Source organism: Neofelis nebulosa, chromosome 1 (genome assembly GCF_028018385.1).
Source record: "Neofelis nebulosa isolate mNeoNeb1 chromosome 1, mNeoNeb1.pri, whole genome shotgun sequence".
Classification (NCBI taxonomy): domain Eukaryota; kingdom Metazoa; phylum Chordata; class Mammalia; order Carnivora; family Felidae; genus Neofelis; species Neofelis nebulosa.
Window position 1 is genome coordinate 114,875,509 of NC_080782.1, and position 72,089 is coordinate 114,947,597.

At 39.0% G+C, this 72,089-nt stretch overlaps 1 protein-coding gene, 1 non-coding gene and 1 pseudogene across 2 annotated transcripts; 1 reads left to right on the forward strand and 2 right to left on the reverse strand.

Moving 5' to 3' along the window:
• Positions 1–8,236: 8,236 nt before the first annotated feature.
• On the reverse strand, positions 8,237–9,089 carry LOC131512872 (palmitoyl-protein thioesterase ABHD10, mitochondrial-like). The gene has a single exon (XM_058732066.1). It carries the CDS (start codon positions 9,086–9,088, stop codon positions 8,237–8,239), a length of 852 nt encoding a protein of 283 aa, XP_058588049.1. The 5' UTR covers position 9,089.
• Positions 9,090–20,098: 11,009 nt separating this feature from the next.
• Positions 20,099–20,235, reverse strand: LOC131489976 (small nucleolar RNA SNORA42/SNORA80 family). The gene has a single exon (XR_009250869.1). It is a non-coding gene; the product is annotated as a small nucleolar RNA SNORA42/SNORA80 family (small nucleolar RNA).
• Positions 20,236–48,185: 27,950 nt separating this feature from the next.
• On the forward strand, positions 48,186–49,245 carry LOC131512880 (large ribosomal subunit protein uL30-like; annotated as a pseudogene).
• Positions 49,246–72,089: the final 22,844 nt, after the last annotated feature.

A 72,089-nucleotide genomic window follows, 5' to 3' on the forward strand; every position in this document is an offset into this window, starting at 1 on the left:
TATCCCTTGGTAGGACTAATCAGGTTAGAACTGTGTACAGAAACATTGCTTTGGGTGCAAATATTTTTCTTTTCTTTTCTTTTCTTTTTTTTTAAGAGAGAGTTAGAGAGACAGGGGGGAGAGACAGCATGAGCACAAGTGCACACATGGGGAAGGGGTAGAGAAAGAGGGAGAGACAGAGAGAGACAGAATGAGCGAGAGAGAGAGAGAGAGAGAGAGAGACAGAGAGACAGAGACAATCCCAAGCAGGCTCCATGCTCAGCATGGAGCCCGACCAGGGTCTCTATCTGAACTGAAATCAAGAGTGTGAGGCTTAACCCACTGAGCCATCCAGGCACCCCTGGGTACAAATACGTCTAATCCAAGCCTGTATTAGCCTTTAAAATTAGATTCCTCACAGGTCATTGGCCATTCAAATCTTTATCCTAGCTTTAGAACTGACGGTATCTTTACTACTCAGATTCCTAAATTGTTGTGAATCTAATTCTTTTAATGTCTTCTAGGAAAGGAAATTATTGCTTTCACCAACAACTCATGTCAAAGTTTAATGGTTCTTAATGGTTCTTCTACTTCAGTCAGAGATAATTATTTTCATGAAATACTTGGATCTTCATTCCAATATATGCATATGTAAGAGTCTCTGTTATAGGCTGTCTGCCTTGGCTACACCCTGGGGATCTTTTTTTTTTTTTTTTAAATATTGCACAAATGCCTTGGATGCTACCAAATAAGAATTCTAGGAAACACAAGGCAGATAATAAATATGAAAAGATTGAGGGAAGTACTGTTCCAAGTACCAAATGAAAATCAACCAAGAAGCTAGGTTTCTAAGAATGGGAGGTGGGTGATGGAGGAAGGTAATGAACTACTTAACAAGAGGACAAAATGGGGAAACAATAGGGCCAGAGAGAAGGAAATAAAAATTTCTTCTCTACTCTTTTAGGATCTCTGGCCGGGCCTGAGAATTAAACTGACTTAAAGCAAATTAACAGGAGAAAAGCATACAAGTTTAATTAGAATTTTACATGTATGAAAATCTTCACAAGAAAATGACCCAGAGATGTGCCCAGAGCAAAAAGTTTATATATATACCTTTTAGATAAAGAAATAATACATTTGAAAAGAGATGATAAGACAAAGGAGGTTTGGGCTAGAGGCAATAAATTATGGGGAAGTGACTAGGAGATGTACGGGGTGGTGGGGGGTGGGGAGTGTAGAGATTAGTGGAAGATAAAGGTAAGATTTTAGTAAGATTATAGTAAGATTTTAATAAATTTAGTAAGTAAAGATTTTAGTAAATTTATCTGTACAGATCCATCTCAGTGTCAATTCCCGATTTCTGGTGATATGGATGTTCTTTTATTTCTGCTACAGGAAGAGGGCACCTTTCTCATGGGAAATTTTATGGGCTATTTTTAGAGAGGAAAGGGGAGGTCAGAGAGCCCTTCTTGCATCTGCTGCTTCTCAAGTGCCTTCAGCTCAAAATAGTCAATATGCCAAAGTGGCATATTTGGGGTGGCATTCCTTCAGGAGATGTCTGTGTGAAAGTCAGAGGGTATTCTGAATATCTATTTTTAAGTACCAAAGCACCCCAAAACTTAGTGTCTTTATACAATAATAGTCATTTATTACTTGTCCCAGTTTCTGTGGGTCAGAAATCTGAAATGATTTGACTGAGGTGTTCTGGCTTGGGTCTGTCATGAGGTCACAGTCAACTGATGGCTGGGACTGGTGTCACCTGGAAGACTCTTCACTCACATGCCTGACACTGTGTTGGGAAAGACTCTGAGTCTGGAACAGCTGAAGCTCCTCGGACATCTCTGTCTACCACAGTATGGTCTCTGCTTTGTCTCTCAGGCAGCTTCAGGGTATGAGAATTCTTATGTGGTGGTTCAGGGCTCTAGACCATGCATCCTGAGAGAGAGAGCCAGGAGGAAGCTGTATCACCTCTTCTAACTTGCCTCAGAAGTCACATAGCATCCCTGCCAACAAGAGTATTCTACTACACACATTCTATTTGTTAAGAGTCATAAGGCCAAGCCATGTTTGAGCAAAGGGGAATTAGACTCCATCATTGGTGAAAGGATCGTCAAAGAATTGGCAGACATGTTAAAGCGATCAGAGAAACCTAGGCCAGAAATATAAACTTGGGAGTCATCAGAATATAAATCACTAAAGAAGTGTGAGTAATTGAAGATAGGGGTATGATGAGATGGAAGGAAGAGAGAGAGAGAGAGAGAGAGAGAGAGAGAGAGAGAGAGAGAGAGAAAGAGAATAGAACGAGAAGGAAGGGAAGCCAGGTCTGAGCCTTTAAAAATGTCCAACATGTAAAGATTATGTGGCAGAAAAGAATGAGAAGCTCTGATCAGAGAGACTGGACAACCAGTGGAAGAATGCAGTATCACAATAGCAGGGACAACAGAATGGCTTCAAAGAGGATCTACAACAAATGCTACTGACAGACAATATACATCTGATTTAGGGATATGGAACTCACTGAGAACCAATTGCACATTTAAATGCTCATGAGAGCGATCCGGTAGAGAATGAGGAATTGAAGATGAGGAGAGAGACTTCTGTCTGGAACCTCAAAGATAAACAAATTATCCACTTAATACCTCAATTGTTCTATCTAGGTCTCTGAGCTAGTGCTGGAGCACCTGAAGTCGGGAAGAAGATATTGATGTGGGGTGCCAACTTCAAGAAAAGCAGAGGACAGAATTCCTTCATGATCCTCTCTCCTTTAAATTTTCTGTAAATGAGATCTAGTGATTAACCAGATTGACACTGGATTTATTTTCCAAGACAACCTCGTGAGTGGTGGTGTGCATTCTTCTATTAGGTGGTACAGAAAGTCTGGTTGTTCTTTGTGATGTTAGCCACCATCGATGATCACTGACTTGATCTGTTGATTCATTAGAGATTGCAAAATGGTGATATTTGAATTCAATATTGTTCCTTCTTTCTACTGGTAGTCCTATAAAGAGAAACTTGTTCATCAAATATTTGCTTATTCTGAGGGACAGCATGTATAGGAAGCACAGGAGTAATGATTAATTCTTTGCTCTCTTTATCAGTTTTCAAACTTAATGCAGTGGTTCACTAGCATCCTCCAAAAGTGATCATTATAGGACAGTGTATGTATGCTATGCTCCACAGAATCTTTCAGGGGCTGCATGGCAAGGAAGGGTAGGAATTGGACAAGTTCTGTGTCCTCACCCCAATTGACTCAGTGCAGCTTTTATGTTTTCCATATTGAGCATCGGTGATCCTTTACTGGAAAAAAAAAAAAAATGCTTGCATGGCTTAAAGAAAAAGGATAGAAAATAATTGATCTGGAAGATAAATTTTATACCTAGAACATTATAGGCTCAATAAATGTTTGTTGAATGATGAATGATGAACAAATGAATGAATTAAAAAACAATGAGTGACTAGATTTTCAGAATTGAGGGTTATAAATGAGTATCTAGTTCTTTCCAGCCATGGCCTTTGTTCACAGAAAGATAGGCTTCAGGGAAAGGTTATGTGAATAACAGGGATTTGTCTTGCTTTTTTTCCTAGTTTCCAATAATCCAGAGACGGCCAGACAGCAGGTGTGTGAGAGAACAGGGAGAGAGAGGATAGAAAGAGAGACGAGAAGGACACCTGGTGTTAAGCATCTGACTTCCGCTCTGGTCATGGTTTCACAGTTTGGTTCATCAGCTTGAGCTCCCCTTCAGGTGATCTCGAACCCTGCTTTGCGTGAGCCCCACTTCTCTCTCTCTCTCTCTCTCTCTCTCTCTCTCTGCCTTTCCTAGGATTCTCTCTGTCTCTCTGCCCCTCGCTCCCCACTCTCCTGCACCCACTCTCTCCCTCAGAAAGAAAGAAAGAAAGAAAGAAAGAAAGAAAGAAAGAAAGAAAGAAAGAAAGAAAGAAAGAAAAGAAGAGAGGAGGGAGGGAATAAGTGAAGTAAAGTGTAGTCTTTTTATCTACTAGTCATCCTCTTTCATTTTGCTTAGTTCCCCAAGGACAGTCTGAAGACCAGGCAGTCACCAGAAACTCCCCTTTCTTAGTCTCATCACAGCTAGCTCAGTCCCTCCACCTTTGAGTTATTCTGTTCTCGATGCCCCTTGGAAACTTGGGTTGCTGTTAGTCTGGAGAACTTTGCCACCCCTCTGGCAGGCCCTTACAAATCCTTTAAACACAAGCTACAAGTGCTTCCCCATGACCGGGGGATCACAGGAACCAAGGGACTCCAGGAACTGTCTCCATCATTGATGTCCTACTTGATGATGTCCTTCAACCACAATTAGCTTTTAAGTTCTTTTCTTTCAGGTAACCCAGCTAGCCCGCTACATACTTTTTTTTTTTTTTTTAGTTTTTATTTTAATTCTAATTAGTTAACATACAGTGTAATATTAGTTTCAGGTGCACAATATAGTAATTCAACAATTCCATACATCACCCAGTGCTCACCACAAGTGCACTACTTAATCCCCATCACCTATTTTGCCCATCCCCACCCCTCCCCTCTGGTAAAGAATAGTTTATTCTTTATAATTAAGAGTCTGTTTCTTGATTTGTCTCATTCACTCTCTTTTTTTTTCCTATTTGCTTGTTTGTTTTGTTTCTTTTTAAAAATTTTTTTTAAGTTTATTTATTTTGAGAGATAGAGAGAATGAATAGCGGAGGGGCAGAGAAAGAGGGAGAGAGAATCCCAAGCAGGCTCTGCACTGTCAGCACAGAACCTGACCCGGGGCTCAAATACACAAACTGCAAGATCATGACCTGAGCCAAAACCAAGAGTCGCTGAACTGACTGAACAACCCAGGTGCCTCTATTTGTTTTGTTTCTTAAATTCCACATATGAGTGAAATCATATGGTATTTGTCTTTCTCTGACTTACTTTGCTTAGTATTATACTCTCTAGCTCCATCCATGTTTTTGCAAATGGCAAGATTTCATTCTTTTTTATGGCTGAATAACATTCCATTGTATATATATATACCACATCTTCTTTATCCATCAATCAACACTTGGGCTGCCTCTATATCTTGACTATTGTAAATAATGTTGTTATAAAGTTAGGGGGGCACGTATCCCTTTGAGTGTTTTTGTATGCTTTGGGTAAATACCCGGTAATGCAGTTTCTGGATCGTAGGGTAGTTCTATTTTTAACCTTTTGAGGAAACTCCATACAGTTTTCCAGAGTGGCTGCACCAGTTTGAAATCCCAACAACAGTGCACAGGTTTCCTTTTTCTCTGCATTCTCACCAACACTTGTTGTTTCTTGTATTGTTGATTTTAGCCATTCTGACAAGTGTGAGATCCTGCTACATACTTACATAATCCGTGATGTTTTGTTAACCATAAAGGAAAATATTGAAAAATCCTGGGAGCCTTTCATTCCAAAAATTAACAAAAGGGAATGTGATCTTCCTAATAACATTTCTCTGTCCTAATTTTATTCAAGGTGACTGTATAATTTAAATTCTATTGTAATGAGAGTGGTGAGTTACTTGCAGATAATCAATACTATCTACATACTTTAACTTTCTCTTTAAGGCTATTTTTCTGGTTCTTTCACTTACAGGTATACACATTTTCCAACTTCAATAGAAGCTTTTCTTCTCTTTAGAAAAAAACTACATAATTTTCCTTAAAGTTAATACTAATATGGAATTCAAACCCATTCATATGATAATTTACATCATTCAAGTTTATGGCTGTAATTGAGAATCTTACATTATTTGATCTAAGGATAATCAAAATGAATACGGCTACGGTCAGTTCAAAGTGGGTTTTCATCTCATGCAACACCGAAACCAAATGGGGTAATTTAATATTGCCTAATGTGATATTCAGTATTCATGGAGTACTCACAGTTTCCTCACATGAAGTTAATATTCTCTTTAAAGGAGAAACATGAATAAAGAAACCACCACGGATGCTATTGCGTATCAATTTTAACATCTGGAAATTCTTACCATATGTGAACTGCTTTTCATTGATTGATTGATTGATTCATTCTATAATCATTTGTAGAGTGCCTATTAGGCGCTGTGTTAGGCTCTGAGAATACTACAAATGAAAACAAAACAAGAGGGGCACCTGGGTGGCTCAGGTGGTTGACCATCTGACTTTGTCTCAGGTCAAGATCTCATGGTTCATGAGTTTGAGCCCTGTGTCAGGCTCTGTGCAGACAGAGCCTGTCTCAGAGCCTGGAAGCTTACTTTGGATTCTGTGTCTCCCTCTCTCTCTGCCCCTCCTCCACTTACGCTCTGTCTCTCTCTCTTTCTCTCTCTCTCTCTCTCTCAGAAATAAATAGCCATTAAAAAAAATTTAAAAAGAAAACAAAACAAGAAATGTTTGGTCCCTTACTGATTATTTGGCTGGCAAAGAAATGGGGAAAGAGATCTATAGAAATGACTCAGCAATTAAAATGATGAAATAGTGCAAAACATGCTATGATTGAGGTAAATCTAGGGTGAGGGGAGCAAATGGAAATGAGGGGTGAGATTTAGGAAAACTTCCTAGAGCAACTGAATCTGAAAAATAGTAAGAGTCAGGCAAAGGGAGATAGCAAGGACATTCCAGACAGAGATGGGCAGGAAATGCAAAGATCTTTTTGCAGAAGGGAGAAGGAACATCCTGTGGTCCCAGAATTGCAAGGGGTTTAGTATGATTGAAGATTTGAATGAGAGATGGAGAGTGGTAAGAGATGAGGCTAGAGAGGTAAGTAGATACCATATCATAAAAGGCCTGTAGGCAATTGTGATGAGTTAAGTAATAGTTCCCTGGAATTCATGTCAACCTGGAATCTCAGAATGCTGGGTCTTTGCAGATATTAAGGATCTTAAGAGATGGAATCATCCTGGATATAGGGTAGGCTCTAAATCCCGTGACTGTTTTCATTATAAGAAGGCGGGGGGGAGGGGGGGACTCAGAGAGAGTCCTTTCATGGCCACATGAAAAGGAGGCCATGAGAAGATGGAGGCAAAGTTTGGAGTGATGCAGTTCAAGCCAAGGAGTGTCAGAGATTGCCAGGAGTCACCAGAAAAAAGTAAGGAAGGATTCTTCCCTAGAGATTTCAGAGGGAGCATGGTCCTGCTAACATCTTCAAGCCTCCAGAACTGTGAAAAGTAAACTTCAAGCCTCCAGAACTGTGAAAAGTAAACTTCTGTTGTTTCAAGCCACCAAATTTGTGGTAAATTTTTTAATAGTCATATTCTGACGTTTTGAACTTTATTTATGCCTCAGACATTTTTTCCAATCATTTAAGATTTACTTCAATAAACATTGTCCTGTATTTTGTGGATAGCATTTTAAAATCAGAAGCAATTTTACAAATTTCCATATATGACCGATGACAAACAAAGGACAAAAAATTCAAGCTTTATTAACAATTCTAAGTAGAAGAGAACACAATTAAGAGCTTCCCTGGTTAACATAAGCATTTAGCAAATAAATTATCTCGAATGAAAAAGTAGGAAATCTTTTAATAAAAAAAAAAACAATCAACACGCAACATGGATAGACCTAGAGGGTACTAGGTCAAGTGAAGTAAGTTAGACAAGTAAGTAAGTAAGTAAGTAAGTAAGACAAGTAAGTAAGAAAGACAGTACGGTATTATTGCACTTATATGTGGAACCTAAAAAGCAAAACAAACAACAAACAAAGCAGAAACAGACCCATAAATTCAGAGAACAAACTGGTGGCTGTCAGAGGGGAGAGGGTGGGGGGATGGTCAAAAATAGGTGAAAGGGACTGGGAGACACAGGTTTCCAGGTACAGAATGAGTAGGTCACGGGACAAAAGGTACAGCAGAGGGAATAGTCGGTGGCACTCTAATAGTGCTGCATGGTGACAGGTGGCAGCTACATCTGTGGTGAGCATAGCATAACATATAGAGCTGTCCAACTACTATGTTGTATCCCTGAAACTATTATAACACTGTGTCAACTCTACTTCATTAAAAGAAATCAAGGATTGAAGGAAGAAGATTTTCCAGATGGCAGCTTATACTTTCGTCACAATTTGTATCACTTATATTATACATCGTTAAATAAATACTCATGTTAATTTACAAAATAGAGAGATAAGAGGAAAAAACCCAAGTATCAGGGTCTTTCATTTGTTGTCCTTCTTCCAATTTTCTGGATCCATTAGTTGATACACCAACTAAAAATGTGATTCTAGTTAACTACAGTTGAAAGCTTAGTGTAATAGTGTAAACAAGAAGTTGAATGTCCGATTATTCCTTCATTCTGTGATCACTGTGTTTTCGGAGGATGACATCTACATCTTTGCTGACTACTCGGTCGGCAACCTGTATGGATGTATGCCAAGGTATGATGTCATCTTTCATGCCGTGGAGCAATCGTATAGGGCAGTTCACAGGAATAGGGCTATGTAACAAGCAGTGGTGTTCAGCTTCTTTAATGAAACTGTACTGAATGTCAAAAACTCCTTTTTCACTGTATTTTGATGGCATGGTCCACACACCTTTCATCTCTATTTCCTTTTTCACCTCAACAGGGAGCTGATTAAACTGTGTCACTAGGTCATCTACAGCTGTAGCTATACCAACAAAAGCAATGACCTTTTGTGGCCTTGCGATTGCAGCATGAAACATTAGCCATCGACCAAGGCTAGATCCAACAAGTATCTGTGGTCCTTCAGCTAAGTCATCAATTATAGAAAGAACATCTTTTCTCCATTTTTCCACTGTGCATTCTTGTAAGTTACCATCCAAATTTCCAACTCCTGAGTAATCAAACCTTATATAGGCATGACCTAGAGATTTGCAAAACTCTCCAATCGCCAAAGCTTTTGTACCATTCATGTTAGAAATATAGCCAGGGATGAAGATAATTCCCAGACTTTTGCCTTTTAGCTTCTTATAAGCCAAGTTTGGAAGGTCTGGTCGACTAAGAAAAGAGACTGATGACTTTGGTCTGCAAGCTGGGACCCACCGTGGCGTCCACTCTGACTTCCTTGCAAGTAACGCACTGAGGCCATGGTGGAAGCCTAAGAAGACAGCCTCTCTGCCCCACCTCTGATGAGGTACCCAAGAGCCCAGGGCAGCCATGCCTGCCCCCACCATCTTCCCAGAGGCCCTTCAAATTAGTGGTAATTTTGTACAGAAGCCCTGGGAAACTAAGACGGTCATATTAAGTTTGAACTGATATATAGATATCTACAAGTCAGATGTCAGTCTTGACATATCCTATGAAAAGATTTAAGTAAAAAAGTGACATTATAAAATTGGTACTTTATTTTTTTAAAATTTTTTAACGTTTATTCATTTTTGAGAAATAGAAACAGAGCATGAGCAGGGAAGGCACAGAGAGAGAGGAAGACACAGAATCCAAAGCAGGCTCCAGGCTCCGAGCTATCAGCATAGAGCCCAACACAGGGATTGAACCCACAAACTGTGAGATTATGATCTGAGCCAAAGTCAGATGCCTGACTGACTGAGCCACCCAGGCACCCCTCAAATTGGTACTTTAGAAAGGTCACTCTGGGTGCAGCATAGAGGACTGATGAGAAGAAAGAGAGTGAATATAGGGACACATTGGAAAGATCTAGAAAAGGGTGACTTAAATGAGAGAAGGAAATGAAGAGAAGTGGTTAGATTTGTGAAATATTAGACAGGTAGAAATGATAGAACTTGATCACTCTTTTTTTTATTTTTTCACTCTTTTTAAATTAATTAATTCATTAATTAGTTGGTTTTAAGTAAGCTCTACACCAAACATACAGCTTGAACTCAAGACCTTAAAATCAGGAGTTGCATGCTCTACTACTGAACCAGCCAGACACCCTAGTGATCACTCTTTCTTAGATGTGAATATTTGTGAAGAGTGAAAATTCAAGAACTGACACTTGACATATAGTCTAGCTTTCCCACAGCTCCTTCAAAGAGAGTCTGTTTCCATCTACAGATCTAGCTAAGGTAGAGGACATGAACAGACATGTTTGCACCCCTTGACTCAGCTAAGTTGAGGCAGTCTGATTCTCTCTGGCTATGAACCATGATATTCAGGGCATTCAGAGAAATGTTGCTGTGGGCTTAGCCTGGAAGGTCACACTGGGTTAGAGTTGCAGGGGCATTAGTAACCCATAGATTAGCAGAAAAATCTAGTCATGGAAGGAGGAAATAGATAAAAGTCAAGAAAAGCTATTCAGATGAGCTTGGGAGACTGAGTTTCCTTTGGGGTCTGGTTGTTTTTTCTTTTCTTTGTAAGTAATCTGTACACTCAACATGGGGCTTGAATTCATGACCCCCTATCAAGAGCTGCTTGCTCTACCAACTGAGCCAGCCAGGTGCCCCTGTTTAAATTTCTTATAATTGCCTATTATGGGGCATGTGGCTCGCTCAGTCGTTATAGCATGTGACTCTTGTCTCAAGGTTGTAAGTCCAAGCCCCATGTAGAACAGACCTAAAAAAATAGATATGGCACAAGAACAAATACTCAGATCAATGGAATAGAATAGAGAACCCAGAAATGGACCCACAAACGTATGGGCAACTAATCTTTGACAAAGCAGGAAAGAATATCCAATGGAATAAAGACAGTCTCTTCAGCAAGTGGTGCTGGGAGAACTGGACACTGACATGCAGAAAAATCAACCTGGACCACTTTCTTTCTTTTTTTTTTTTTTTTTTAACGTTTATTTATTTTTGAGACAGAGAGAGACAGAGCGTTAATGGGGGAGGGTCAGAGAGAGAGGGAGACACAGAATCTGAAACAGACTCCAGGCTCTGAGCTGTCAGCACAGAGCCCGACGCGGGGCTCAAACTCACGGACCGCGAGATCATGACCTGAGCCGAAGTCGGCCGCTTAACCGACTGAGCCACCCAGGTGCCCCATCCTGGACCACTTTCTTACACCATACACAAAAATAAACTCAAAGTGGATGAAAGACCTCAATGTAAGACAGGAAGCTATCACAATCCTCGAGGAGAAAGCAGGCAAAAACCTCTTTGACCTTGGCCACAGCAACTTCTTACTCAACATGTCTCTGGAGGCAAGGGAAACAAAAGCAAAAATGAACTACTGGGACCTTATCAACATAAAAAGCTTTGACACAGCGAAGAAAACAATCAGCAAAACTAAAAGGCAACCGACAGAATGGGAAAAGATATTTGCAAATGACATATCAGATAAAGGGTTAGTATCCAAAATCTATAAAGAACTTATCAAACTCAACACCCAAAAAACAAATAATCCAGTGAAGAAATGGGCAAAAGACATGAATAGACACTTCTCCAAGGAAGACATCCAGATGGCCAACTGACACATGAAAAAATGCTCAACATCACTCATCATCAGGGAAATACAAATCAAAACCACAATGAGATACCACCTTACACCTGTCAGAATGGCTAACAGTAACAATTCAGGCAACAACAGTTGTTGGCAAGGATGCGGAGAAAGGATCTCTTTTGTATTGTTGGTGGCAATGCAAGCTGGTGCAGCCACTCTGGAAAACAGTATGGAGGTTTCTCAAAAACTAAAAATAGAACTACCTTATGACCCAGCAATTGCACTACTAGGCATTTATCCACGTGATACAGGTGTGCTGTTTCGAAGGGACATGTGCACCCCCATGTTCATAGCAGCACTATCAACAATAGCCAAAGTATGGAAAGAGCCCAAATGTCCATCGATGGATGAATGGATAAAGAAAATGTGGTATATATACACACTGGATTATTACTCGGCAATCAAAAAGAATGAAATCTTGCCATTTGCAACTATGTGGATGGAATTGGAGGATAGTATGCTAAGTGAAATTAGTCAGAGAAAGACAAAAATCATATGACTTCACTCATATGAGGACTTTAAGAGACAAAACAGATGAAAGGAAGGGAAACAAAAATAATATAAAAACAGGGAGGGGGACAAAACAAAAGAGACTCATAAATATGGAGAACAAACTGAGGGTTGCTGGAGGGGTTGTGGAAGGGGGGATGGGCTAAATGAATAAGGGGCAGGGGCACCTGGGTGGCTCAGTTGGTTAAGCAGCTGACTTCAGCTCAGGTCATGATCTCACGGTCCGTGAGGGCTGTGAGTTCTAGCCCCGCGTCGGGCTCTGTGCTGACAGCTCAGAGCCTGGAGCCTGTTTCAGATTCTGTGTCTCCCTCTCTCTCTGACCCTCCCCCATTAATGCTCTGTCTCTCTCTGTCTCAAAAATAAATAAATGTTAAAAAAAATTTTTTTTTAAATGGGTAAGGGGCAGTAAGGAATCTACTGAAATCATTGCTTCACTATATACTAATTTGGATGTAAATTTAAAAAAATAAAAGATAAAGTTAAATTAAAAAAAAGATAGATGCCTGGGTGGCTTAGTAGGTTGAGCACCCAAGCCTTGATTTCAGCTCAGGTCATGATCTTGTGGTTTGTGGGATTGAGCCCCAAGTCAGACTCCACGCTGACAGCACAGAGCCTGATTGAGATTCTCTCCCTCTCCCTCTATCTCTGTCCCTACCCCTCTCATGTGCCCTCTCTTTCTCAAGATAAATAAACTTAAAAAAAATATATATGTAATTGCCTTTTATGAGATTATCCTTAAATATATGATAAATCATCTTTTATTCAATGGCTTTTCTGTTTTGCAGTCACACTGTCTCATGCTATCATTTTAAGCCAAATTTCTGGCTTAAATAATTGGGTAGGTAGCAGTACTATGCATCAAAAGGGAAGTAGTGGATGAAAAACAAGTTCTGAAGAAAAAGTATGAGTTTAGATTTTGACACTTTGCCTTTGTTGTGCCAATACGATATTTAGGCAAGTCCAGTGTGGACAGAGAAGATTTTATGGGAATAAAGTCTTTTGGACCAGAGTTCAGCTCCAGAAGCTATTGCCCTGTGAACATTAATTGATGCTATTTTCTTCCAGGGTAAGAGGGAAAAGAGAATGAAAACAGTGAGAAGTTTGACATTGACGGTCTTCTCTGTTTCAGAAAGAAAAAGGAAACTGCAGAGAAGAATAAGAATGAATAGTCAAAGGAGTAAAAGAATCAGGAGAAGGTGGAGGGGGGACGATCTGAGTCAAGAAAGGAAAGTACTTCAAGGAGGTCAAGAGCATCAGATGCTGTGGTGAGTCCACTGGTTTTTAGCAAGGAAGAAGCCACTTCTGACTTTGGCACAAGATTTGGAGAAGTAATGAGGGCAGAGGATAGAGTGTGGGTAGAAACCATAGATTATGTTTCAGTGGGCTGACTGTAATGGAAAGAAAAGACATGGAGATAACTAAAAGGGAATATTTGTCTGTTTAACCTAGATGGGAGACACTTGAGCCTGTTTACAGAGTAGGGAAGAAAATAATTTGATAGAATTTAAAGACACTTGAGAAACATTCATTGATCAGTTAAGGTTTCTAGGAATGGGGGAGAGATAGATGCAGTACTTAGTTGAGTAATTACCTTCTTTCACTGTGGTGAGAGGGGACATGGTAAAAAAAAAAAGGAAGCAAGAATGCAAATAAATTTGTAGGTTGACTAGAGAAGTAAAAAATGGAGGAATTTTTTCCTGAAGAGTTCTAACTCGCCTCTGTGTAGTAAAATGAAACACCAGAGATTAAATTTGTGTTAACTGGAGAAATAGAACAGTAAGGTAATTTGGAATTATAAATTACTTAAGAAACTACCTCTCATCCTAGCCTTACTCTAAATGTGAAACAGGTGTGAGTACTTGGAATCACTTAAGAAGTGACTCATAGAAGGGAATATCAGAAGGATAAATAGGGGCGCCTGGGTGGCGCAGTCGGTTAAGCGTCCGACTTCAGCCAGGTCACGATCTCGCGGTCCGTGAGTTCGAGCCCCGCGTCAGGCTCTGGGCTGATGGCTCGGAGCCTGGAGCCTGTTTCCGATTCTGTGTCTCCCTCTCTCTCTGCCCCTCCCCCGTTCATGCTCTGTCTCTCTCTGTCCCAAAAATAAAATAAAAAATGTTGAGGGGCGCCTGGGTGGCGCAGTCGGTTAAGCGTCCGACTTCAGCCAGGTCACGATCTCGCGGTCCGTGAGTTCGAGCCCCGCGTCAGGCTCTGGGCTGATGGCTCGGAGCCTGGAGCCTGTTTCCGGTTCTGTGTCTCCCTCTCTCTCTGCCCCTCCCCCGTTCATGCTATGTCTCTCTCTGTCCCAAAAATAAATAAAAAACGTTGAAAAAAAAAATTAAAAAAAAAAAAAAAAAAAAAAAAATGTTGAAAAAAAAAATTAAAAAAAAAAAAAAAAAGAAGGATAAATAAAATCTAATGCTGGTTGTTTGCAAAGATAAATAATGTACAAACCCCATAGGTAATACACGGACACGGATGCACACACATACATGTATGTATATACACATGCCATTTTAGGTTTGAAAAAGGAGCTATGAGAAAAGTCAAAAGAATTATACCAGAATGGTTTGCACATTCCACGGTAATAAAGTGAAAATTTAGAAATTTTTCTAGCAATATATAAATGACTGAAAGTTTTTTAAAACCTGAAATACCAATATGATTGAAAATATTAGGGAAGGCAGGACCAGCCTGCCTTTCCTATATGAGCTTCATTTCAGTGTAACTAAATAGTTGATAAGGAAAGATTCTTTTTTGTTGAGGAATTTCAGCTAACAAAGGCAGAAACAATAGTAGAAAAAAAAAACCACCATTTTTGCAAATCCTAATGAAAACAGTGGCTCTAAAGATTTTTTTTTAACATTTAAATACAAGTGAGTTAACATATAATGTAATAATGATTTCAGGGATAGAATTTAGTGATTCATCACTTATATATAACACCTAGTGCTCATCCTAACAAGTGCCCTCCTTAATGCCCATCACCCATTTAGCCCATCTCCCAACCCAACATCGTGCTAGCAACCCTCGGTTTGTTCTCTTTAAGAGTCTCTTATGCTTTGTCTCCCTCTCTGCTTTTATCTTATTTTTGTTTCCCTCCCCCCTATCTTCTTCTGTTTTGTTTCTTAAATTCCACATATGAGTGAAATCATATGATATTTATCTTTCTGTGACTGACTTATTTCACTGAGCATGATATACCCTAGTTCCATCCACATTGTTGCAAGTGGCAAGATTTCTTTCCTTTTGATTGCTGAGTAATATTCCGCACTTCTTTATCCATTTGTCAGTCAATGGACTTTTGGGCTTTTTCCATACTTCAGCTATTGTCAGTGGTGCTACTATAAACATTGGGGTTCATGTGCTCCTTTGAATCATCACTCTTGTATCCTTTGGATAAATACCTAGTAGTGCAATTGCTGGGTTGTAGGGTGGTTCTATTTTTAATGTTTTGAGGAACTTCCATACTGTTTTCCAGAGTGGTTGCACCAGCTTGCCTTCCCACCAGCAATGCAAAAGAGATCCTCTTTCTCCGCATCCTCGTCAACATCTGTTGTTGCCTGAGTTGTTACTGTTAGCTATTCTGACAGGTGTGAGGTGGTATCTCGTCAGGTTTTGATTTGTATTTCCCTGATGATCAGTGATGTTGAGCATCTTTTCATGTGTCTGTTAGCCATCTGGATGTCTTCTTTGGAAAAGTGTCTATTCATGTCTTTTGCCCATTTCTTCACTGAATTAGGAATATTTATTAATGGCTGCTAAAACTATTAGGTGAAAGGCTGATGGTGAACTGTATAATGAATGGATTAGGCTGATACTAACCTGAATTCAATCATCAATCTCAATATCACTATAAGTGGGACAATCAGACCTTAAGGGCGATCATGACGTGGTGCAATATGAAGTATACCATATGATCTATGAAGAATCCTTAACAAAAAAGTTATTTAACTTAAATACATTCAAGACTTTATCTAATTTTCAGTCTCCCAAAAATAAACAAACAAATAAACAAAGAAGAGAGAAATTAATGAAGTAACATTACAAGGAAATGATCAACCAAATCCAGAGCTAGAATATGCTGTAGGACAAGCAACCTGATTTTCCAACAAATAAATGGCATGGGGAGGGCAGGGTGGGAGGAGATAAGAAAGAACTTTCATAAATTAGAGAGAATCAAGAGGCAGAACAACAAAAATGCAATGCACTAGATGTTGTTTGGATTCTGATTCAAACCAATAGTAAAAGGATATTTTTTAAACAATCAGGAAATTTTTTTTAGGTGTGATGAGGTGGCTGTGTTGAAAACACCTTATCTGTTAGAGATACATGGTGAACTACTTACAGATGGAATTATATGAAATCTGAGATTTGCTTTAAAATATTCCAGCAAAATAAAAGTGGAAAGATAGATGAAACAAGAATGGAAGAGTCTTGTGATAATTGTCAAAGCTAGGTGGTAGGTACATAGATTCATTATACTATTTTCTCTACTTGAAATTTTTTATAATAAAATCATTTTCTTTTTTTTTTAAGTTTTTTAAAGTTTTTTTTTTTAATGTTTGTTTTTGAGAGAGACAGCATGAGCAGGGAAGGGGCAGAGAGAGGGAGACACAGAATCTGAAGCAGGCTCCAGGCTCTAAGCTGTCAGCACAGAGCCTGCTGACACAGGGCTTAAACTCACATACTGTGAGATCATGACCTGAGCTGAACCAATGTTGGACGCTTAACCACCCAGGCGCCCCTATAATAAAATTGGTTTCAAATAATGAAAAAAGCAACAAGTCTGGTCAAGTTACAGCTAAATTCCCTCTAACATTCAAATTACAGATAATTCCTATGTTTACCAAACTATTCCAGAATATATAAAATTATGAAACTCTTCACAATAGTTTTATAAATCCAGCATAGTCATACAAAGACAAAAAAGCAGAACAATAGAGTAATTTCATTTATACAGGTTCAAAAATTTTAAATAACATGCTAGTGAATCAAATCCAACAAGGCAATGTTTAAAAATATGACATAATGGAACAAATGAAAAGATTTTCTCAATAGATAATGTATCATCAAATGCCACATTTCCTAAAATTATTTTGTAAATTTAATTCCATACAAATTTTTTCTTTTATTTGGATCCTAAAATTTGTATGGAAGAATAAATGTAAGGTAATAGACAAAAGCATTAAAAGAGAAAAGGAACAACAGTGTGGAAAAACTTGCCTACTTAATATTGGAATACATGATAAAGCTAATATAAAATTAAATCCAGGGGCACCTGGATGGCTCAGTTGGTTAAATGTTTAACTCTTGATTTTGGCTCAGGTCATGATTTCATGGTTTGTGGGATTGAACATGCTGTTGGGCTCTGAGCAGACAGCACAGAGCCTGCTTGGTATTCTCTCTCTCCCTTTCTCTCTGCTCCTCTCTCTCTGTCTCTCAAAATAAAGAAATAGGGGTGCCTGGGTGGCTCAGTGGGTTAAGCATCCGACTTCAGCTCAGGTCATGATCTCACGGCTGGTGAGTTCAAGCCCTGCGTTGGGCTCTGTGCTGACAGCTCAGAGCCTGGAGCCTGCTTTGAATTCTGTCTGTCTCTCTCTCTCTCCCTCTCTCTCTCTCTCTGCCCCTCCCCGCTTGTGCTCTGTCTCTCTCTCTGTCTCAAAAATAAATAAACATTTAAAAAATGTTTTTAAAAATAAAGAAATAAACATTAAAAAAAGAAATAGGTACAGTGTAAGTTAAAATTTGATACATAACAAAGGTGATAATTCAAATCACTGAGGAAAGGCTGAAATATTTAATAGTGTTGGTGCAATTGGGTAGAAACTCAAATGAATCCTGTATTTTATAATATTTCAGAAAATGAATTCTGGTTGGATTAAAGACATAATTGTAAACAATAAAATTTTGTAAGAAAATGTCGGACTTTACATGAGCCATCAAAGTGCATGAGGAACTTTAATCAAGCCTGGAAACCCAAAAACAGCAACAGAAAAGGTAAACATACCAAATTTAAAAAATTTTTATAGCAAGAAGATAGTATAAATAAATGAAAACATAATAATTTGGAAACACTTATAGAATATCATAAACCCCAATAACCAACAAGTGTTCTGATTCATTGATAGTGAAATGCAAATTAAAGCAACAACATATCACTTTTTGCTCATGTGATTGGCAAAACATTAAATAATCAGTAGTGTCCATTCCTTATGGGAATTAGTAGAAAATGTTTCACCCATTGTTGGACAAACATGAATTTAACATTTTGGAAAACAATTTAGTAATATCTATCTTATCAAGTTGACTCAGAAAAAGAAAATTAAGTAGTGAGATTAGGTGAGTAGGAAACTATTGAACTTACTTTATGAAATGACATATAACATTAATACCTAAACTTAATAAGAACAGATTAGTTTCCTATTGCTGCCATAATAAATTACCACAAACTTAGTAGCTCAGAACAACCAGATCTATTATCTAATAATTCCACAGGTCCCAAATCTACAATGAGTCTCATGGAATAAATCAAGGTGTTGGCAGGGGCTATGTTCTTTCTGGAGGCTGCAGAGGGGAATTCATGATATGGTGTCATAAACTGAGGAGTGTGACCACTTCAGTTCAGTATACATGCTGTCACACAAATATAAATACCTCATTCTTTGACATAGCAATCCCACTGTCAGTAATTTTTTTTAACAGAAACAAATGCATTATTGTAGAAGGATACATGAACAAGAATGTTTATTGAAGCATTTTTTTTTGTAATAGCAAAAATTAGGACTTGACTTGTACATCCATTGACAGAATGGTCAGATAAATTACAGTCTGCCCATATACTGGAATATTATGCAGTTATTGAGAAAATCAGTTACACTTATATATACGGACCGGGAAATATTGTCCATGAAATATTAAGTGAAAAAATGCAACTTGCAAAGTAATGGGCATTATCCCATTGTTAAAAAAATATATGTAAATAAGGAGAAGAACAAAATTCCAACATATGAATATTTCTGTGTCATTGTCTAGTAGGAGGAGAGAGATCATATCAGTTTTATGAAAGGGATATATAAAATATAAAATAACAATAAACTAGGTATCAGTCTGCTAACTAGACAACTAAAAGGGAACTTGCAGATCTCTAAGTGAGAGGGTGGGATGAATCTGGTTCTCCAATTGTTGAAAAAAACTGCAAGCCTTATTCAGTCACTGCCAGGGGGTACGGGTGGCAGCGGCAGGAGTGAAGAAGCATTCTAGATGATGGGGGTCCATTAGCAAACTGGAAACAAACAAGGATCCTAACAGAAAACCAGAAAGCCTAGTTACAATCCCACCATCACAATAAAGCAGGGAAGAGGCTGGAGCTAAGAGACAAAGGCTTACTACCTAGCACCATATGTTTACACATAATTGTGTGGAAAAGAAAAAAAAAAAAACTTTAAATGATCCAAATCAACCAGTTACCTCAGAGGTAAGAAGATCATGAGAACTTTCAAACAGGAAAAGAATAAAAACTCCCATGTAGCATTTGATGGATTACAATGTGTGTGTACTATTTATGTAATAATTTTTAAAACCCCACATAACTAATGAAGCATAAAAATAAAAAGTTAAAATTAGAAGTAGAAATATCCAGGATGCCTGGGTGGCTCAGTTGGTTGAATGTCTGACTTCAGCTGAGGTCATGATCTCACTGTTGGGAAGTTCGAGTCCTGCTTTGGACTCTGTGCTGACAGCTTAGAGCCTGTAGCCTGCTTCAGATTCTGTGTCTCCCTCTCTCTCTGCCCCTCCCCTGCTCACACTCTGTCTCTGTCTCTCTCAAAAATAAATAAACATTAAAGTTTTTTTAGGGGTACCTGGGTGGCTCATTGGTTGGGTGACCAACTTCAGCTAAGATCATGATCTCTTGGTGCATGAATTCTAGCCCCACCACAGCTCAGAGCATGGAGCCTGCTTTGGATTCTGTCCCTGTCTCTCTCTCTCTCTCTGCCCCTCCCCTACTTGTTCTTTCTCTCTCTTTCTCTCTCTCTCTCTCTCAAAAATAAATAAACATTAAAAAAATTTAAAAAAAATTTTAAAGTAGAAATATTCACTCTGAGGTGTGCCCTGGGGAGAGGATAGCTCTGTCATTGTGTAGTAGTAGATGCCTGAGCTGTAGTGCCCTTGGATCTGAGAGGTAGCTGCTCAGGGAACCAGTTTGCACTGTTAAATATACAGCTAAATGTATGTATTGGCTTTGAAATTTTTTTTTTTTAATTTTTATTTTTTTACAATGTACAGCCCCCTTCAGTGCCCACAGCCCACTAGTGAGGAGGCTGGGCAGTGGTTCAGGGCTGAATGCTTCTCTGGCACAGGTGTACTCTGAGAGGCCCACAGAGAAGGGCCCACCATCAATCCATCACTGTGTGCTTGCATTGGCTTTTTAAGCCATTTTGACAATTGTGACAACTTCTTGATGATTGTTGAATCTGGATGCTGGGCACATGGTGGTTCATTTTAATGTTCACTTTAATTTTCTGTAGGTTGGTGTTTTTTCACAATACTGGAGAAAAAACACTCTGATATAATCACAGTTTAGTTTTTAACCACAGCCATGAAAAGAAGAAAATACATGTATTTTTCCTACCTCCAAGAGGATCTGACAGTTCCTTAATGTTCATTTGAATTAATTATGGTAAGATCAGTTACAATGTTGATGAAGAAATCCAAACTGAACTTCCTGTAACAAACAATAAGGAAATAAAATTTCTCAAAACAAACAAGTAAAACAAGCATCATCGTCTCAAAATTAAGGGTAATATAAAACAGTAAACCGTTGTAGTTAAAAATCAAGATGTAACTGTTGAACTTCTTAAATACACCCTAGCCAGGAATCAATTTCATCATGATAAGAAACATCATCTGTCAAGAAAGGACCTTTATCCCAACCTGGCTAATGTTTACATTTTTAGTGTCCTTAACACATCTGATTGGTTAATGAAGCCCATATTTGATCTTTATCTCTGCAGCAAGCTCCAATGCCCAGCTCAGAGTTTTGAAACTGTAAAATGTCTGTGTCAACATCTCATCTGCCCAAGATTCCTATTATTGAAACATATGGCACCTCTATTACAATCTGGAATTCAGTTTGATCTAGGCTGAATCAGAGATTTGGGCTTATATATAAATTTTTCTGTTTTCTCTGCTCTAGGTCTGTAACTTTGAGAAACCAAGAGTAGGAAGGCTTGGAAGAGATTTATACTATGTGAGGGCAGTTGCCCTCTCTTAAGTATTCCACATAGCCCCTGCAAGATCATCAGGAGGCTGGAGGCAGTGGGGTTTAGTGTCAATAATATGTATGCCAGCATTCTTATCAAACTCCAGAGCCATCTCTACTTGGGTATGGAAGGCAGACGTTTTTAGCTGTGAAATTCCCCAGGGCTTTCAGATAATGCAGGAATGTGGAGTCTTCACGAAGGAGGTACTAAAGTTCCTGTTGAAAAGGCTTATGGACTGTGTGCTCAGAAGTGCCCTGATGCCCCGAGAATATGGAGCATCTCCCGTGGAACACATTTGTGAAGTGCAGCCAAGGTCTTCTGAAGTTAAGGAGAGGTCTGTAGACTAGGAATATGGTAAAAGTTTGAAATAGCTTCTGTGAGGAATAGGAGAAACATCTGAAAAAGCATTTACTGAAGGACTTTTGGGCTGTGAGGAAGAGTAAGCTGAGGTGAGAGAACCTTATTGCATGATTTTCACAACAGCTTGCATTCAGAGGCTGAGAGGGCTGATGGATGAACACTTAGGGATGATGGGAGGCAAAGGGGCAAAGATGATGGGATCACTGATGAGACAGTGATTGAACTGATATAACCCAGGGTGTAGGCTGAGTTAAAAAAGGAGAGAAGACAGAAGGGAAGGAAAGTTGGTGGTAAACAGAGGAGGTGGTCTCTGAGGGCTTGACTAGTTCAAATGTCAAGTGAAGGAGTAAGATGTGGGAGAGTTAGAAGGTGGTAGTCAGCGAGCAATTTACTGGAATTCAGTGTATCAAAGGTGGAGCACATAGACGTGCAAAGATCCCCAGGTGTGCCTATGGGAGGAGGTAGTTGTTATGGAATAAAGGTCATTGTATATATCAAACTAGAGTGTTGGATGACTAATCAATCCATATGGCTGTTAACACTGATGACAGCAAAGCAAACGACTCTGGCATGAATTTAGGAGAACGCTGAAATATTGATAGATGACAGACTGCTTTAGTTTGGAGTATGCGTCCCAGCCCCTACTCTCTATCTGTTGCATTCTGACACCCTGTTCCCCTGTTCTCTGAGTATCTCCCACCACACTTATACCCCTACACCCCACTTCACTCAGAAAAAAATCTTCCCCCAAGAGGCCACTCACTTGTCACTGTAAATTAGGAAAGATCAATAGAAAGGTCCTGGACATAAATCTCTCATTAATTCAAAGGAGAAAGAAGTATAAAATGACAATAATTTATAAGGGAGATGAATGGTTTATCATAATGAGTCAAGAAATCAGAACATTTATTGCAGGTTTACTTTGTGCTTAGCTTAGAGTTTAAGTGCATTGGCTTTGCAGTTCAGCAGTCCAAAGACCAAATCTGCCACTTAATAGCTGCATGAGCAGGGCAAAAATTACTTTATCTCACGAAACTTCAGATTGTTGTCTTAAAATTAAAATAGTACCTCTTACTGCATAGAATTGCTATGAAGATTAAAAGAGATGTTTCTTGTAAAGTAGAATGTACTTAGAACAACCAGCACTCAATTCCGGCTAGCTATTGTTAACATTCTTCTCCTTCTGCGTCCTAAGGCATTTTTCTGACAGGGTCCTCTTTATTCATCCTAGAATGAAGAGAAATCCATCCACATCTAGTGCTTGCCAGGGAATGTGATGGATCCAGCTTATGGCAATCTGGGGTCATGTGCTTCTCTTCCTAACTTGTGGTTCAGTGACGTTGACAGCTGAGATCCACTATATTCAGAATGTTCACACCATGGAAATTGACAAAAACTTACAAAATGGAAGGAGGGTTGGTGGTAGTGGTGGGGTAGTCAGAGTCTGTTTACCAGCACACTACTGCAATGGGTTTTAGCTTGCATGTTCCCTTCTCAGATCTGTAGCAGATCTGCTGGGCAGCTCCTAGCCCATTCCCAGCCTCTTGCAAGTTTTCATCTAGTGAGACTCTGCTGGCCTGAAATGGTATCTTCTCCTGCCCCCATTATCTCTATCCCCCTCTAATTGGTGGAATTTGTGAAACATTATAATTGCTAGACCCTCTATTTTCACCGCTTTTTCTGTCTCAGTGTTTCTGCAGTGTTTACACCGGAGACTACAACACCCCTGGTATATACCCCACTTCCTGCCTAGTTTTTATCATGGAATTTGAATGTTTTTAGGAAGAGAAGGAAGGGAGGACTAGGAGAGAAGATTCTGGCTTCCTCAAACCATGTGGCAGGAGGCTGGCTGTCTAAGGTTTCTCATTGTAACAGTCTTTTATTTCTTCATTCAGGACAACCGGAAGGGCTTTACAACCTGATTTCTGGCCCACGAGTGCCACTATTTTCCCCAGTGGCATAGGAAAAGAGAGCAATTGATTAAACTTTTCCAGTTTCCATCTGACTTAGTGGAGTTTTCCCCTTGCTTCTGCCTCTAAGTTAATTATCAGTTTTGTGTTTTGATCTTGGTAGTCATCTTCTTTCTTTTTAAGTATTTCATTTGGAAGTCGAAAAGGTTTAAGCCAGGATCTACTAGTTGAATGTCATTTTATATTGGAAGTTGTCCTAAGAGAAACTCAGTTTTACTTACACACTTTATTTTTGTTCTTTTCATGTCCTACCCCAAAATTGTTATTAAATAGAATTATTTTGTATTATATTTCCTTTAAGAAAGTACACATGGCAAAAACAGAATCCAATTTAACCTAGTTTCTAGGAATTTATTGGAATATACACTAGTGCCCTGAAAAAAAAGATTCTTCCTATATGCACAAATTAATTAATATAATTATGAACTCTGCCTGGAAGGAGAGCTGAGAGCCAGGAAATAAACTCAGATCTATTATAATTATGTTTTCAAAAATTACCTTTTTGATGTGCCTGGGTGCCTCAGTCAATTAAGCATCCGACTTTGACTCAGGTCATGGTCTCGCAGTTCATGGGTTCAAGCCCTGCATCAGGCTCTGTGCTGACAGCTCAGAGCCTGGAGCCTGCTTCAGATCCTGTGTCTCCCTCTCTCTCTCCCTGTTGCCTGCCCATTCTCTCTCTCTCTCTCTCAAAAAAAAAAAACCCCTAAATAAGCATTAAAAAAATTACCTTTTTAATCAGAATAAAATCTATTTCTTTCCTTTTTTACAAAAATTATTTTTTTTATTTAAGAGATAGAGAGATGGCACACACGAGTGGGGGAAGGGGCAGAGAGAGAGAGGAGAGAGAGAGAATCCCAAGCAGCCTTTGCACCCCACACAAGGCTCAATCTCACAAACCCGGGAGATCATGACCTGATCTGAAATCGAGAGTCTGACGCTTAACCAACCAAGGCACCAAGCACCCTGACAAAATCTATTTCCAAATTGAAATTTAACACCCCCCCCAAAAAAACTAATAGATTTAGGTAAGACAAGAAACAAAATCAAGTATTTATTGAATACCTTCTACCAAAATAATTTCTGGCAGAGAAAAATTTAATCAAAAGCTATGGCATAAACTCAGGTCATGATCTCACAGTTCATGAGTTCGAGCCCCACATCAGGCTCTGCACTGACAGTGAGGAACCTGCTTGGAATTCTCTATCTTTCCCTCTCCCTCATGCCTCTCCATGCTCACTGTCTCTCTCTCTCAAAATAAATAAATAAACTTAAAAAAAAAAATCTACACCATAAAGACCTGTATTTTAGGAACACCCTTAGGAGTGAATGTTACACAGTTGATAGTGAACTTTTTCCTCAGTAAGAACTGGTGATTATATTAGTGAATAGAGATGGTAACCTTATTTGATTGTTGGTCTTGTGTTATAAAGTTCTGGGAACTGTGTGTAAGTGCTGGGAAACAATAGCAGTGAGATTCTATTCTTCTCCCTGAATTTGTCAGGAATGGGCAATCTAGGAAGATAGCTTTTGTCAGTTTGATTTGCTTTACCTTCATGCTGCCAGGTTGTGATTAGCTGTCAAGAAGAGTAACCTCTCTCCTGGGAGTGAGTCACTGAATTCTATTGTTCCTGTAGGAGTAACGCCTTCCCTTGGATGGGGGAGAGCCAGTTGAGTGTGAATGCTAGCCTTTGTTAAACAAATCAGAATCCTTTTATCTGGCAGTAGGCACCAGTTTGGGCTCATCAGGAGTGTGGCATGCCAAAGTAAACTCATGTTCTTCCTTATTATTATTGGTAGATGGGGCACCTGGGTGGCTCAGTCGGTTGAGCTTCTGGCTTCAGCTCAGGTCATGGTCTCATGGTTTGTGGGTTCAAGCCCCACTTCGGGCTCTGTGCTGACAGCTCAGAGCCTGGAGCCAGCTTCAGATTCTGTGTCTCCTTCTCTCTCTGCCCCTCCCCCGCTCAAGCTCTGTCTTGCAGAAAAATAAACATTAAAAAAAAATTTTTAAAAAGATTGGTAGAAGAGAAGGAAGCTATTGATAGTTATTTTTTGTTTAATAGACATGTGACAAAGACAATCATGATATTCTTCTGGATGAATCCAGGAAATGTGATATGGAAAGTAATACAATGGATTATGTGGGTTAGACTCTTAGCTAATTTATTAACAATGGCCAAACATCTGCTTAATCAATCCATGTTGGCTTTGAGAGGTTCGGGGGTTTGTTTTGTTTTGTTTTGTTTTGTTTTTGATAATTTTATGAGGATTCACGAATTGTACATACCTTTATTATTTACCTCTATGGAGACCTAGAAGAGATGCTTACCAAATAGGCAGATGACTAAAAGCTGGAGAAACAGATTACAGTTTGGATAATAGAATCAAGATCTCCATAGACTACATGATAGATCATGATAGATCTCCATAGACTACATGATAGATCTCAAAAGATCAAATTTGTCTACTTAAATTTTAAAGATCAGCCTCACAAATAGAAGTCAAAAGAAACCTAGCACTGAAAAAAAACTTAAAGCAAAGGGTTGGGGTGTCTGGGTGGTTCAGTTGGTTATGCATCTGACTCTTGATTTCAGCTCAGGTCACTATCCAACGGTATATGAGCTGGTGCCCCAGTGCAGAGCCATCTGCACTGACAGTATGGAGTCTGCTTGGGATTCTCTCTCCCTCTTTCTCCTTCCCCTCTCCCTCATCAAAAAAGTACCCTTAAAAAAAAGTGATTTTTTTTAACTTAAAAAGGTTTTTTTAACTTAAAAAGATTTTAAGTTTATGTTACTTAATAACTTACAAATAAGAAAAAGCAAGTGCAACCTTAGGTTGTATTTATAGAAGTATAGCAAAAAAAGAATGGAGCCCAGTGTTTTCTGTAATGATCAAACCACAATTATTCATGATTATTTATTACAATGATTCAGAACATCATCCTAGAAGTTATTGGAATCTAAAATGGATCAGTCTGAGTTAATTCAGGAAGTTTATTGAGAGGATAAGTTTGTACTTTAATAACTACAGCAGAAAGTAGGAATTGAGGTGTTATAAGAGAGCACAGGTGAAGTCATATGTAAATTTGAAGGAGCCAGAGATTATTTCTAGGAGTAGGGATCAGGAAATCCTCATTGAGGGGCATTTGGGTGGCTCAGTTAAGTGTGTGACTTCAGCTCAAGTCATGATCTCACGGTTCATGGGTTCGAGCCCCGTGTCGGGCTCTGTGCTGACAGCTCAGAGCCTGAAACCTACTTCAGATTCTGTGTCTCCCTTTCTCTCTGTCCCTCCCCCACTTGCTCTCTGTCTCTTTCTCTCAAAAATAAATAACCATTAAAGAATTTTTTTTTTTTTAAAGAAATGCTCATTGAGCAGAGGGAATAGTTGGAGTAGAGAACACAGTTAAATCTCTTTGTTGTGTATGAGTCTTGTAGGGGTCTTGGTGTCTTTGGCTTATGGCTACAGAGACCAACTTAAAGTGTCAGACACAAAATGAACCTAATTTGAAATCCCAAGTACAAAAATGGTACAGAAAGTTAAGTCTGATGGTCTTTGTCAAGAGTAATAGTATGAGAGAAGTAAGAAAGGTAAATTGAAGCCAGATAACTGTGCTTTATTAATATCAGTGAGAAAGGACTTCAGGTCTTCAAAGAGGTCCTAATGTCTCAAACAAGGGTTGCAATTCCTAACTTTGCCTCTGTTCTCTGACCATCACAGTCTTAACTCATGCCACTGGGGATTTGATGCCTCCTGCTATACAGAACTATATATGACTCTGATTTCCCTTATCTCTTCTTTTGTATCACACCTATACCCTCTCCAAAGCCCAATCCCAGTGCATTCATGTCTTATTAATACTTGTAACAACTACACCTTATGCAGAATACCTTACATACCAAGCAAAGTTGTTTGCATTTTACAGAAGTGGCACAATCACAGAAGGGATTCAAACAATTTGTCAACCATGAAGGGTGGACAAAGTGCAAAGAAGAAGATCAAGGCAGAGAAAGAGATAATGAAGATCAGATTTAGGATTGTACTTACAGGAATGTAGGGGAGGGAGCAGTTGTAGTAGATATACACAGTTCCCTCTAACGCAGGATATCATTGGGGAAATACTGGGCACACTCTTACTCGATTTAGGAATGAGGCAAGAATAATCACCATCTTCACAACAAATTAACTCTGTGAAACTTTAGCCTACACAAGCAGTCAGTGGAAAACAATTAGAAGATTAAAATTTGAAAAGGTAGAGGCAAAACTACCTTTATTCCCAGATGATATGGTAGTTTACGTGAAAAAAACCCTCCAAAATTGAAAGTAAAATGAAACAGTTTAATTTAACTGTATATCAAATTGGTGATACAGCCATAAAGAGGAAAGAATTATTTCAATTGTCTTTAGAAGATAGGACCCTGCCTGTAGAGTCTTAGGGAGATATATCAAAAGAGTAAAATAAAAAGCAAATCTTGCATTTTACTTAGTAGCAACTTTGGTATTGATACTATAATTTTGAAACCATTTTATCTACATCATAGAATAAAACAAAAAAAAACTATATTCACATTATTAAGGACCAGTATTTTCTTTATGAGAGAAGAGATACAAATAAAAAAAATCAAAGAAAGTGAGAGAAGCTTATGTCATTCAGAGAAAACTAGGAAGGGAACTAAATCAATTTGGTAAGGAGCACATATCAAACAACAACAATATTAACAACTAATGTCACTTTAGTGGTGAAGTATTGAATGCTTTTCTGCTAAGCTGGTAACAAGACAATAATATCTATTCTTACCACTTCTATTCACATTGTACTGAAGAACCTAACCAGTGTAATAAAACAATAGAAAGAAATAAAAGGCATACAGTTGAAAGTGAAGAAATAAAATTTTGTTTATTCACAAATGCTTTGATTTATAGTTAAAAAATCCAGTTGAGTCTACAGATAAATTTCTAGAATAATAAGTTGAATTTAGTAACCTACATATGAGGTCAATAGGAAATATATTTTACATATTAGCAACAGTCAACTAGAAACTAAAAATGTTAAAACTGCATTTATAAGAGTACAGAATGCCATCACATTATTCCACAATGAAGTCAATCAAAGATATTCTACAAAGACTTCTACAATGAAAACTATGAAACATTGCCAAAAGAAGTTGAAGGCGTAATTAAATAGAGATATATATCATTTTAGGAATTGGAAAACTTTATATTGTTAAGATGTCTAGTTTCCTCAAATTGATCTTAAATTTAATGCAATTCCATAAAAATCTTAGCATATTTTTTTAAAAATAGAAAATTACAAGCTGATTTTAAAAATTATGTGAAGAAAGGGGCACCTGGTGGCCCAGTTGCCTGAGCATCTGACTTGGGCTCAGGTCATGATCTCATGTTCCTGAATTCGAGCTCTGCGTTGGGTTCTGTGCTGTCAGCTTGGAGCCTGGAGCCTGCTTCAGATTCTGTCTCTCCCTCTCTCTGCACCTCCCCTGCTCGTGCTCTGTGTCTCTCTCTCTCTCAAAAATAAATAAAACTTTAAAAAAATTTTTTTTAATTATGTGAAAAAAGTAAAAGATCTATAATAGTCAATCTTTTTTTAAGGTTAAAAAGCAGTGCTTTTTTAAAAAAAATTTTTTTAATGTTTATTTTTGAGAGAGAGAGAGAGAGAGACAGAATGTGAGCAGGGGAGGGGCAGAGAGAGAGGGAGACACAGAATCTAGAGCAGGCTCCAGGCACAGAGCCCAACGTGGGGCTCGAACTCACAAACTGAGAGATCATGCCCTGAGCCAAAGTCAGACGCTTAACTGACTGAGCCACTCAGGCGCCCCTAGTGGTACTTTTTTTTTTTTTTTTAACGTTTTATTTATTTTTGAGAGAGGGAGATGGAGTGTGACTGAGAGGCGGAGCGTGACAGATAGCAGTCTCCAGGCTCTGAGCTATCAGCACAGAGCCCAACTCAGGGCTCAAACTCACAAACTGTGAGATCGTGACCTGAGTCGAAGTTGGACGCTTAGCCAACTGTGCCACCCAGGTGCCCCTGTAATAGTCAATCTTGAAGAAGAATGAATTTGAAGGACTAACCTACCAGATGCCAAGAATTAATCTAAAACAGTCTAAAAGAGTAATTAAGACAGTGGTGCTATTGGCATAAGGACAAATAGGTCAATGAGTCCAGAAGGAGCCTCATGCATATATGGTTACGTGATTTACGACAAAGTCGTCAATGCAATTCAGTGAGAAAATTGCATGATGACTTTTTTTCAATGAATGGTGTCAGAGCAATTGAATATTTACATGGAATAAAAAGACCCTAGTAACATGCTTCATCTTATAACATGCACAATAATTAATTTGAGATTAAATCATAGATCTAATGTGAAAGATTAAACTATTATACTTCTAGAAAAACACTTAAGGTAATATATTCATGGGATTGGGGTAGGTAAAACATTTATAACTAGGACACAAATGATTTAACCATTAAAAAAAGTTCACAAATCAGATTTCATCAAAATTAAAAACTTCTGTTCATCAAGAGCACCATTAAGAGAGCAAAATAAAATTATATGTCTACAAAGAAAGTTGTACTACAATATTTATAGCAGTTTTATTCATAGTAGCCAAAAATGGAAAGTCCCAAAATGTCCATCAACAGAAGAATGGATAAATAAACTGTGTGCATATGGGTGATCTCTGGAGAATCCTTTAAACTTTTCTATATTTTTGAGATTTTTCATGATAAGATTTCAGGCAGAAAGTACAGGAAATAAATAAATAGCACAGTAGAGTGCTAAATATGCTTTTTAATTATCCCTAGGTGTTTAGATTTGGCATTAATTTATGAACTTTCATTTCTGTTTCATGTTTTATATAGCATACTGGGGTATTTTTACATTTAGTATATATATTTTAATACAAAATAAATCTTATTTTGTCAATATGGTGTAAAAGAAAGAAGCACATGTATGTCCTGTTACTGCAGCTGCACCTATGATAGTTCCTATGGCAACATGATGTTTTCAGTGAGATTTTTAGAGGTATACACAATTATCTGACTTTTTCATAATTACTCTTTAGGTACATATTACCAAATAAGGTATTTGATTTTGTAATATTTTTAAGTTTTTTATTTTATTTTATTTTTAATTAATTAATTTTTAAATTTACATCTGAGTTAGTTAGCATGTAGTACAATAATGATTTCAGGAGTAGATTCCAGTGATTTTTTCCCTTATGTATAACACTCAGTGCTCATCCCAACAAGTGTCTTCCTTAATGCCCCTTGCCCATTTAGCCCATCCCCACCCACAGCCCCTTCACCCTCAGTTTGTTGTATTTAAGAGTCTCTTATGTTTTGTCCCCCTCCTTGTTTTTATATTATTTTTGCTTCTCTTCCCTTATGTTCATCTGTTTTGTATCTTAAATTCCTCATGTGAGTGAAGTCATATGATATTTGTCTTTCTCTGACTAATTTTGCTTAGCATAATACCTTCCAGTTCCATCCACATAGTTGCAAGTGGCAAGATTATATTCTTTTTGATTGCTGAGTAATATTCCATTACACACACACACACACACACACACACACACACACACGCCATATCTTCTTTATCCATTTATCTGTCGATGGACATTTGGGCTCTTTCTATATTTTGGCTATTGTCGATAGCACTGCTCTAAACATTGGGGTGCATATGTCCCTTTGATAAGTTTATTTTATTTATTTTGAGAGAGAGAGAAAGAGAGAGAGGGAACGTGTGAATGCATGCACTTGTGTGTGCAAGGGGTAGAGAAAGAGAGAGAATCCCCAAGCAGACTCTGTGCTTTTAGCACAGAGCCCAATGCAGGGCATGTAAGATATTTTAAAAACATGGAAAATACAGAAGTAACTATAGTTAGCAGTAATTTGGACATACTTCTTTGCTATTTAAGTTGGAATCTTTTTAAATTTACCATTTTATGATGGTTTATTTATTTATTTATTTACTTATTGACAGAGGGCGCAAGTGAGCAAGGGGCAAAGAGAGAGAGAGAGAGAGAGAGAGAGAGAGAGAGAGAAAAGCGGGGCTCACCCAAAGCAGGGCTCATGTTCACTCTGTGCAGGACTTGAACTCATGAACTCATGAACTCATGAACCCATGAGATCATTACCTGAACCAAAGTCAGATGCTTAATCAACTGAGCCACCCAGGCGCCTTTTTTTTTTTTTAAGCTGTATGTATTTTTTAATAAAAGGGGGGAAACATTTGTTTTAAAGATAATTATTCGAATTGGCTAGAGGAGTAGAGGACCAGGCACCAAAACACTCAGAGACAGCACCGAGCTTTAAGCCTGAGTACTGAGTACACATGTGTACTGCACAGACCATTGCCCATAATGCTAGCTTTCCCCACAGGTCCCCCTGAGAGGTTCCTTCCCTGAACCACACAGAGGGGAGCAGTCCAGAGTGGTGCTCTTGCCTCAACTGGCTGCAGTAAGTTGTCACAGAGGGATTGCAGTGATTTTTCTGGACCAATCAAAATCTTGATCTTGGGGAGTTTGGAAAGTTTCAAGAGGTAGCTGACCAGTTCGAAAATTGTAGTGGAAGCCAAACTCACACAGAGAGGAACAATATGCAGGTGCCATAAGACTGTGGAAGCCATGAATAATCCAAAGCCATAAATTGGCAGAAAGCATGAGCACAAGAAAGATAGCTGGTAGTTAGTTGACAGGAGAGGGAAGAAGCAGAAGTGCATCTGAACTCTGTTAATAATGCCTATTGCGGGGCGCCTGGGTGGTGCAGTCGGTTAAGCGTCCGACTTCAGCCAGGTCACGATCTCGCGGTCCGTGAGTTCGAGCCCCGCATCAGGCTCTGGGCTGATGGCTCGGAGCCTGGAGCCTGTTTCCGATTCTGTGTCTCCCTCTCTCTCTGCCCCTCCCCCGTTCATGCTCTGTCTCTCTCTGTCCCAAAAATAAATAAAAAACGTTAAAAAAAAAAAAAATAATGCCTATTGCTAGACAATGTCCTAAGTGTTTTATAGACACTAACTCATTTAATTCTCAGTTTAAGGTAGATCATTTTATTCTCATTTTTACAGATGAGGAGGAAACTAAGGCAGAAAAGCATTAATTATCTTGGCAGTCTGGTTCCAGAGACTCTGCTTTTAGCCACTATACTGTGCTGCCCCATCCCATGGCCCAGCAGGAGAGGGCAAATGAGCTGCATGGGCAGCTTCTGTGCTCGGCCACCAAGGGGTCAGGCCCAGCTCTAAAGCTATTCCTGTTTTTCCCCTTGAGGCCTTCTTTTTTTTTTTTTTTTTTTTTAAATTTTTTTTTTAACTTTTATTTATTTTTGAGACAGAGAGAGACAGAGCATCAACAGGGGAGGAGCAGAGAGAGAGGGAGACACAGAATCTGAAACAGGCTCCAGGTTCTGAGTGGTCAGCACAGTGCCCGACGCGGGGCTCGAACTCATGGACCGTGAGATCATGCCCTGAGCCGAAGTCAGTCGCTTAACCAACCGAGCCACCCAGGCGCCCCCCTTGAGGCCTTCTTATGAAACTTGTCCTGTTTTGTTTTGTTTTGTTGTTTTGTTTTTAAATGAAGTCTGGCTCTCTGCCTGAGGATCCTATCTTTTTTTTTTTTAATTTTTTTTTTTTTTTAACGTTTATTTATTTTTGAGACAGAGACAGAGAGAGACAGAGCATGAACAGGGGAGGGTCAGAGAGAGAGGGAGACACAGAATCTGAAACAGGCTCCAGGCTCTGAGCAGTCAGCAGAGAGCCCGACGCGGGGCTCGAACTCACGGACCGCGAGGTCATGACCTGAGCCGAAGTCGGAGGCTTAGCCGACTGAGCCACCCAGGCGCCCCCTGAGGATCCTATCTTACATCAAACAAAGACAGAGAGAAACAATCACCACCAGGAGACAAACAGGAGTAATGAGTTGAAACTTTACAAGTAAGCAGGGACTTCATCAGAAAGGGCCTTTAAGCCGTGTTAAGGTATTAGACCTTTTTTCCAAAAGCAAGGGATATCATTGAGATGTTGTAAGCAGGGAAGGTGAGGGGAGGATCATGATGAGATCCACATTTTTAGAATGATTATCCTGGCTGCCTGTGTGGAGGAGTGAGATAAGAGGCTGTGTGTCGGGGCGCCTGGATGGCTCAGTCGGTTGAGTGTCTGACTACGGCTTGGGTCATGATCTCACAGTCCGTGGGTTCGAGCCCCGCGTCGGGCTCTGTGCTGACAGCTCAGAGCCTGGAGCCTGTTTCGGATTCTGTGTTTCCCTCTTTCTCTGACCCTCCCCTGTTCGTGCTCGCTCTCTCTCTGTCTCATAAATAAATAAAATGTTAAAAAAAATTTTTTTTAAAAGAGGCTGTTTGCCTGGTAGAAGGCCAAATTAGACTTGGATGAGCAGTGATAGCCTAAGTTAGGGATGTGGCAGTGGGGATAAAGAGGTAAGTCTGAAAGGACCTTGTGCTCAGAAGGGCCCCATGATTTGCTTAATGCTCTGCTAATGCTGCTTCTAGTAATTGTTGAACAGGAAACTCCACACTCCAGTTTTGTACTTGGCCCCACAAAATGTGTAGTTGGTTCAGCCATTAAGCCTTTGGGAATGCAGCACTGGAGCACAGAGAAGCAAAGGTTTGAGTAGTGTTCCCCAAAGAGTGTTTCCCAAGTGTGCTTATAGGTGTCATGTGTGGGGAAGAAGTAGGGTCCATAATATGGGTCTTCATGTTCAAGTAAATTGAGGAAATACCAGGTTAAACAAAGTTAAATCATTTTTTTAAAGTAGAAAATATCCCAGAATTATCAGTATGCTAGATAACTATAGTATAATACAAAATATCTGGTCTTTGTCTCTAGTCCTGGTGCACATCTTCATCAACCTTTGGAATTTCTTGAGTGATAGGAGTATCTTGGTTATGCTTATGACATAATGTGGGGTGGGAGGGTACCTAGCTGGTCTCAGGATGGATGCTGAATGATCATCGTAAAGACCAAACTTGTTATTAAAGAGTTGGAAATTTCAGGCACCTGACCTCCAAAGAGAGGATCAGGGGCTAGAGATAAAGTTCAATCACATGGCCAGTGATTTAATCTACCATGCTTATGTAATGAAACCCCAATAAGGTCTGGGAGGCTCTGGAGAGCTTCCTGGTCAGTGAGCACACGAATGTACTAGAAGAAAATGTAGGAATAAATCTTCATGGATTTAGATTAGGCAAAGCCTTCTGAGATGTAATACCAAATATGTGCAACAGAAGAAAAAAACAGATTTCATTGGACTAAATTGGATTTCATCCAAATGCAAAGCTTTTGTGCTGAAGATGATATCATCAAGAAAGTGAAAAGACAACCAATTGAGTGGGAAAAAAATACTTGTGAATTATATATTTGATAAGGCACTTGTATCCAGATTGATAAGGAACTCTTACAATTCAAATATTAGAAGGCAAATTACCCAATTTAAAAAATGAACAAAGGACTCAAAAATAGGCATTTCTCTAAAGAAGATGTACAAATGGCTGGTGAGTATATGAAAAGATGCCTTCTTCAGGGAAGGACCCAATGAAAGCAGAGGCAAATCCACACAAGAGAGAGGCTACCATGGTTGAGGCAAAGTTTTGAGAGATGGAAGGAATTTAAACCAAGCACCCAATTGGAAAGTTAACTTTTGGAAAATAGGCAGGATATTTAAGACAATAGGACAGGGCAGTCCAGTACCCAAAAATGTTTTGCAGGTGATGAAAGAAAACCTGATGGAGTCCTCTTCCCATGTTTCCTACTGTCACAATAAATCATGAAGCAAGGTGATCCAAAAGGAGTGAAAAGTTGAATATTTCATTTAGCTCTGAATAATGAAGACTTTTAATGAGTTCAAAAGTTTTAGTGGAATATATAGAATTTTTTTAAATTTCCTAATTAAAAAGTTATATATCCCCTTTTTAGAAAATTTTAAGGCAGTTAAAGAAGAAAAAAATGCTGTGGTCTTATGACCCTAATATAACCACCATTAGCATTCTGATGAATTTTCTTCTGGTGTTTTGAATGCATTAAAAAACAAAGTCTCAGTGTACTCAAAGTGTACAAGTAATTAGTATCTTGAGCTTTTTGGTTTGGACTTTCTATTCTTATGAGTCTCCCTACCCCTTCCTCCTGCCTTGCCACCCCATGATGGCATCTAGCCTTAATATAGCAGCCATTTTCAAGGGCTGCATAAACTTGATAAACAAATTTATTATAATTAAACAGTAAGTCCCCACTGATCAAACTTCATTCTGATTTTCCAGTATTACACTAACTCCAGAAAAAATGTTTTTATACCTAGTATGGATTATTTCTTTAGAATAAATTGACAAATAGAATTGCTTGGTCAGGAACTATAAATAATTTTATACCTTATAATACAGAGTGTTGGTTCAAATACACACTTGGGAAACCTTCACCTCAGCAATAATTAAAAACAAGGTATCATGTTTGGCCTACCATCAATTTGGTCTACCAAATTAGCCCAAACAATTAATAAATGAAAACATTTACATTAGTAGGTTTTTATGAAGGTTTTTATAAAGCCATTTGACACACCCTGGCTGTAACATATTTTTTTACACCTGGCTGTAACATGTTTCAAGGACATTGCCAAATTAGAGCATGTTTAGCAAAGGTGTTCAAGATTTTCCATTTTGGAAAGAGACAGTCTGCTCAAAATTTCAAAACTTAAAAATAAGGAAAATGAGCAGCCTTCAGTTGGGTATGATCATGATAAATTCAGCAAAGTTTCTGCAACTTTAAATATGTAACAAATAGAGATTTTAATTATTGATTAAAAAATGAAAATATGGGTAGACTCCATTTGTACTTATGTCCCAGGATCTCCAGATGCCAGGGGTGGGACTGTGGGGGCAGCAAGGGTGTATTGAAAGAAAAATATTAACCAGCAGGTTAACATTTTTGTGGGGGAAGGTCTGTTTTTTTTCAGTTTTTCTAAGCTCTATTTTTGTAATGTTCTTTTCTAAATCAAATAACAATATTCAAGGAACACAAACCTTAAATATATTTATAAAAATACAAATTAATATAAATTTTAAAAATAAAACATTTTAATGTATTTTATACACATTATTTTATATATTTTATGTATAAAAATGATGGTTAATTTTATGTGTCTGCTTGGCTAGGCTATACTACTCAGTTATTCAATCACATTAATCTAGGTGTTGCTGTGGAGGTATAGATGTAGTTAACACCTATCATTGGTTAGCTTTACGTACAGATTATTCTCCAACGTGAGTGGGTCTCATCCATTTGGTTGAAGGGTGTTTCTTTTTTTAAAGCAAGCCCCCCTTCTCTGGCCTCGTGGCCTCCTCTCGCATTCTCTATTGGCAGAAGGTAGAGATTCCGCCTCAGAGCAGAAGGTCGTTTAGTATCTGAGAGACAATACAAATTTAAGAGTAAAACAGCTTGTTTGATGTTTTAAGTGTTCCTCTACCACCATATGCAACTGTTGTGACTACAGCATCCATTTGTCAGTTCCTCCAAAGCCATCAATTTTACTATAGGTGCTGCTGAAGCAAGCACTCCTCCAGAGCCATCAACTGGAACACAAAAGAAAAACAAGAACACTTGGCCCTGTTGGGAAATACTTCTCTGTGGAAGGATCTGTTGCCTTCCTGCTTTCTGAGAAGAATTTGACAAGTTAACAAATTTATCTTTTTCTAACCTAAGCACTTCTGTTTCTCAAATCCGCCCTGAACTCCAAAAAGGTGTTGGCCTCCAATATCAACAGTGGAATAACCCACAAATTTTCATGGCATTTTGACACAGTTGCCTTTTGTTTTGAGGATATAGGGCAAGCCATGTGAATAAAGATTCCCCCGCGGTCTGCACAGTAGCAGATGTTTAGGGTTAAAGGTTGAGCTGTGCCAAGGCTGATGGTAGCATCCCCAATGGCTAACATGCTCTCTGATATTTGTGTATGTGTGTGTGTTTATGGTATGCAGGGTTTGTGGTGTGCAGGGCAAGTCTAGAGCATCAAGACAAGGGCAGAGGTTCTTGTCTGGATCTAAAGAGCAGTACTGCTCAAGTGTACCCTGGCAGTGTGGTGGAATTAATGCCTCTTAGGGAGGAATTTGGCCAATGAAAGATGGGAACCTGTGGGTAAATTCTTTCCCCTTTCCCCCTTTCTCTCCCAGGATGATGCTGAGATGCCATTTATGTGGTTTCTAGGGGCACAATCTCATGGTTTTGAGTTATCACATAAGTCATCTTGCTAGATCTTCTTCTTGTTGGTTCTTTCTCCTCTGCCTCACTGCATTTGAGGCTCACTTCTGCTCCCTGGGAGTGAATTCCCTAGTAAAGCACCCAGGCATATACCAGTGGCTTCAGACGGTTTTTGGGGGGAACCTAGGCTAAGACACTGTCAGTACCCCTACCACAAGAGGCATAGCTGGAGAGTATTTGTATTCTGGTAAAGAAGAGTGAGATTAGTTCTCTAAGGCACAGCCAGGTCTAGGTTGATACATTCATTCCGAGGGTGGTGCAAGTGCAGGCTGGCCTGAACAAGGAGTGTCTCCTATTTGTGTCCCAGGAGCCCCTCTTCTCACACTCACCTGGCCTTGCTGTTGGAGGTTAGAGCATATCAATCTATCACTCCTGCATTTGGAGTCCCAATGAGTTGGATGTAGATATAAGAAACCAATATAGCAGAAGCTTTCATAGCAGCTGGGCAGTGTCCAGCAACTCCAAAATATAGGGGTTTTACTAAATTGTGTTGGAAAATGGGGAGCTTGCACTACATTTTTCTGAATGCTTTTGTACAAGTAGACAAATTCATCATTGTTTTCCAGCAAAAATGATTTTCTTATCATTAGATTTCAAATGCAGGGAACCAAGTTAATCATTCTCAGTGTATGGCACACTGTTACTGTTGGTTCCAGGATGTCTTTTAGACATTAATGCTTAGCCTTCTTCTTCTTCTTCTTCTTCTTCTTCTTCTTCTTCTTCTTCTTCTTCTTCTTCTTCTTCTTCTTCTTCTTCTTTAATGTTTTATTTTAGAGAGGGTGGAGGAAGAAGGACAAAGAGAATCTTAAGCAAGCTCTGTGCTGACCACTGAGCCTGAAAGCTGAAATCAAGACTCAGATGCTCAACCAACTAAGCCACCCAGGCACCTCATAGCCTTCTTTTAATTTTTTTTTAATGTCTATTTATATTTGAAAGAAAGAGAGAGAGAGAGAAAGAGAGAGAGAACATGAGTGGGGGAGGGGTAGAGAGAGGGAGACAGAATCTGAAGCAGGCTCCAGGCTTCGTGCTCAGCACAGAGCCCAATACAGGGCTGGAACCCATGAACCACGAGATGGTGACCTGAGCTGAAATCAGACGCTTAAACGATTGAGCCACCCAGGTGCCCCATCATAGTCTTTTAAATGTCATTTTAAAAACCTGTTTCATTTACCAGTTTTTATGCTTTCTTTTCTAATTATCAAAGTATTTTTTTTTAATTAGAGAAAATTTAGGAAGTTTAATAAAATAGAAAAATATCCATAACCCCACACCTAAACAGTACCATTATTAACATTTTGATAATTCCTTCTAGACCTTTCTCCATGCATTTTATGTTTTAGGATATATTTTGCATATACTTTTAATTTTTCTATCATCCTTTTAACTCAAGGTTATACCAGGGTCAGTTTGCAATGCCATTAAAACTTTTTGTGAGGGACACCTGGGTGGCTCAATCGGTTAAGCATCCACCTTTGGCTCAGGTCATGATCTCATGGTTCATGAGTTTGAGCCCTACATCGGCCCTCTGCTGTCAGCACAGAGTCTGTCTCAGAGCCTTCTTTGAGTCCTCTATCCCCCCCTCTCTCTGCTCCTTCCCTGCTCTTTCTCTCTCTCTTTCAAAATAAATTAAAAGACTCTGCTAAATTATAAGATGGAGGTAGCAACTTGATTTCAGTGACAAAAGTAATACATGCTTATTGCAAAAGATGTTGTCAGTATAGAAAAATATAAGGAATAAAATAAAAATCACCTGTAATTACATGTTCTAAACATGTACTACTAACATGCTAGTACATGCTTATGGTGGATTGTATGCAAAAATTACCACAATTATCCCCCTCCCTGTATCCACATGTGCTTGCAGTATGGTCTGGCACCTCCTTATATCAAGAGATAGAGATGGGGCACCTGGGTGGCTCAATCAGCAAAGTGGTCAATTCTTTTTTTTTTTAATTTTCTTTTTTCTTTTTTAAAATTTACATCCAAATTAGTTAGCATATAGTGAAACAATGCTTTCAGGAGTAGATTCCTTAGTGCCCCTTACCCATTTAGCCCATCCCCCCTCCCACAACCCCTCCAATAACCCTCAGTTTGTTCTCCACATTTATGAATCTATTTTGTTCTGTCCCCCTCCCTGTTTTTATATTATTTTTGTTTCCCTTCCCTTCCCTTCATCTGTTTTGTCTCTTAAAGTCCTCATATGAGTGAAGTCATATGATTTTTGTCTTTCTCTAACTAATTTCACTTAGCATACTACCCTCCAATTCCATCCACGTAGTTGCAAATGGCAAGATTTCATTCTTTTTGATTGCCGAGTAATACTCCAGTGTAAATATATACCACATTTTCTTTATCCATTCATCCATCGATGGACATTTGGGCTCTTTCCATACTTTGGCTATTGTTGATAGTGCTGCTATGAACATGGGGGTACATGTGTCCCTTCAAAACAGCACACCTGTATCACGTGGATAAATGCCTAGTAGTACAATTGCTGGGTCATAAGGTAGTTCTATTTTTAGTTTTTTGAGGAACCTCCATACTGTTTTCCAGAGTGGCTGCACCAGCTTGCATTCCCACCAACAATGCAAAAGAGATCCTTTTTCTCTGCATCCTAGCCAACATCTGTTGTTGCCTGAATTGTTACTGTTAGCCATTCTGACAGGTGTAAGGTGGTATCTCATTGTGGTTTTGATTTGTATTTCCCTGATGATGAGTGATGTTGAGCATTTTTTCATGTGTCAGTTGGCCATCTGGATGTCTTCCTTGGAGAAGTGTCTATTCATGTCTTTTGCCCATTTCTTCACTGGATTATTTGTTTTTTGGGTGTTGAGTTTGATAAGTTCTTTATAGATTTTGGATACTAACCCTTTATCTGATATGTCATTTGCAAATACCTTCTCCCATTCTGTTGGTTGCCTTTTAGTTTTGCTGATTGTTTCCTTCGCTGTGGTGAAGCTTTTTATGTTGATGAGGTCTCAGTAGTTCATTTTTGCTTTTGTTTCCCTTGCCTCCAGACACGTGTTGAGTAAGAAGTTGCTGCAGGCAAGATGAAAGACGTTTTTGCCTGCTTTCACTTCGAGGATTTTGATGGCTTCCTGTCTTACATTGAGGTCTTTTATCCACTTTGAGTTTATTTTTGTGTATGGTGTAAGAAAGTGGTCCAGGTTGATTTTTCTGCATGTCAGTGTCCAGTTTTCCCAGCACCTCAAGGTGGTCAATTATTGATTTTGCCTCAAGACATGATCTCACGGTTCATGAGTTCAAGCCCCACAGCAGGTTCTGTGCTGACAGCTCAAAGCCTGTTTGGGATTCTCTCTCTCCTTCTCTGTCTGCCTCTTTCCTACTCTCTCTCTCTCTCTCTCTCTCTCTCTCTTCAAAATAAATAAACATTACAAAAAAAGAGAGAGAGAGAGAGAGAGAGTCTCTTTTCCCTCCTCTCGAATATGAGCTGGTCTTGTGATTTACTTTGGCCAGTAAAACGCAGCAGAACTACAAGCCAGGTATCGGTTTAGGATTCACTCTTGCTTTCAGAACCATGGGGAGCACTATGTGATCAAGCCCAGGTTCCCTTAGAATGAGAGACCAGGAAGAACAGAGATGAGCTGTCCTAGCTGATGCTGTTCTAAACCATTCAGTGTCCAGCCACTAGGCTGCTGACCACAGATGCATGACAAAGCTTGAGTCCAGATAAACTGCCCATATGAACCCAGCCCAAATTGTCTTTCTGCAAAATCATGAACTAAAGAAATGGTTATTTTAAGCCACTAAGTTTCAGAATGGTTTGTTATGCAGCCAAAGTTGATAATACAATCTTTCCAGATGTCTTTTCTTTCTTTTTAATTTAATTTAATTTATTTTATGAAACAAATTTTTTTATGTTTTTTTTAATTTTATTTTTGAGAGAGAGACCGAGCATGAGCAGGGGAGGGGCAGAGAAAGGAAGACACAGAACCCGAAACAGGCTTCTGGCTCTGAGCTATCAGCACAGAGACCAACACAGTGCTCACAAATGTATGTTTTTTTAAAAAATAACCTAACGTTTTACTCTGTGTATTATTTTGTAAACTTTATTTTTAGCATAATATAATACATAGCATATATGGTATATAGAGTGTATATATGATATATATGCACCTATTTGTGGCATTTATAACAATAATATATAATATATATAGCATAATATAATAATGTAACATGTATTAAATAAATAACTGTGCTAAATAAATATTGATATTATTATGTTTAATATTATTAATGCTATATTCATTTTAATATTATGATATAGTGATACCATAATTTATTTCAGTAATTCCCCATTGGTGAAAACTTATTTTTCTACTATAAAAAAGCCCTCAGGGGCACCTGGGTGGCTTGGTCAGTTAAACATCTGACTCTTGATTTCAGCTCAGGTTATGATCTCATGGTTTGTGAGTTTGGGCCCTGTGTCGGGATCTGTGATGATAGCGCAGAACATGCTTGGGATTCTCTCTCTCCATCTCTCTCTGCCCCCTCCCGTTCGCTGTGTCTCTCTCTCAAAATAAATAAAGAAACTTAAAAAATATTTAAAAAGAATCCCTCAGTAACATCCTGTAGTTATATTTTTGCAAATTTGCAAAATTTCGCAAATTTACTATTTCCTTGGATTAAATGTTTTAGAAATACAATTGTTGGGTCAAAGGCCATGTTCATAGTTAAGGATATTGATACATGTTGCTAACCTGTCGTCCAGGAAGGTGACACCACATTGCCAATTCTGTTCTTCGTTGTCTGTATCATGGATTTCAGTTCTGCTTTTTCAGTCATTTCACCTACCTCCCTTTTCTTTTCATCCCATTGTCTTTCCATCTCCATCTATCCTATGCTCTTCTGAATTTGTTTCAAAGAGGTCAGTTACTTTGCATTCTTTTGAGCAGGAAAAATTTCCCAAACTTTAACCACCACCCACCCCCCCTCCCCCGGATTCCTACTGATTATCTGAGTCTGAGGATGTTGCCCCTTCTCTTGTTTTTGGTATTTTTCCACCGGCTTCATTTTACTATCTGTTGATTATCCTATGTATCCTCTAAAGAAGCAAGATTCATTCAGCGGTCTTACTTGGGTGTGTCTTTGCCCTCATGCTGCTCTCTCTTCACTTGGGGGATGGTAGGGTCCACAAGTCAGATCTACAGAGAGTGGCTGGTAGATGTGCACCACTCCTGGCCCAGTTCAAGTAGTTTTCCACCAAATGTCTCTGCTGGAAGGTGGTGGAATCTTCCATACCTATTTGTTTGCCCTCTCACCCTCTGAACAGATGTAGTTCTTAAAAGATTACCATCTCAAGCACACATTTGTCAAAGGCTCCTGCTCTCTCACTGCCCCCACTTCTAGGATTCTCCTTGAGTGGCAGTCACATCACAGCTATGCTGAGTTTTCTATCTAATGGTTCTCTAGTTACTAATTAGATCATCATGTAAAAACATTTGTGTTGGGTCATCTGGGTGGCTCAGTCTGTTAAGCATCTGACTTTGGCTCAGGTCATGATCTCATGGTTTGTGAGTTCAAACCCAGCACTGGGCTCGCTGATGTCAGTGCAGAGCCTGCTTTGGATCCTCTGTCTCCCTCTCTGCTCCTCCCCTGCTCATGTACACCTGCACTCTCTCTCTTTCTCAAAAATGAAAATTTTTTAAATGTTTTTACTTATTTTTGAAGGAGAGAGAGACAGAGCATGAGTGGGGGAGGGGGAGAGAGAGAGAGAGGGAGACACAGAATCTGAAGCAGGCTCCAGGCTCTGAGCTGTCAGCACAGAGCCTAATGCAGGACTCAGACTCACGAACTGTGAGATCATGACCTGAGCCAAAGTCAGATGCTTAACCAACTGAGCCACCCAGGTGTTCAGAGTGTCTGCTGTCATTTGGCATCCCATTTGTGCTTGCCCTTCAGCATCACTCCATGTTTCAAGCATGGTCACTAAGTGACCCAAGTGGTCAGCATTATCTGCAGTGCTCCAAACAACCTTACCTGACTCCAGATGAGTCAGGTGTTCTTGTCCTTGAACTTCAGGGGAAACAGGCATGGAGGGACATGGTGATTCATCTGCTTAATTGGTGGGCATCTGTGGTTCCCTTGCTTCCCCTCCAGTGCTTTTTACCTTGGCATTGTGCTGTCAGTTTGCCCATCCCCTGAGATTAGTTGGGCTGTGGTGGAAGGTCAGTTTAGATGAGTCGTTTAAACATTTGGATTGCCTCTCTGCTGCTTAGAAAGTGCCCTGAATGCAGGCTTCACTACTGAGCATTTGAGATGTGTGCTGAACAAAACTGCACACCATGGAGCCTGCCCCCAAAGCCCTGTGTCATGTGTTTACCATTCGGGCTCTGTAAGTCTTAATCCACTTCATCCTCAATACCAGCTTAGTCAGTATGAAGTGCTTCTAATAATAGCGGCAGATGAGCATACACAATACCTGTCATCTTGAAGGTGCTTTAGAAAACTATGCGCAGGTGTTTCTGTGTTTGTCTGGTCATAACTTTAACTTTGCATCTGGAACTATATGTGCATGATGACGTACACGGAAATATTTAGTAACTGGGAAGTCATGTGGTTATACCTGAGAGGTCCAGTAGAGAATTTAACTAGGCCCAGCTAACCCCATTAGACACATCACCTGCCATGAACTTGCATTTCTAGGAGAATGGAAACGGGCCTTTACTAAGCTTGCTTTAAGAATCTTTTGGTTTCCATGGAGTTTAGAACTATAATGGTCTAGCAGGTGCAGAGGGAAGCCAGCTGTGAAAGGGTTAATAGGTCAGGCAGCCTAAGGGCTAATATTAGAAACTCATAAACTCATCATTTGTTGGACTTACAGAAATGAAAGCTGGTAGGAAAAAGGAAGGAGAGAACGAAGGACAGCGAGACATAGAGTTAAAATCTCATTGTTCGTCTTTCAGGAAAGGGGCCATTTAAAGTATTGATTGAAGAGATCCCGAGGCCAGTGGGTTCTCAGGGGGTGAGGAAAGTAAACAAGACAATTTGCTGGCAAAGAAAATGCAGCTGAACTGCTATGCGATCCAGGAGGGCTGGGAGGCGCTTTAGCCCTCCTCATTCTGCAGATGACATGCGGTTCTTTGCCCAGAGGCCCCCTGCAAGTATGAAAGGCTGAGACAGAAGTAGTGGGGTCTGCAGAAGAAGGATGATGACACAGAGAGACGAAAAGGGAATCTGAGATGAACTAGTTACTTCAAGTTCCTGAAACGGAAATATACATAACATATTAAAAATATAAACATATGCAATATTTAAACATCTGTGACCCTTCCAGGGGAAAATTCCGATTCAATGATTTCACTCCATGAATAAATCCACGTTGTCACTTATTTTGATAAATAAAAATTTTATTCAAGTCTATTTAGGAACCTTTTCCTATTTTACATCCCCACTGGTTTGAAGACTTACGTAAAACCGGTTCTCTGCAGCTGCTTCTCATTTTGATCTCCACACTATGACAATTCAGTTGCTAGTCAATCACAGAAAGAGGACAAATCTTTTGACAAGGGGCCTAAAGGTAGAAAGCCATTGTAACGTTTACTATACAAGTCATACTTCTGGAGGGGAATATGCATGGTATCAAAATAATTGCAGTAGGTAGGGCGGTTTCAGGTTTCACTTCCTTCTTCAGCTGTAATTTTAGAGGAGTGCCACGCTAAGTCATAAAACCAGAATTACACACTAAATTGTACTCACAGGCTTGGCTATGATTACACGGGTTTCTGGAGTGACTAAATATTTTCATTGACTTTAAGTGGCTAAATTGTGTATTTCTTTTTTTTTTTTTTCCTTCAGATTTATATTATGGAAAATTTTAAACATCAGAAAAGTGGAAGGAATACTAAAGTGAACACCCATGTACCTTCTTTGTAGATTCAGGAATAGTTAATATTTTGCTGTATTTGTTTTTTCTTTCTCTGAACTTTATATATATTTATACCCTTTGAAATTAAGTTGTAGTTATCATGACATTTTACTCCTAAATACCGCACCAACCTTGGCACTTATCATGCCATTAGAAAGTGAGAATTTTTGAATAGGTAAAGTCAAGTTTTGTTTAGAAAAGGTGGGCAAGGGGCACCTGGCTGGCTCAGTAGGTCCAGCTTCGGCTCAGGTCATGATCTCGCGGTTCGTGAGTTTGAGCCCCACTCAGGCTCTGTGCTGACAGCTCGGAGCCTGGAGCCGCTTCAGACTGTTTCTCCTTGTCTTTCTGTCCCTGCCCCGCTCAAGCTCTGTCTCTCTCTCTTTCTCTCTCAAAAATAAATAAACTCTAAAAAATTTAAAAAGAAAAAAGAAAAGGTGGACAAGATGAATTGTCAGCATAGCTTCTTCTGGTAATGGAGGTTTCTAGCACTTAGCTAATTCTCACATTGATTTTCTGATACATGGTGCTGTTTTATGAAGCATGCATAATAAATTCCTTCTTGCTAGTTCTTGTTTCAATAATTTCAGAAGAGACAAAGAAAATCCATTTTAAGTCTGTAATGTCCATTTTCTTTATTGTTTACTTCAAAAACATCTTTATTACAATGTTCTCTTGTACACTCTAGAAGACAGAACTTGCTTTTTTCCTCCCAACATAGCAAGTACTACTAGAATTATTTTGTAATATGTATTTGAGTCTGCTAAGGAGAGAGATATCTTTAAAAGATCTCTTTTAAGTTAAGATCTTTCATTATTTTTCTTGTGACTTGAATCATCTTCCAAGGTGGAAGATGTTAAACATCACATTAATACTTGCTGGTGATTGCAAAACATTACTGTATGCTACATCATGATAATGGTTATTGTCTCCAGAAAAATAATTATATTCCTTTAGTGTACTCATAAATATCTCTGCAATTTTTAACTGGTATTTTGTTCCCAGCCCATCTAGTACACAAGTTCAGATCATAGTACCAATTAATCAGTGGCTAGATTATAGAAGATAGAAAGTATTCATTAGGAAGCTCCAGGTGTCCTGTCTTTGTTTCAGAACATACCAGAGAATTTAGTTCAAAGTTCTGAAAAAATAGTTGTAAAAATTTTTTGACAGATGAGATATGAACTTAATGAACCAGCTACGGAACAACACTCTCTACTATGTCAAAGTACTCTCTGGAACTTTTCTATCAACCCGCTCTCCCTCACAACATGTCAACATGTGGCACCTGTGACAAATCCTCAATGATAATGATTTAAAATTGGACAAAAGCTATTGTAATTGGATAATAATAATATGTAAAATGGAGTAAGAGCCAGCTGTTTTAGGTAAAAAAGAAGTTAAGCTTAATATTAAGCACTCAAGAGACTGGCTCTGTATCATGTGTCTTGCTGCAATTCATGTAGACAGTCCAGTCCAGGGGTTCTCAAAGTTCAGGGTGCCTAAGGATGACTAAATGCCTGTCAAAATGCATCTTCCTTGGGGCGCCTGTGTGGCTCAGTTAAGTGTCTGACTCTTGGTTTCAGTTCAAATCATGATCTCGCAGTTTGCAGGATCAAATCCGGTGTTGGGCTCTGTGCTGACAGTGCAGAGCTTGCTTGGGATTCTCTCTGCCCCTCCCCCCACCAAAAAAAAAAGTGGGGGCACCTGGGTAGCTCAGTCAGTTAAGCCTCCAACTCTTGACTTTGGCTTATGTCATCATCTCACAGTTTGTGAATTAGAGCCCTATGTCAGGCTCTCTGCTGTCAGCACAGAGCCTGCTTAGGATTCTCTCTCTCCCTCTCTCTGCCCCTCCCTGGCTCATGCATGTGCTTTCTGTCTCTCTCTCTCTCTCTCTCTCTCTCAAAATAAATAAATAGGGGCATCTGGGTGGCTAGTTGATTAAGTGTCAGACTTCAGCGCAGGTCATGATCTCACAGTTTGTGAGTTTGAGCTCCATTTCTGCTCCAGGCTGACAGTACAGAGCCTACTTGGGATTCTCTCTCTCCCTCTCTCTCTGCTCCTCCCCCACTGTGCTTTCTGTCTCTCTCAAAAGAAATACATTTTAAAAAATCAAAATAAACATTAAAAATTAATTAATTAACATAAAACAAAAACAAAATGCTGATTCATTGCTGATCTTAGAGGCTCTGATTTGGCAGATAAAGAGTGGAGCCCAGGCATCTGCATTCTGTTCAGTTCCCCACATGATTATGATGCAGACCATAATGGAACATGCTTTGACTTATATTGTTACCAGCAACTAAGATGCCAAGAGGGTGGGTCATTGCTAAGCCTGATCCATTATGTATGAGCTGACTTAATGCTTGTCTTTGGTGGTTGACCAGTACTAATGGTCTCCATTGCATCCAAGATCAGTCACTGCTCAGAAGGAACAAAGGACTGGTATGCTGTAACTAACAATCATTGTGTGAGCTGACTCTGAAAAGGATACTTTGTTCTCCTGTCAGCTCTGAAGCAAACTTTTATGACAGGACACCAGCCCAGTAGTATTTAAACAAAATTCCGTGTGTTTGTGTATGTATGTATGTGTGTGCATATGCATGGGCACAGCTACTGGACCCAAAATTAGTATTTCAAGGGTCTACCCTACACTCCTGATTTAGCTCCTCTATAATGTGGCATATGCACTCATAAAAATCACTGTGCTATGCACAACAGTGCAAGAGAAATGAAAGGGTTTATGGGAAAAGAAGGGATCAGAGAGACAACATTACAGAACTTCATCAATGACACATTAAACAAAAAAGTATAGGAACCTAATAAAAATGCTAGCACAGTTTTACACATGCTAAATGGTTAAAAAATTCATAAGTAGCCTCATAACTTAAGAAATTCATAGGCAGCCAAAACAGAGGATGGAGAATGGAGAAAAAGAAGTTTTCTGGAGAAAAGAAATGGAGAATGGAGAAAAGAAGGTTTCTGCTGTGCCAGAAACCATTAAGAAAAAGTATTGCAGTGCTGAAGATCAAGCACCTGAGAAAAATGCTCAAAAGATGCTTCCCAAGGCAAGGATGAAGCTTATCTATGAAAAAGCTAAGCGCCAGAATAGGGAAGATTGGAAGATGTATAGAAGTAAGATTCGAATTGTGAGGATTGGGCAAGAAATGCAAACAACTTCTATGTAATGTGGAACCGAAGTGGGCATTTGTTTTCAGGATCAGAGATATCAGCGGTGTGAGCCCAAAAATCCAAAAGGTGTTGACACTTTATCTTTGTCAGTTCTTCAGTGGCACCTTTGTTAAGCTCAGCAAGGCTTCAGTTAACATGCTGAGGATGGTGGAGCCATATACTGCATGGGGAACCCAAACCCGAGATCAGTAAATAAATTGATCTGCCAGCATAGTCATGGCAAAATCAACAAAAAGTCAATTGTGCTGACAGATAACACTTTGATTGCTCAAACTCTTGGGGAAAAGGGCATCGTCTACATGGAGGGTCTTATTCATGAGGTCTGTCCTGTTGGAAAATATTTCAGAGAAGCAAACAACTTCCTGCAGCCCTTCCAATTATCTTCTCCCCGAGGAAGAATGAAGAAAAAGATCACCGATATTGTAGAAGGTAGAGATGGTGACCAACAGGGAAGACCAGATTAACAGACGTGTTAGAAGGATGAACTAAGGTGTCTCCCATGATTATTTTTATAATCTGTTCAGTTAATAAACAGTGACCACTTCCAAGTTAGAAAAAAAAGGGAAATTCATAAATAATAAAGTAAACATGGCACTTTATCTTAAAAAGACTTCAATGAGGACGTGAATGTTGAAAGGGTAGCAGCTTGTGACTCACTGTAAAGGGGTAGGAAGGTAGGTTATGTAAAGTCAGAGGAAAAATTTAACACCAGACTTAGATGGGACAACATAACACACGGAGCGCACAGAGTTAGCTGGTAGACCATTAAGCATCTGTGCGCATGTGCATATGCGTTTTGAGTGTCCCACACCGCTGGGTTCAGCTGAGCCAAGTTTTCTGTTTTCATCCAGTTTCTCACTCATAAGACCTCACTTTACATAGGCAAGGGTAAAGGCGCACCATCCTCATATTGTTTCCTAACATATGAATCACCCTGGACCATATTTGTGTTTTCAAGGCAAGCATTATTGCAGCACTGACTCTGCCTGTAAGGAGTTCACATCAAAAGTAATAGTTTCAAGTTGTCAAGACTCTGCCAGTAGTAAGGAGGTCATTAGTGGCACATAGGGCCTGATGTCTAAGAGGCTTTGGGAACTGAAAATATGAAGGTTGAGGTAGTGGTGTTCCCTTCTACTTTCTGGGCTGTCCACGTGGTCATGAAAGATATCTTAGAGCTATTATCTCAGAGTCTCATGGGTGTTATCTTTTTCCATATTTTCATAGACTAACCTAGACTAACAATTACCCAAGGGTTTAGGATATCTAGGTATAAAAAATAAAAAAACATTAGAGTAGGTTTCAGAGGATTCACATTTTATGCTTAGCTTTGCAAGCTATCTGACTGAAAGCAAGGCCCTTTATTTCTCTTGGATTCATTTCCTCATCTGAAAAAAAAAAAAACTAAACTGCATTTTCTTTCTCAAAGTTCCTTCCTGGCTCCAATATCTTTTGACTCTGAGACCTTCTATGTTGATTAAATGTAGAGAAAATGAACACTTCTTGACCTCTTCAGAACACACCACGTGGCTCAGCAATATTTTTTTTCTCATCCCAGGTTGTCTTCCTTGGTCATTTCCCAAAGTGAAAAATTCCAAATGGTTATGCCCCTCCATCTCTGCCTCCACCAACAGGTGGAATTTACTGAGGCAGATTGAGTCTGAGCTTATAAAACTTGTTTATTTATTTTGTTAACAGTTTTATTGAAGTAAAATGGATATGCAATAAGCTGTACATATTTAGAGTATACAATTTGGAAAGTTTTGACATATGCATACACCCATGAAACCACCCCTATTACCATCAAGATAAGGAAGCTATCCAACATCTCCAGCTATTTGCTCATGCCCCTTTGTAGTTAATTCCTTCCTGTCCTGTTCCTCCTCCTTTCTTTCTATGCCCAGGCAACCACCGATCTGCTTTCTGTCAGTACAGACTAGTTTGTGTTGTCTGCAATGGTATGTAAATGAAATCATACAGTATGTACTATTGTTTTGTCTGGTTTCTTTCACTTGGCATAATTATTTTGAGATCTATCCATGTTCCTTTTGTTAATAAAAAGGACTAATAAAAGGAGAGAGATAGTAGTCTATCACATAGATATACCACAATTTGTTTATACATATTTACCTGTTGATGCACATTTGGGTTGTTTCCAGGATTTTAGCCATTACAAATAAAATTGCTATAAATATTTTTTTTACAAGTCTTTGTATGGATATCTGCTTTCATTTCTCTTGTGTAAATTCTTTAGAAGTCAAAAGGCTAGAGCATATATGGTAAGAATATATTTCACTTCTTTAGAAACTCCCCAACTGTTTTGCAAAGTCTTTTTACCATTTACATTCCCGTTAGCACTATATGAAAATTCCAAATTTTCCATATCCTTGCCAAAACTTAGTATGGTCAGTATTTTTAAATTTTGCCATCTAATAGGTATGTAGTGATCTCTCATTGTGGTTTTAATTTGCATTTCCCCAATGACTAACAATGTTGAGCATCTTTTCATATGCTTATTTTCCATCTGTTTATCTTCTTTGGGGAAAGTCTGTTCAAACATTTTGCCCCATTTAAAAAATTGGGTTGTTTTCTATTTATTAAGTTTGCTTTAAATTGTGATAAAATAGGGGTGCCTTGGTGGCTCAGTTGGTTAAACCTCTGACTTCAGCTCAGGTCATGATCTCGTGGTTTAAGAGTTCGAGCGCCACGTCAGGCTCTGTGGTGAACCCTCAGAGCCTGGAGCCTGCTTCGGATACTGTGTCTCCCTCTCTCTTCCCCCTGCCCCGCTCACGCTCTTTCTCTTCCTCTCTCAAATAAATAAATAAATAAATCTTAAAAAAATTTTTTAAATGTGTTAAAATACATTTAATATAAAATTTACCATCCTAACCACTTTTATATGTAAAATTCAATGGCGTTAAATATTGTTGTGCCACTATCACCACCATCCTTTGCCACAGCTCTTTCATCTTGATGAACTGAAACTGTATCTATTAAACCGTAGTAAAACCGTAATAGTTTATTGTGTTTATTCTCCTGTACCCCCCAACTGTGGCAACCACCATTCTACTTTCTATCTCTATGAATTTGACTCATCGTAAGTATCTCCTATCAATGGAATCATATGGTTTGTAACTGGCTTATTTCATTTAACATAATTTCCTCAAGATTCATCCAAACTGTAGTGTATGTCAGGATTTCTTTCCTAAGAGGCCAGATATTCCATTGTGTGTATATAACATGTTTTTTTAAATTCATTCCTCCATAAATGGACACTTGGATCACTTTCCCCTATCACTTTATTGTGAATAATGCTGCAGAGAACAAGAGTGTATAAATATTTCTTTGAATTCCTGCCTTTAAGTTTGATTACTGAGTTTTTAGAATTCTTTATACATAATTAAAATAAGACCTTTATCAGAAATATGACTTACAAACATATTCTCCCACTCTGTGACTTTTCTTCCTTTCTTTCTTTTAAAAAAAAAATTATTTTTAAGTAATCTCCACACCCAACATGGGGCTTGAACTCACAACCCTGAAATTAAGAGTTGCACACTCCACTGACTAAGCCAGTCAGGCACCCCATCTGGGGCTTTTTCTTTTTCTTTTTCATTTTCTTTTCTTCCTTTCTTTTTTTTCTTTGAAAGAACTAAAGAGAACACAAGTCGGGGGAAGGGGGGAACAGAGGGAGGGAGGGAAGGAGAGAGAGAGAGAGAGAGAGAGAGAGAGGATCTTAAGCAGGTTCTGTGCTTAGCTTGGACCCTGACATGGGGCTTGATCCCACGACCCTGGGATCATGACCTGAGCTGAAATCAAGAGTTGGATGCTCAACCCACTGAGTTATCCCTCTTTTCATTTTCTTAATAATTTCTTTTGAAGACCAACCAGAAATTTTTAGTTTTGGTGAAGTACAACTTATAATTTTGTTTTCTTCTTGGTTTTATATCTAAGAAATTTTGCTTAACCTGTGGTAACCACGATTTGGGAATTTCTCCTGTTTTTTTTTTTTTTTATTATAGACATTTTATAGTTTTCTATTTTACAATTGTATCTATAATCCATTTAGAGTTAATTTTTTAATGACATAAGATGTGGGTCAAAATTCATTTTTGTTTATAATGCTCCAGCATTATTTGTGGAAAAAGCTATCTTTTGTCCGCTGCATTGCTTTTGCACCTTTGTCAAAAATCAGGTGTTCATATAGGTGTAGGTTTCTTTCTGGACTCTCTAGTCTGGTCCATTGATCTATGCGTCTCTCTCGATGACATACTATCTTGATAACTGTGGCTTTATAAATGAGGTAGTGTTGATCCTCCAGTTTTGCTTTTTCTCTTTCAAAGACATTTTGGCAATTTTAGTCCTTTGCACTACCATATGAATTTTAGAATCAACTTGTCTAATAGTACAAACAAACCTGCTGGGTTTTTTATTGGGAAGGTGTTGAAGCTATAGATGAGTTTGAAAAGAATTGACCTTTCATCTCTTCCGTTTATTAAAGTCTTCCTTAATTTTTCTCAGCAATATTTTATAGTTTTGTATGTACCTTGCATATCTTTTGTCAGACTTAACCCTAAGTTTTTCATATTGTTAGTGTATAGAAATACAATTGATTTTTATATATTGTCCTTGAATGCTGCAACATTTCTAAACTCATATATTAATTCTAGTAGCTTTTAAGCAGATTCCATCTTTTTCTATATAGAAATTTCCATATTTCTTCTATAAATAAAGACAGTTTGACCTCTTTCTTTCTAATATGACTGCTATCTATTTATTTATTACTTTAGCCTCGTTGCACTGGTTAGGACCACCCATATAATGTTGCACCAAAATGTCAAAAGTACACGTTCTCATCTTACTCCTGAATTTATGGGGGATGAACATTTAATTTCCACCATTAAATATAATGTTAGCTGTCAGTTTTTGTGTAATTGTACTTTGTTAGACTAAGTAAGTTCCCTTCTAGTACCAGTTTTCTGAGAGATTTTGTTTGTTTATCGGGGAACATTTATTTTTTACAGCATCTATTACATGATTACATAGATAGTTGTTGTTATTTTAGTTTTGTAGCTAAAAAATAATCATGTATGGTGAGCTATGTTGAGTGATATTTGAATATGAAACCAATCTTGTATTCTCATTTTCTTCAAGCCCCACATAATGGGGGATACAGAAGGATAGACCCCATGTAATCATAATGTATTATCATTTTTATATATTGTTGGATACAGTTTACACTTGCCATTTTGTCTGGAATATTTGCACGTGTATTTATGATGGATATTGGTCTTTTTTTTTTCTGTCTGGTTTTGGTGTCATGGTTATGCTGGCCTCATAGGATGAATTGGGAATTATTTCATCCTCTCCAATTTACTGGAAGAGTTTGTATATAATTGGTATTGTTTCTTCCTTAAATATTTGGTGGAACTTGTTAAAGCCACTGACTCTGCAATTTTCTTTGGAGGAGGGAGTTTAACTACAAATTCAATTTCTTTAACAGATGTAGGGCTATTGAAGTTATCTATTTTTTCTTGAGGCAACTTTTATAATTTGTAGAATCTGTCCATTTTCTCATTTAAGTTGTCGAAGTTTTTAGTACAAAGTTATTTGTAATACTTTCTTATCATTTTTTTTTTCCCTCAGAGACCCACTTTATTCAATTCTGTACATATGGGGACATTGGCCCAACCCAGCCCATCTTAGCATGTATCACTCTATGGAGAATAAAGCACCCTATGTACACAGCCAAAAGCTGCCCTGCTTGTGCCCCTGAAACCTGGGTCTGGCCCTCTTCAGCCCCTTGCCCTCCAAGGTGTCTGAAAGGGACAAGTGGGGCCCTGCCCAGCATCAGCACAATGGAAATTCCTTATCATTATCTTAGCATCAGTTGTATCTGTAGGGCTATCACTTCTCTCATTCCTGATGCTGGTAATTTTTGCCTTCTTTTTCTTTTTCTGGTCAATCTGGCTAGAGGTTTATCAACTTTATTGATGAAAAATAAATTTTTTAACATTTATTTATTTTTGAGAGACAGAGCACAAGCAGGGGAGGGGCAGAGAAAGAAGGAGACACAGAATCAAAAGCAGGCTCCAGTCTCCAGGCTGTCAGCACGGAGCCCAACGTGGGCCAAAACTCCCAAGCCGCGAGATCATGACCTGAGCCAAAGTCCGACACTTAACAAATGAGCCACCCTGGCTGCCCCTCAACTTTATTGATTTTAAAGAACCAGCCTTTTTGTTTCATGATTTTTCTCTGTTGTTTTTCTCTTTTATTTTTCATTGATTTCTGCTCTGATTTTTATCATTTGCTTTCTTCTGCTACTTTGAATTTGCTTTTAGTTTCTTAAGGCAAAAGTCGGGCATATATTCTTCTTAATGTCCTTCTAAGTAGTATTTAAAGGGCTATATCAGAGTCCTGTTGTATTGTCTTTGTAACAAATCACCACAAACTTAATGGCTTAAAGCTATACAAAATTGTCCTTTTATAATTTTGGAGATTAAAAATGCAAATTCAGATTTACTGACCTAAGGTCAAGGTATTGGCAGGGCTGGCTCCTTTTGGAATCTTTGAGGAGAGACTATGTTTCTTTGTCCTTTCCAGCTTTTTTTTTTTTTTAAGTAATCTTTATACCCAATACAGGGATCAAACTCACAACTCTGTGGTCAAGAGCTGTATGCTTTACCAATCAACCAGTCTGCCCCCACCCCCTCTTTTTTATAGCTTCTAATGCTGTCTGTTTCTTGGCTCAAGGGCCCTTTTTATATCTTCAGACGGTATCATTTCAGTCTCTGCTTCTGTCATCACATTGTTCTTTCCTCTGATTCTGATTCCTCCTCAGTTTCTCATATAAGGATTACTGTGATTGCATTGGCCTACTCTAATAATTCAGCATAATCTCCCCATTTTAAGATTCTTCATTTATCACATCTGCAAGTCCCTTCTGTGATATAAGGTAACATTCACAGGTTTTAGAGATTAGGATGTGAACATATTTGGGTGCCATTGTTCACTCTACCACTTAGGCATCCCCTACTATTTGATATGTTGTGTTTTCATTTTCACTCTGTTCAAAATATTTTTTTTAATTTTGATTACTTTCCTTTGTCACCTTTGTTGTTTAAAAGGTGCTATTTAGTTTCCAATTATAGTTGGCCTTTGAACAACACAGGTTTGAACTGAGCAGATCCACTTATACACAGATTTTTTACCATAAATACAGTATAGTACTGTAAATGTATTTTCTCTTTCTTGCAATTATTTTTTTGAATTGCAAAGGTAATTTAATTTCTTTTTTTATTATTTTTAATTTAATTTTTTAAATTTACATCCAAATTATTTAGCATATAGTGCAACAATGATTTCAGGAGTACATTCCTTAGTGCCCCTTACCCATTTAGCCCATCCCCTCCCACAACCCCTCCAGTAACCCTCTGTTTGTTCCTCATATTTAAGAGTCTCTTATGTTTTGTCGCCTCCCCGTTTTCATATTATTTTTGTTTCCCTTCCCTTATGTTCATGTGTTTTGTCTCTTAAAGTCCTCATATGAGTGAAGTCATATGATTTTTGTCTTTCTCTGACTGACTAATTTCACTTAGCGTAATACCCTCCAGGTCCATCCACATAGTTGCAAATGGCAAGATTTCATTCTTTTTGATTGCCAAGTAATACTCCATTGTGTGTGTGTGTGTGTGTGTGTGTGTGTGTGTGTATACCACATCTTCTTTATCCATTCATCCATCAATGGACATTAGGGCTCTTTCCATACCTTGGCTATTGTTGATAGTGCTGCTATAAACATTGGGGTGCATATGTCCATTCGAAACAGCACACCTGTTTCCCTTGGATAAATACCTAGTAGCGCAATTGCTGGATCGTAGGGTAGTTCTAGTTTTAATTTTTTGAGGAAACTCCATACTGTTCTCCAGAGTGGCTGTACCAGCTTGCATTCCCATCTTTCTTGCAATTTTCTTAATGACATTTTCTTTTCTATAGCTTATTTTATTGTAAAAATAAGCTATATTTACAGTATATAATACATGTAGCATACAAAATATGTGTTAATTGACTGTTTATGCTATCAGTAAGGCTTCCAGTCAATAGTAGGCTATTAGTTAAGTTTCGGGGAGTCAAAAGTTATATGTGGATTTTTGACTGTGTGGCAGATCAGCGTCCCTAACCTCCATGTTGTTCAAGGGTCAAATGTATATGGAGATTTCACAAAGATCTTTCTGTTACTGATTTTTAAAAATATTTATTTATTTTGGGGAGAACACAAGTAGGGGAGGGGCATCGAGAGGGGGACAGAGGATCTGAAGTGAGCTCTATGCTGACAGGCTGACAGCAAGCCCAATGTGGGGCTCGAACTCACGAACCATGCGATCATGACCTGAGTCATGATCCATCCAACTGACTGAGCCACCCAGCCAACCACCCACCCCTCTGTTGTTGATTTTTAATTTCACACTGGTCATAAAATATACAATTACTTGAATCATTTAAAATTTGTCAAGACTTCAAAATATGATGTATTTTGGTAAATATTGTGTATGCATTTGAAAAGAGTATGTTTTCTGCTGTTTAGGGATGCAGTGTTCTATAATCATTGACTAGGTCAAGTTGGTTGACAGTGTTCAAGTCTTCTATAGCTTTACTGACTTTTCCTTTATTTGTTCTATTAATTCTTGAGAGAGGGTTATTGAAATCTCTGACTATAATTATGAATTTATTTACTATTCCTTGCAGTTCTGTACATTTTTGCTTTATGTTTATTTGGAGCTCTGTTATTGCATAAATGTTTAATATTGTTGTGTCCTTGTGGTAGGTTGACACTTTGTCATTATGAATTGACTTTCTGTGTCTCTGGAAAGACTCTCTGCTTTCAAACCTTTTGTGTCTTGATATTAATATAGGCTCTTCAGCTTTATTTTGATTAGCATTAGTCTGATATATCTTTTCCTGTCCTCTCTCTTTTAACCTTTTGTGTCTTTATAATGTGCATTTCTTATATGTGCTATATAGGGAATCTTGCTTCTATAACCAGTTGGACAATTTCTGCCTTTAAAAAAACTAATAGACTATCTTTTTTGAGCAGTTTTGACTTTTCAGAAAAATTAAGTGAAAACTACTAGCGTTCCCATAGATCCCTTTACTCCTGCACCCTAGTTTCCCTATTATTGACTTCTTGCCTTAATGTAGTACATTTGTTGCATTTTTTCTCAGCTTTGTCTTCCATAACAAATTCCATAGACTGGGTAGCTTAAACAACAGATACTATTTTTCACAGTTCTGGAAACAGACATCCAAGACGAAGGACCCAGTCTATTCAGTCACTGGTGGTGAAGGCCATTTTCCTGGCTTGCAGATGACGCCTTCTTCCTTTTCTGGGTAAAATCACACACACACACACACACACACACACACACACACACACACACACACTGATAGGGAGACAGAGACAGAGATTACCTCTCTTCCTCTCCTTATATGGCCACAGTTCTACTGAATTAGAGCCCCACCCTTATGGCCTCATTTAACCTTAATTAGCTCCTAAAACCGTATCTCCTGATATAGTCACTCTGGATTAGCACTTCAAGAAAGGGATTTGTCAGGGGACAAAATTCAGTCCATAACACAACTGATGAGCCAAAATTGATACATGATCATCTCTGTCTTTTAATTAAGGTTGTAATTATTGATATAGTTAGATTTAAATTTATCACCTTGCTAATTGTTTTCTGTTTCTCCAGTATGTCTTTTGTTTCCTCTTTGTTCTTTTATCTGAATAAGGCTCTTTAAACCTAAAATAATTTACTGGTTTTTGTCCTGTTTTCAGTGACTAGCCTTGGGGCTGGATGATTGCCCTCTGGCTCCAAACCATTCCTCATTTCAGTGACCCACTCCTCTCCCACCAGCTCATGCAGGTGATGGTCCGATATGCCTTGGCTCTAAAAGTGACAGAAATCCAACAAGAATAATGTTCAAATATTTTGGAATGTCAATTTAATGTTTTATAGAACTTAGTTCTACCTACTTATCTGCCTTAATTTTCCTTATCCTTCTTCAGATACCCTCCCTATTTTTTCTTCAAACTTAAATGTAATGGTGCTCATACCCTAAGTTACTTTATCTTCAGACTCAGCTTCCTCCTACCGTACATTTGATCATGCCTTTCCCTTTAAATACAAATCTTTTCCCTCTCCTCTTTGCATGATGAAATCTTATGGACATTTAGACACTCAGTTCCTGTTTTGTCAGTTCCTGGGGAAGCCTGACCTGGAACCCTGCTCCACTCAACAACAAAAAGACTCCCTCCATTGGGTTTGCAGAGTGCTTTGTAGGTGTGTCTGTTACAGCATTTTCCAAATTATATATAGTTAGGTCTCTATGTGTATGTTTCTCCCACCAGGTGCCAAAAATCTTGAAGCTCCAGAGCCCATATATTATTTTAAAGTACATTTCAGATTGTTCTTTTTTTTTTTTTAATGTTTATTTATTTATTTTTGAGAGAGAGAAAGAGAGGCAGAGAATGCCAAGCAGGCTCCACACTGTCAGTGCAGAGCCCGATGTGGGGCTCAAACTCATGGAGAGTGAGCCCATGACCTGAGCTGAAATCAAGAGTCGGACGCTCAACCAACTGAGCCACTCAGGTGCCCCCAGATTGTTCTTATATACATCAAGATTCTTGGTTGTAACTAACAGAAATGGATTTGGGTTTTGTTGGTTTGTTTATGTTTGCTCCCCCTCCCTTGCCCCCAGTTTTATTGTGGTATAACTGACAAACAAAATTGTATTTAAAGCATACGATGTGAAGTTTTGGATATATATATATATATATATATATATATATATATATATATATATACATACACACATTGTGAAAGAATTCTCACAATCAAGTTATGTAACACATCCATCATATCACATAGTTAGCTTTTTGGTGTGTGATAAGAATACTCAAGATGTCTTTGTGGTTCTATATCTCACACTTAGAGTTTAGGAGTGGTCCCACTATTCTCAGGACTGATCAGAGTGGTTCTCTCTACTTAAATTGTACAATTTGGCTTGTGATGAATGCTTACTTTCCTCTTGAGAGTCTTGCACCTGGGTATGAGATAGGGAGAGGATGCCTACCTGACCAACTGCCTAATTAACAGACTCTGAGTCTCTAATGAGCTTCCCTGGTAGAGAACATTTTACATGTTTTTGTTTTTTTAATGTTTATTTATTTTTGAGAGAGAGAGAGAGAGAGAGAGAGAGAGAGAGAGAGAGAGCAGGGGAGTGCAGAGAGAGAGAGGGAGACAAGAATCCAAAGCAGTCTCCAGGCTGTGAGCTGTCAGCACAGAGCCCAACAGGGGCCCGAACCCATGGGACCGCAAGATCCTGACCTGAGCCGAAGTCAGATGCTTAACTGACTGAGCCACCCAGGTGCTCTGGGAACATTCACATGTTGTAACAAATCCTTGCTAGGGGAATTAAGTGTGTCTTATGTGACTTTACTGGGAGCAGACTCTTGGAAAACTGTAATTGGTTTTCCCTGAACTTTGCCCATATGCTTTTTTTCTTTGCCAATTATGCTTTACATTGTATTCTTTTAGTATAATAAATCCTAGCCATGAGTATGACTATATGTTAAGTCCTGTGAGTCCTCCTAGCAAATCACTGAACCTCAGCGTGGTTTTGGGGACTCTCAACATGGTGGACATCTCTTCAAGATAGTTATATGATACCTCTTCTAGAGTCCTAAAGTTTTCAGTGGCTCTGGAAAAGTTTCTAGGTTAATCTTTTGGTTTGGTGTTCACATCTCCACAGGATAGTCTGAATTTGTAGCCTCTCACACTTGTGACACAGATTTGAGGTTCTGATTTCTGTTGGATGCCACCTTCCCTTGTTGGATAAATATCTTCATTGACCCTTCCTTGGTCAGTGGTCAGTGTCCTTCCATTTCTTTATCATGAGCAGAGTGGCCTTGTGAGCCTGGTTTTTGTGGGAAGCTCAAATCCTCACCTCTCATCTCCATGAAACCACTAATATTATAGTCCTTGGCCTCTGAGGCTAATATTGATTTGTCAATATTTTCTTAAGGGGTTTGGCTCCAACTCCTGTTTTGTGTCCCTAGCACCTGGGAATTTCCTTTACTTGGTTTCAAGCTTAACTCTGTATTAAAATTTTTTGTTAGGTTTTTTTTTTTTTTTTACCATCAATATTATTGTTTGAAGGTGATCTTTCTATTTCAGCTCAGTCGAACCTATTGCCTAGAAATTGGAACTGTATCTTTCTCACCTTGAATCTTCTTTAGCATGAAACCCAGAAGGGTATGTAGAAGGGTGAACAAATGTTGTGTGACTGCATAAACGGGTTGTACAGAACTTTGTTGATCCTCCTCATCCTCACTTTTACCTCTCCACAGATTGATGTCCACAATTGGGCATCTTTGAGCATAGCAGGTCTCCATATTTATGACCTAAAAGGAAATAAGAAAAACTAATGTGAAAATCAAGAACTTTATCAGTTTGTGGGCATTGTATTAGCTGGTCAAGATTATAGATACTGGCCTGAGTAAATATGCCTGAGCAATGATAATGCTCCCAACCCCAGAGAGTGCAGCAGGAAAAAACCTGTCTATGAGCATTTTACATGAGGCATCATCTCATAGAGGCTATGATGACACTCCCATTGCCACTGAAGGAAAGAGAGAGGACTGTTGGTGGTTCCCGGGGCGGGGCGGGGGGGCCATGGATTGCTGTCATTTAATGCAGGCCTCCCACACTACCTTCTGTAGACAATGCAGATTCTGTTTTAGAATGATAGGAATCTAAAGAATCTTGTCTGGGATCGTCCACGATGATAATTCTTCTAATTAGCTCTGGCCAGACTAGGGTACTATGCAGAAAATAATATTGTTTTTTCCAAATTCTGGATGCATAAAAGTGACACAGGTGTAATGATTTGCCAGAGCTCTGGAGAAGAGGGAGCTGGAATAGACAAGACTGACATAATGAGTAAAATGAAGAGCTAAGCAAACTGAGGACAAACAGTAGAGGTAAATACTAAAAGTCTAGAGGCCAAGAAGTGAGCTGGTGTTGGGACCCCTGTTACACAATCTCAGGATACACTGCGTGCATCTCCTTTGTAGGAACTGTTGTCACCACAGCAGGATGATCATCTGTACAAACATTTGTTAGTTATTTTCTTCACTGAACGATAATTTCTATGAGGAGACAGACTATGTCTTACTTACCCCAAGACCTACAGTGCCAGACATGTAGTAAATGTTTGTTGAATAAATGAAGAGTCATGGGATCATCCTATGTTGAGGCTTTTTTCACAATCCTTTCCTGAGTATGGATTGAATTCTGGATGGAATCTCCAGACTCACTGACCACCTCACAGTTCCATCAATAAAGCCCTTCCCCACACTTATTTCACCTCTATGTTTATGTAGTTCTGATCTGCCAGGTCAAAGCAAAGGAGTTAAGGGCTTTGTTTTTTTTTTTTTTATTTTCATTTTGGCTTGACTTGGTTTTGTAAATTTAGTTAGAAGAAACATTCAAGATACAGAGAAAAATGGAAGTACTTTGTTTATAATTTCACAGCAATGGCTCTCTGAAATAAGGTGACCACAGAAATGAAATCCAAAACTCAGTCCTTCGTCCTTTTTAACCACACCATTGTGCCAATCACTCTCAGCCTTCAAACTTTGACCTGGGAGGTAAATGAGCAACCTTTTCTTTGTGGTTAAGCCCTTAAAAAAGTAGATACTTGGTTTTTGGAATTTTCTAAGTCAAATTCACTGCCACATATTTACAATGAAGTATTTATCTCTGGCTACCACAGACAGGAATGATCTTTGTGTAATATTTGTTTTAAGTTAATAGACATTCTTAATTTTAACTTTTGAGGGCAGGGGCATGATCTAACTATGTAAAACATAGTTGTATTGGTATTCAGTTGTTTTAGTGTAAGCAACATTTGTAGTTGAGGGGACTTAGTGTGATCATCCATTCGTGTTAAAGAATCATGATCTATAAATGTGAAAAATGGACTATTGTTTAGAACACCAGAATTTGTGGCCAGCTCTGCCCCTAATTGGAGACATTTATCGTGGTTAATGTATATAAATCTGACTTATAAATCTGACTGGAAAATTTCCCAAAATGGCTTTTGTGTGTGTGTGTGTGTGTGTGTGTGTGAGTGTGTGTATAGTTTATATTGTATATATATACATACACACACACTCACACACACTTTTTTTTTTTTCAGTTTGAGAGAGACAGCATGCACGTGAATGGGAGAGAGGGACAGAGAGAGAGACAGAGAGAGAGAGAGAGAGAGAGAGAGAGAGAGAGAGAGAGAATGTTAAGCAGGCTCCACGCTCAGTGCAGAGCCTGATACGGGGCCTCGATCCCATGACTCTGGGATCATGACCTGAGCTGAAATCCAGAGTTGGATGCTCAACTGACTGAGCCACCCAGGCATCCCTTGTTTACATATTTATTGAATATCTATTATGAATCAGGTACTATTGTATATATAATAGGTGATGCAAAGGTTATTATCTATTATTATAAATACCATATATGTCAGAAATCTATGTCAGTGTCATAATATGATGTATTGAAAAAGACATGTGTCAGAGAAAGCTGAGAAGTAGTTAAGGAAAACTTGTGGTGGAGGTGACCTGAAAAATGAAGACATTTCAGCAGGTAAAAATGGGAGCAGAGCCAAGAAGAGTATCAGCACTGTTGTGGAATGATCAAGGTAGTCCAGTGGGACTGCTGTGTTGGGTACACAGAGGAGAGAGGGGGACATGTCTGGAAAAATGGGGTAGGGCCAGAGAACCTGGGGTACTGCATGCCAGCCTAAGGAATCTGAACCTCATTTTCCATAGGTAGTAATAAGCCATTGAGTAATTTTGAACATGAAACAAACAGGAAAGCCTTGAGAAGAACAATAACACAATTAGTGTTCCATATTTAAGTAATTGCTACCCAAATCGGGAGATCTTTAAAATCACTTTGAGGATTATGTTTTAAAATACAAATTTATAGGCTACGCTTCTGGAGGTCCTGAATCATTAGGACCTTTCATTCTGATTCATCCTATTCTCAGAAGAGATGGCTTCCCTAGTGATGTCGACAACAGTGGTGCCCCTCAGGACTCAATGGTAGCAGAGCCATTGGCAGCATTCAGTTTATAGCAGTAGTAGCTGCAGCAGCATTGGCACCCAACCAGGCTGGCATGACCTTGGCAGTGGGCCTAACTGCTTAGCCCACCTCAGTTCACACTCCTTTTCTTTCTTTCTTTCTTTCTTTCTTTCTTTCTTTCTTTCTTTCTTTCTTTCTTTCTTCAAAAATTTTTAAACATTTTATTTTATTATTATTTTTTTTTAATTTTTTTTAACGTTTATTTACTTTTGAGACAGAGAGAGACAGAGCATGAACGGGGGAGGGTCAGAGAGAGAGGGAGACACAGAATCCGAAGCAGGCTCCAGGCTCTGAGCTGTCAGCACAGAGCCTGACGCGGGGCCCGAACCCACAAGCCGTGAGATCATGACCCGAGCCGAAGTCGGACGCCTAACCGACTGAGCCACCCAGGCGCCCCTATTTTATTATTATTTTTAAAAAGTTTTTTTTAATGTTTATTTTTGAGAGAGAGACAAAGCATGAGTGGGGGAGGGGCAGAGAGAGAGGGACACAGAGAATCTGAAACAGGCTCCAGGCTCTGAACTGTCAGTACAGAGCCTGATGCAGGGCTTGAACCCACAAATGCAAGATTATGACCTGAGCCAAAGTCAGCCTTTCAACCAACTGGACCACCCAGGCACCCCTGCACTCCTTTTCTCTCTTTCTTTCTTCCTTCCCTTGTTTCATGTTTATTTTTGTGAGAGACAAAGAACACTCTTGCACTCACGAGCTGGGGAGGGAACAGAGGATCCAAAGCAGGCTCTGCACTGACAGCAGCAAGCCCAATGTGCGGCTCAAACTCACAAACCGTGAGATCATGACTTGAGTCAAGGTCAGAGGCTTAACCGACTGAGCCACCCAGCTGCCCCTCACACTCCTTTTCTGAGCTAGATTCTTTAAGTTTCCTTATGATTAATTCCTACTTTGCTTAATTATCCCAAATCTTCATTATGTGAAACTGAGTTCTCTGGCCAGTGCAAAAACCAAGTGGAGTTTTCAGGAATGTTCAGTCCATGTTCATTCTTCCATACCTGCCTCTAACAGAGAGAAGAAAACATACAGTTTATCTCTTTGTCCTCTGGGAGAAAGCCCAATTGCTTGATAGAAGAGTCCACACCTGGCCATGAAGTATGTTGGAAAAGGTCTTCAAGTGCTAGGATATAAAAGTGTATCTATCTCCCTTTCCCAGCCTCATTGCACTGCTCCTCTGCCTTGACATGGATTTATTTGGCATGAATTACTTGCCTACTTGATGAAATTCCTCTCAACTTTCTAATGCTTTGGTATTCTAAAGTCTTGATTCTTTAGCCCCCAACTTTCTCTCTGAATTTGATTCCTCAGATTTCAGAAAAGTTGCAGCTGTGTTCCTGCCAAGACATTTTTGGAAGCAAGCAGCTGTCTAGTGCAGGTTTTAATTCTTGCTATTTGGTATCAGAGGTAACTTGTGTGTCTTTTTAAATCCCTGTTTGCCTTAAATAGATTTTAGGAGGAAATGATATCCCTTAGCTTAGCTGCAAACCTTTACCCCAGGACAAGAATATATGATTACATGGAGTCCAGAGCTTTTGTTTTCACAGGAAACTTTCTTCTCATTCTTTACCATTTGCAGGATCCAGAACTGTAATGGTAGGGGTTTTATTTTAAGGTCAGAACATCTGTACTTTTCAAAAGACCTTCATTTTGAACCCAAGACTCTCAATGCCATGTTTTTCCTCCAGGTGAAACTGAATGGGTCACCTCTACAGTCTGGAGAGGTGAGCAAAGATGGTGTTAATGCACACAGGAAGTAGGAGGCTATGCACTCCAATAGGAAACATGTCCTATGAAATAGCAGGAGCCAGACTTCCTGGGAAGATGTTTCCTTGGCAAAGCGCTGTCCTATCACTGACACTGCTTGATCACTTATAGGTGACTTTGGAATATTAATTTAGAATGAAAGGGAAAGATACCAAATTTCACCTAAAGAAGTGTTTTAGTATGTATCAGAATTATCTGATTACTAGAAATATAGATTGCTAGGCACCACACTAGACCTGCAGAGTAGGAGTATTTAATATTTAGGTAAATGTGTGTACATGTGTGTGCATGTGTATGTGGGTTGGAGGTAGGGAGTTTGGTCATATTTAAATTAGTAAAATGACTTCAATAAGGGCATAAAAGGTGGGGCGCCTGGGTGGCTCAGTCAGTTAAGCATCTGACTTCTGCTCAGGTCATGATCTCATGGTTGGTGAGTTCAAGTACTGCATCAGGCTGTGTGCTGACAGCTCAGAGCCTGGAGCCTGCTTCGGATTCTGCGTCTCCCTCTCTCTGCCCCTCCCCCACTCATGCTTTGTCTCTATCTCTCTCAAAAATAAACACACATTAAGAAACTAAGGGCATAACAGGTAAATCCAAAGTAACTAATGATCAATATTAGTAAATTATGCCAATATTGAACAATTGCTGAATTTTAAATAGCGTTTTTCTATTATTAAGTTAAACTTTTTATTTTGAGATAATTTGAGATTTAAATGCAATTGCAAGAAATATTGCAGAGCGATTCCATAATCCTTTTACCCCTTATCCCTAATGGTAAAGTCTTACAAAACTATAGAACAGTATCACAACCAGGACACGGACATTGATAGAATCAAGATACAAAACAAAATACTTCCATTACCACATATCTCACAATGCTTTTTTGTAATCAAACTTACTTCCTACCACCGTTCCTTGGTAGGAACTGTTCCTGTTCCTTGGTAGGAACTGTTCCTGTTCCTTGACTCCTACCTATCACTGTTTTCCATTTCTCTAATTTGTCATTCAAAAATGTTGGATAAATGGAAACATATATTCTGTAACCTTTTGCATTTTTTCCCCACTCATCATAATTCCCTGGAAATGCATCCAAGTTGTGTGCATTAGTAGTTTGTTTCCTTTTTTTGTTGAGTAGTGTTACATGATATGGGTGTAACATCATTTGTTTAACTATTTACTCTTTGAAGGACATCTGAAATGTTTCCAGTGTGGGGCTATTATGAATAAAACTACTGTAAACATTTGTGTACACATTTTGTGTGAACATAATTTTTCATTTCTCTGGTGTAAATACCCAGGGGTGCAACTGATGGGTAGTATAGTAATTGTTTCATTTTTAAAGAAACTGCCAGACTCTTTTCCAGAGTGGTTGTACCATTCTTCATTTTCCACCATCATTGCATGAGTGATTGGATTTCTCCACATCCTTGGCAGCATTTGGTACTGTCGGTGTTTTGGATTTTAGCCGTGCATGGTGGTATTTCTTTGTGGTTTTAATTTGAAATCCTCTAGTTGCTAATGAACTTGAATATCTTTTCATGTGCTTTTTTTTTTTCCATTTGTGTGTCTTCCTCAGGGAAATGTCTCTTTATGTCTTTTGCTTATTTTTTAATTGCATTGTTTGTTTTTCACTATTGAGTTTTGAGATTTTCTTATGTATTCTAGATACTATTCATTTGTCAGGTTTGCAAATATTTTATCATACCCTACAGAACCTGGGAACTGTGCAAATAAAACCAGTCTAGTGTTTTTCTAGTTACATTAGGATCAAGAACTTGTTTCATGTAAAAGCGTCCATTCCTGTGATATCTACCTGCCCACTGCAGCTCTGGTTTCTAGAGAGACCCGAGTGCCCCTAGAGGCCATGTTTGGTAGTGCCAGCAGCTCTCAGGCCTGGCAAAGGTTTAAGTTCAGGTGGCCCTGAGGAAGTTCTATTCCTGAAACTTTGCAAGTTGGAATCAGGGACAGCTGCAGTGGTTGACCTATTCCTATTTGGAGATGTGTTTCCAAGGGCAGAGCAGAAGAGTGTTGGAAACCAGAAGAGTCAACAGATTCTGGCAGGTGATAATAGGATTGAGATAGCTCCACACGAAAGAATCCAGATACAGAGTTAAAAAACATAAACTGAAAAAGAAGAAAGGCTGTGAAAGTGGGGCTGTATTCATCTGGGTGCAGTAGAGAGAGCTTTGAAGAATCACTTCTTAAGAATTTATGATAATCACATCAGCCATTATCTCTAACTTACAAAATAGTAACAGGTACTGTATAAGTGCTTTCTACATGCCAGGAATTGTATAGTGCATTATATACACATTATTGCTAATCTTTGTGTAACAGGTAAAATATCATGAGCATATTAAACCAATGTATTTTTGTCCTAGATAATCTGTGGGGCGAACTCACTTTATGGATCCCATCTCTAGAGCCCCTCCTGAGGTATTTAGAACAAAGAGGTGAGTGTCATAGTACAAAGCAGATACTACTTCCATCAAATGGTTAGGCCATGCCTAACCAGGGTTATGAGTTTGAGTCCCACATTGGCCATGGAGCCCACTTAAAAACAAATAAAGTAAATAAAATAAAATAAAATAAAATAAAATAAAATAAAATAAAATATTTAAGAAAAGAGAAAGAGAGTTTTTTTCTCTTTGCTCCTTAAGGCTGACCCTTGGGCTAGGGTTGCAAACATCCAGTCAGTGTTAGAAATATCCAGAGATCCAAAGAATATCAGGCTTGGTGACTTCCTTCCCTAGGTGCTTTCTTGGGCTGGGAATCTTTCCTCATGCCTGGGAAAGATTGTGGGTGAGGAAGGGTGATTGGAAGAAGCTGTGGCTCCCTGGGAAGAGCACCAAGGAGTAAGCCCACCTGTACTCTCCTCCCTCCTTCTGATGGCCTTCCAGGGCTACTCTCTGGCCAGTAACAACTGGAAGTCAGTAAACAAAGGAGGCACAAAAGTAGTCCATAGTAGTCAGCCTTGGGACAAAGAGTAGGGTGGAGGAGAATTTAAATAGAAGGGACAAATGGAGGACAGGGGGAACACCTGCTTACCTTTATCATCTCTCTCTCTCTAGGTCCCTTATTTCCAACACACGCACACGCACACACACGTACACATGTATGCACTATAACCCAGCAGCTCTAACAGTTTTCCCCTGTGGATCATTGTCACTGTGCTGTGGAGCTTTGCATATGCAGTTCCTGCCTAAATAATCTTTTCCTTCACCTACCATCATCCTTCCAGTTTCACTTTAGACATCATTTCCTCTGGGAAGCCCTTACTGGTCTCCAAGCCTAGGCTGGATACCCCTCCTCTGTGTTCCCACAATAATCATGGTTAACATATTTAAATTTATACAGTGGCAGACACTGCTCTAAGTAAATCTTAACATGTGTTAATGCATTTATTCTTTGAAGACTTATCAGAAATATACTATTATATATATATATATATATATATATATATATATATATATATATATTCAATTTACATTCAAGAAAACCAAGGCACACCACAGCTTGCTGATCAAGGTCATACAAGTAATGAGTATGGGGCCTACATTTGAGTTCAGGCAGACAGGAACTGGAGCCCATGATCTTAGCCACTGTGCTAAGCTGCTTTCAGTTCCCAACTGTATTTATCCCTAGACCATTCACAGTGCCTAGTACTTAGAAGGTACTCAGTAAATACTAGCAGATTTAATTAGTTAGTGAATTAATCTATGTAGGACAGGAGTCATAAGTCATTTTTTTTAGAACATCTGGGTGAGAAGGATTTGTTACCTAGCTTTTGCTTTGTCCCTAGGAAAAGCTTAAGTGAGGTTGTGTTTTAATGCCCAAGATCTGGCTAAGAACTTCTGATACACCAGAATTTATTATCCTGGTTGCTCTTGGGGGAGTTCATGTGTCCATATGATGGAGGATCTTACAGTATGATTTCTGCAAAAACCATTAATGGTATCCACTTCAGCAATTATATTTATCATTTCCCACCTGGGGATTCAAGCCCTAGCCTTTGCTCACATGGATGTGCAGTAACTTATGGATCTGCTGCTGTGTCTGACGCCACGGTTTCTGCAAAAACCATTAGTGGTGTCTGCCTCAGCAATGAGGTACAGGAATTGGCTCATGGAAGAAATCAAAGAAAAGAGGAAGGTAGCTGCGTGGATGAGCTGTGGGAAGATGGTCTAATATACAGGAAGGAAACAGCTCTAAGGGGGAAACAGATCAGATTCAATTAGATGAAGTGTTAAACTAAGATCTTGCAAAAGTGAAGAGAATAAAAAAACTAGAATTTTAGGGTATACTTCCAAATGACAGGCACCATGCTTTACATAGATGATCTATTTAGCAATTCAGAGGGATATTTTTCGGTTTACAAATAAGAAGACTGGAGATCTAAGAGTTTAAGTGTTTGCCAAGGTTATTCAGAAATAGGCCATGGTGAAATCCAAAGCCTGTGCTCTTTCTACGGCTCATAACCTCAAGGTACCTCAGCTTGAGAGCTCCAGTGTGCCAAGTCCTGGAGATGTACCATTGAAGAAGGCACATTCACAGCCTCAAGGATCACATTAATCTTTGTGAAACATGCAATGGTAGGATGTGATGGGAGTGCAAGGACATCAACTCATCTTGGTGGAAGTGGAGACACTGGCCTTAAGGAAGGTTTAAGAAGGAAGTGAATTCAAATGGAGCCTTGAGACACCAGGAATTAGCAAGGAAAGGAAGTAGGCAGTATATTCCAGGAAGAAGTTAGAGCTGAAACAAGTGCCTAGAGATCTCCCAGAACTCCAAATAGATCAGCAGGAAGCAGGATGATGACAAGAGTTAAGGCAGGACTGATATACAAGGGTTCAAATGTGTAGGGCCTTGTGTAATATATAAAGGATTCTGGACCTTATCTGGTAGGCCATGAGGAGACAATAGAGTGACATCACCAAATATGGAAGGATCACCTTGCTGTCATGTAATGAATGAATTAGAGGGGTCAAGAATGTGGGCAAGAATGATAGCTTAAACTAACATAGTGACACCAGGAAAGAGAGGGATATTCAGCAAATATCAAGAAGGCAGAGTCAACAGGACTTGGTGAGTAAGAGACAGTGAGGAATAGGGAAAGAGGGATCAATTAGGATGCCATGGCTTTTGGTTTGGACCACTGAAAGGTATTGGCATTCACTGAAGTAGGGAAATCAGGAAAAGGAGCACACTTGGGGCAGATTATATTGACTTTAATTTGGGACATCCAAATGCAAAGACCTGTTGCTTATATGGGTATGGACCTCAAGGTGGAGACCTACCCTGAATAGAGCAATTCAAGCCATCAACATGAAGATCTTTGTTTCCAAACTTGGCTAGGAATCAGATTTGCCTATGGCGCTTTTTGCAAATAACATGTCTAACTTCATCTAAGCCTGACTAAATCAAAATTCTCAGGAGGCAGAATCTAGATACATATGTTTTTAAAGAGCTCCATCAGGATTCTGATGCTCTGCCAAGGTTGAAATTTACTGATATTGATGATAGCTATGAAAGTGCGGTGCTCAGACTTCCTTCAGGTGAACCTGGTCTGAGAAGCACACTTGACTGACAGACCCAGCTGACCACCTCTCCCCCAACCTTTGAATCCTGCACTGTGTTCACACCAAGGCCACACTTCCCAGCTAGCCATAGGACTACTTAAAAGGCAACTTTGGCTCCAGGATTCCCTGTGCACCTGACTGAAACTGTCTTAGAACTCGATGGCAGTCTGAGACTCTTCCTACTGATTTTCCTTTACCCTCTTCTTTCATAGGTGAGTTGTTGAAATGATATCATGATCTAAATTCTTTTCCCAACTTACTTCTGCTGCCTCTCCTTTATCCTTCACAGATATTTCTCCCAATAAATCTCTTGCATATCTAATCACATCTTGGTGGATGCTTCTTGGAAAACTTGAACTGACACAGTGTGGATGATACTTTAGGCATAGAAATAGCAGTGATCATTCAGTGTAGAAGAGAAAAGGTTCAAAACAGAGCTCTGAGGGTCATCTACATTCACAGGTTGGACAGAGGAAGAGGTGACTACAGAAAGAGGTTAATAACTGGGTGCCTGGGTGGCTCAGTTGATTAAGCATCCAACTTCAGCTCAGGTCATGAGCTTGAAATCCCAGGGTTCAAGCCCCACATCAGGTTCTGCTGTCAGCTTGGAGCCTGGAGCCTGCTTCAGATTCTGTGTCTCCCCTCTCTCTCTGCCCCTCCCCAGCTTGTGCTCTGTCTCTCTCTCAAAAATAAACATTAAAAAAAGTTTTTTTTTTTAAAGAGAGAGACTGAAAAAAAGTGGCCAAAGAAGCAGAAAGGAAACAGAGACCATGAC

Bases quoted from the DNA above. Each gene is read 5' to 3' on its own strand.
- LOC131512872 (XM_058732066.1), bottom strand. From the start codon at position 9,088: ATGGTGGGGGCAGGCATGGCTGCCCTGGGCTCTTGGGTACCTCATCAG.